This window comes from Amblyomma mixtum, chromosome 8 (genome assembly GCF_055824585.1).
Source record: "Amblyomma mixtum isolate Tamu chromosome 8, ASM5582458v1, whole genome shotgun sequence".
Classification (NCBI taxonomy): Eukaryota; Metazoa; Arthropoda; class Arachnida; order Ixodida; family Ixodidae; genus Amblyomma; species Amblyomma mixtum.
The window spans coordinates 25,049,942-25,121,075 of NC_143019.1; the positions used below are offsets into that span (position 1 = coordinate 25,049,942).

At 46.4% G+C, this 71,134-nt stretch overlaps 3 protein-coding genes and 3 non-coding genes across 6 annotated transcripts in view; 1 reads left to right on the top strand and 5 right to left on the bottom strand.

Moving 5' to 3' along the window:
• The window catches only part of TRNAT-AGU (transfer RNA threonine (anticodon AGU)), a 74-nt gene extending 14 nt beyond the window's left edge, over positions 1-60 (top strand). Inside the window, exon 1 of the tRNA in view lies at positions 1-60. This exon is cut by the window's left edge and continues 14 nt beyond it. This is a non-coding gene — a tRNA (tRNA-Thr).
• A 4,358-nt stretch (positions 61-4,418) lies between these two features.
• LOC149331746 (uncharacterized) lies at positions 4,419-9,745 on the bottom strand. Its single transcript, XM_089555557.1, has 4 exons — positions 9,596-9,745; positions 7,793-7,986; positions 6,406-6,775; positions 4,419-4,821 (listed from the first exon to the last, which is right to left on the bottom strand). Exons 1-4 carry the CDS (start codon positions 9,738-9,740, stop codon positions 4,772-4,774), a joined length of 759 nt encoding a protein of 252 aa, XP_089411683.1. The 5' UTR covers positions 9,741-9,745; the 3' UTR covers positions 4,419-4,771.
• Positions 9,746-21,537: 11,792 nt separating this feature from the next.
• Positions 21,538-30,375, bottom strand: LOC149331747 (N-acetylgalactosaminyltransferase 7-like). Its single transcript, XM_089557406.1, has 5 exons — positions 30,129-30,375; positions 29,782-30,026; positions 27,479-27,645; positions 23,985-24,198; positions 21,538-21,718 (listed from the first exon to the last, which is right to left on the bottom strand). Exons 1-5 carry the CDS (start codon positions 30,249-30,251, stop codon positions 21,538-21,540), a joined length of 930 nt encoding a protein of 309 aa, XP_089413532.1. The 5' UTR covers positions 30,252-30,375.
• Positions 30,376-33,463: 3,088 nt separating this feature from the next.
• Positions 33,464-45,515, bottom strand: LOC149331748 (endochitinase-like). Its single transcript, XM_089555558.1, has 6 exons — positions 45,360-45,515; positions 44,435-44,512; positions 37,391-37,744; positions 36,032-36,267; positions 34,950-35,199; positions 33,464-34,072 (listed from the first exon to the last, which is right to left on the bottom strand). Exons 1-6 carry the CDS (start codon positions 45,513-45,515, stop codon positions 33,749-33,751), a joined length of 1,398 nt encoding a protein of 465 aa, XP_089411684.1. The 3' UTR covers positions 33,464-33,748.
• Positions 40,920-40,991, bottom strand: TRNAQ-CUG (transfer RNA glutamine (anticodon CUG)). The gene has a single exon. It is a non-coding gene; the product is annotated as a tRNA-Gln (tRNA).
• TRNAE-UUC (transfer RNA glutamic acid (anticodon UUC)) lies at positions 41,004-41,075 on the bottom strand. Its single transcript has one exon. It is a non-coding gene; the product is annotated as a tRNA-Glu (tRNA).
• Positions 45,516-71,134: the final 25,619 nt, after the last annotated feature.

Genomic DNA, 71,134 nt, shown 5'->3' on the forward strand with positions numbered 1-71,134 from the left:
GTTGGTTAAAGCGCCTGTCTAGTAAACAGGAGATCGTGAGTTCGAATCTCACCGGTGCCTTAGCAACGTCTTTTTGTTGCTTTCACTGTTGCGGTATACATGCCCAAATGTATAGACTATGGCACTAGGAGTCCTGAAGGCCAATGCATTCATAGCACATTATCGTGCATACGAGCACAGTATAGTTTTCTAATGAAAGTTCTTCCTCCTCCTGCACCTCTTTCCCTCTCTATGACACCAGACAGGTAGCTTCAAAACATTACAACAATGTTACATTATTGTTTTGCTCAAAGGGTAATTGAATTTTGTTAATTTCCTTTCTCTTTTGACTTTTGTATGATGTTACCAATAAGCTTTAGATTAGCTTTCCCTCGCTTCTATAAATATCTAAAAAGCCGAAATGCAAAATTCTCGAAAATGGTACATCCAACCTGCACGAAAATGCCGGTTGCAAAGGTACCCAACTTAATCAACGCTTTACACGAATCAGCAACGACAGCGACGCTTGAGCCCCCCAAAAATGGCGGGGGTTTAACTCAGTTATGCCTAATGAGACGAGCGAAAGAGCGGCCTCCATCGCTCCGCAGAGTCGAGCCCCGAACGGCTCCAACTGAAGCAAGCGCGGAGAGGCTAGCGCTATACACGGCTAATCACGTGGTCATGTCACGTGGTACGGTGAAAGCTCGACGCAGCGGCGCGGCGAGCGGCGCGGCGCAGATGGAGCCCAGCTCCAGCTGCGGCCAGTCACGTGTTGTGACGTCAGGCGTGTGAAGCCTGGCTCAAGGTCAAAGTGAAATGTTGTTGACCTTGAAATTTGCAGCTCGGAGAGTGGAGCTTTCGGTTCAATACAGCGCACATGCAACCCATAGACTTATCTAGGTGTAGATGCTATGGAATCAAGCTTATGCAGAATTCTCACGGGCCTAGGCAAGACACTGCGCGTAAAGAAGCAGCTAGCAGTCCAATTAATGCAGTTTTCCAATTGCAACGGTCGGTTTGTGGGTCACGAGTTGTCTTAGCGCAATAGTCCTTTCTTCTGCGCTAGGCTGAATGAACTTGTTTTTAAACCCAGAAATTATTGTGTGCCCTGTTTGGCAAGATATTTTTCCGGTGCACATAAATGAGGAGCGCACGAAATAGAGTAGGATGCAAATTAAAGCAGTCGAAGTGTGATATACATTCCAAGTTTAAAATATAAAAAGACTCACGCTGAGAGCAGATTTTAGACCTATTTCGGTAATTGCAGTGTTTGCCTGATATTTACATAAATTCCAGGAGAAGTTGTGGGATGGACCACAGTGCTTGCGGAGAAGCGCTAGTGAGATTTGTATGGGGCGCAGTCGAAGCTATTTAAAGTTATGAACATCTACAGAAGCGCACTCGACGCTATTCGAGAGTAAGAATATTTCAGATATCGTTATTCCGAACGCAGGCTGTGCTGTATGCATACATCTCCAATATGTTTTTATGGGCAACAGAAATAATGATTTCGTGCGAATAGGTGGAGCCACAAAACAACAAATGGAGTGTAGCGTTGGTGAGGGGAAGCCAAAGTGGTTTTCTGGAGCAGACGACGTTTGCGCCAAAGAGTTAGCAGCACCCATGCGAAAGATTCAGACCGAGGTCAATTCATCTCGATCGCGATGGCGGTGCTGGATTGCGGTCTAGAACCAAGTGCCAGCGACATCAGTCAAGGCAGTAGAACTCAAGCGCCGAAATGAGGTTAGTGACCAAGTACGAATAAAAAAAACTAATTGGTTCAATTTTTGTGGCTCATACCCATTTAAAACATCATTATAGTTACTGGTTTTGGAAATGGTTTACTTTCGTAGATTTTGTTGGAAAATACAACCCGTTTTTGATGAAAAAAATTGTTCGCGTTCGCTGTCAGCTGCGGGAAACAGCTCGTATGCTATCCACCATGACTCTACTTTTTGCTTATCGCTAGCTTCCAGCCAATGTGCTGCCGGACTTGACCGGCCTGCGTATGTCTCGGCATCTCGTGATTTCGCCGCTTCGTTGCTTGTGGCTGCTCGCCTTTTATCAGCGTTAATTTTAAGTGCTTGGTTACTTTGCCCTGGTGCTAAGTTCTCGCCGGCTATTTGCGCGCATTTTGCCATGCTAGCCACAGTTGGAGTCGCGCTTCCAGTCCTAGGTTTTGACGTTGCTGTCCTCGGAAAGATGATGTGGTTCGAGACGAAGAGCGCACAGCCCACGAAGAGCTAATGCTCCATAGGACAGGGCTATATTTAGGACTGCTCCAGTTGCATCACACATGGACGCTTCGGTGTTACACTCCCTTTTGTACGTACCCAAGAATTCTGGACAAAAGCATTTTTGAGCTGGGAACCGTTCATGAACGCAGTTTTTTCATATAATGTAAGATTTCTTTGTAACACTCAATATATCCGAATATCACCCGATGGCAGACTTGCATTTTTTTTTCTATTAAGATTTTTGCTATCGTCAAAGACGTTCCCCATTGTTTTTCTACGGCAGTCTGAAATATTTGATGCGATCGATGAAAACGTTTTAAAAGAAAGATTTTACTACATATCAGAAGAATCGACCATAACCTTCAATATTTTCCCTAGAGTATCTTACAATTTTCCAGTTTTCAAAATTTTTGTCCGAGGATGTCGGACATGCATGATATGCCGTTGTCAATGAAAGCCTATAGCAGCCAGAAAGGTTGCTGACAACGCCTGTATAGGGGGCGTGAGATGTGTTCCGGTTGATAGCTGAGTAGCTTTTAGGAAAGTGCAAATGTTCTGTTGTGATTTTTGTTCATTTTCTGGCAGCTGCAATATAACTGTGTTTATACGTTGTGTGTACAGCATGGAGGCAAATAACGCGTGAGATTTATTTGTGTTCGTGCTGAAGCAACGCCACAGACAGCGTGCTTTTGACAGTTATTAAGTGTATAAATTTTGATACACAGGTCTTTAGTGGCATGAAATTTCGTTGATTTAAAGTGTACAGCCGCCCACAGACTTAACACGAATGACGGAATGCGTGGCCTGGACTGCCGTCAGCGCCATGAAGCGATAGTCATCGGGTGCGAGATAATGCTCTCGGAACGTTTGCGGTGTCTGGCGATAGAAGGTGCGAACCGCGGCAGCTTAGCGGGCAGTTCTTGGCTGCCGCGATAAGAAAACTGCAAAGAGCGTTGCCGGTGCCGTGGAGGCCGAATCGGCGAGAAAAAAGCTCTGAAACGCCCCCGTGACGAGCGCGCTGTCCACTCGGCGATCAGGCACGAGCGGAAAAGCAGTAAAAGCGAGCTGCGCACCAGGTATCGTCAGCCACCGCAAACATACCGAGAGCATTGTCTCGCACCAATGACTGTCGCTTCGTGGCGCTGACGGCAGTCCAGGCCGCGCTTTCCGTCATTCGTGTTAAGTCTGTGGGCGGCTGTACACAGGCATCGCGGGACGCTTTGGAGGAATATACAGCCCGATCTCTCGCAAAGTGAACACTGCAGTGAACGTTTATACTAATTACGTGTTGCTGAGCGCTGGAAACTGCGTCTGAAAAGGTTTTTGGTAAGAGTGAGTTTTGTAGATATTCCGTTGTGATTCTGCCATTTTATTTTGCCTTATCATCGTAGATCAGAGAATATATTCATATATATGTCACGTGTCATGGTCTCCTCACTTTGCGGAACCTTGATAGTCCGGTGCTACTTCTATGTGTATATTCGGCACATACTTTTTAATGAGGCCAGCTGTTTCACTAAACTTTTCGTGGGTGATCTCTCAAAGCAAGTGCTGGCTTTAATGTTTCCTATGAATAAAATCTCACTATTCTTTTCTGGTCATTCACCCGTACCTTCTGATGCTTCCTGATTGTGTGAGCACTTGATATTATAATTTGTTTGGTCTACGTAGTTTTGATCGTGTCAGTTAAAATGTCTGTTCCCCGTATCTTCTAAAAAGCAGCCCTATAGTTTCACTGTGAAATCGGAGTGCTATTTACAGCAATCTTGTGCCATGTATGCAAAGCAGGCGATCGACTGGGTACATGAGCCTCTTGTTGCGTCACTATTTGTAGCCTGAGTTTTGTGTTGCGGTTCTCATATAATATGCCTTTAGGCCAATGGCTGCTTTCGCATTCACAGCTCTAAAGGACTTTGAATGCACACCTGAACTTCGCTTTTAATTAGCTGACCATACACAAAATATTTCAAAACGAAATTTAATAGAAGAAACCACAATTTTGGCGTACATTTTATGCTTTCAGCCTGTTGTCAAAGTCCGCTGTTTATTGCATAGAACAAAAACTGTTCTTACAGATATAAGTTGGGATATGTTCAAATTCAAATTCTTTATTTACATTTAAAAGTACACAAAATGTGTCCAACACTGTCTGGACCCGTAGCCGCAGGCTAGTCATGGGTCCAAAAAATGAAATACAATCATACAGACACTCCCGTACAATGCAATTAGAACTTGTAACAGCGGGGGAGATACATGTGTATGAATACAAGTGCAGAAATGAAAAAAAAAAAAACATCACAAGGAACAACTCTATAACATGAAAAACGTCGTCGATGTCCAAAAACAAAATAATAATAATTATAAAAAACGAATGCGCGCAGCAGGTTGAGTAAGCATTAGTTCTTAGTATGTATGTGCTTAAAGAATTTTTTTGCTGTAGGAGTGAAATTTTGTAGGAGTGAAATGTTGATTCGGCCGTAGAAATGCATTCCGTAAAAAGTGGTCGACTTGATTTATGGTCTCCCTCTGTAGCAGGAAACGCTGGAGGTCAGAGATTAGTTGTACGAAATCCACCGCTGACTCACGATTCTTCGCAGAGAGGAACCTAAAATGAGAAAAAAGGAAAAGAGGCTAGCATGCAGCAGGTCTCAACACATGTAGCAGGTTTGAAACAAGCAGTAATGTTGCTTATCGCTTTGAACAGTGAAGAGCAATTTTGCTTTCAGCAGTTAAATCAACTACTAAAGATATGATTCGAATACTACGACAATTAACATATCAGAAAAATTGGGCTAAGAAGTGATAACTGGTCAAAAGGAATTTCCCGAGGAGTAATTCTCGTACTGTTCGATTTCCGCGGCTATGTTCTGTGTTGTTTAAGGACGGGCAGGAAGGGCTATATTTCGAAAAAGTAGACGTGCATTGGAACGCTCTCCTACTGGCTAAACAGTGCTTTCCTACTGGCCTTGACAGTACTCCCACTATCGGAGCTGATAATGCTTTTATAACAAGCCTCACAGTACTCCTCTAGTGGTCCCGGCAGTACTCCTTCAGCGGTCCTCCTTCTTAGTACTACAACGAAGCTGTTGCGTAGGGCGCGTCTTACATTTCGGTAGCCGAAAGTGAAATGAAAAATATGTCAGCTTCAGCAGTCGTTCTGTTCAGTTGACAGACAAAGTGCCATCCCTACTGAAAGTTTCCATAATGTGAGTCCTATAAATCCACGTATTTTCATAGGGACTATATGGAGTCAGTATAGAGTGTATGGAGTCGGTATGGACATTATGGAAAGTACAGTCTTTGCCAAAAGTAACCAGGCTGCATGGTTTGCTTCTCAGTCATATTATATAGCTATTATTCTAGCCCTCAAGCTCTAGATCTCTGTATGGTAAGGAGAACCCCTGTGCTCACCTTCAAATAACTTTTCGATCTTTAGGGAAGCCGTCAGGGCTCTACTATACGAATGAGAAGCAAACCATGCAGCCTGGTTACTTTTGGCAAAGACTGTATACGTATGGAAACTTACGGACCACATATGATGCCATTCACGTTTTATGGAAACCATACAGAAAACGTATGGATGTCCATATGTCTTTCCATATCTTATGGACTCCATCTTCCCATAATTCCATACGAGCTACTCCTGTGGTCCGTTTCAGTAGGGATAATAAAACCTGCGTCACACCGGGGGGAGTTTTGCGCCCATGGTCACCTCTTTGCTTGTGTACTTACTCAGACTAAGTTAATAATTTGCAATGGATTATCTCAGTACACACGCAAACTTGGAAAAACCGACCAAATTAACGACTTCTGGGACAATACAAACATGTACGCTTTCTCCTGCGGCTAAAAAGTTTAGTAATCGGTGCCAGCCAGTTAGGAGGTAGACGACGACAATATTCCTTTAAGTTTTTGTTCCCCTAGTTGCATAAGCAGCCTGTGAAAACAACTTTTGTGTACTGCCCATGATTTCCCCCCCCCCCCCTTCCTCTCTAAGAATAGAAAGATAATAGAAAAATATGCACTACTTTTATTTTTTTACGCCGATCGCAAATTTCGTAACGTACTTTAGTGTTGCGCTAGGCGTTGAGCTCTGAAAGAAAATTACTAAATAATGTATTCCACTATTATTATCATACATGTGTAGAGTCAGTGTAATTTCTCGAATCCCGGTCAATGGTCAACTCACTGCGCAATTCCCTCTTCAGCCATGGCTCGATGTGGTCCTTTGCCAGAGACTGACGAAGGGCTTCGCTTGCGAAGCTTTCCGCGATGCTGCGTCGGCTGCTTTGACAGCTGACGAATCGCATCGTTCCGCAAAGGCCGTTGACAGTGGTCAGCGCAGACGACAGCGAGACGGTAACCGGGCCGGTATAAATGCTGACGTCACAGGCCAGGTTGCAGCGACGGTAGCCGGACGATCGTTGAATTCTGATCGGGATTTCCAAGTCTACGCTCAAGCCGTGATGCGTGACGTTCGCGAAGAGGGTGCCGAATCTGGTGTCGAACGGCACTGACGCCACCACGGGCATGTCGGACTGTAGTCGGAACTTGACAACCTGCGAGGCATACGCCGAATATTGCATTTCTGAAAATATTCTTTTATGTCCCTGGCAGTAATAAAAAAACGCTGAGATATATCACACAAGTGATCTGCGGGATTTCTTTTTTCATTCAAGCGTACATTCCGTGCGTAAGTAATCATGCAGACGTGTGTACTGCAGGGCGTTTCAGCGAAAGGAAACTAATTTTCAAAAATAGGCTTTTAAAGGTAAAAAATTGCGGACACTTTGGCAACTAAAGTGTTGAGAGGCGAAAGCCGAGGACACTATGCCGTGACGACTTCCGATGGATGTGACGTCACGCCGTTCCCGTGGCTATATCGATACCCAAATTATACATATTTCGGGGATCTTAAGTGTTAATTACGCTTAATTACACATCTGTCCTTCTAAATGAACACAAATCCGACGTTTTTCCGACCATTCGTATAAAATTTTCACTATGCCGTGACGACTTCCGGTGGATGTGACGTCACACCTCTCCCGTGGCTATATCGACGCCCGCGCAATTTCGACGCAATTTTGACATTTTTGCCTGTAATTAGCTAACTAATTATTCTACAGTCATCAAACTTGGCCTCTAGGTTCATTTATTCCTCCTCTATCTGAAAGAACCACTGGTTTTCCTCTAACTTTTTTAGTTCCCGAGTTAAACGCGTGTGACACGCTTTGTAAACAACGGATGGACGACAGTATAAGCCATTAAAGGCTTTCGTCTTAAAATAGGGCTTATAGTATAATAAGTGGGGGCGGACACCGGAAAGTCAGTGAATTGTCCTGAGTAGTAAGCTGGTTAACTAAATTCTTATATTTTTGGATAACTGGGAAAGAAGGTTGTTTAGTACTACTACTATGTCCTCTCTAGCAGACGCATGACATGCACAGCAAGTTCCGTATTGGGACATGACGGAAATGATCTTTTGAGTTGTCTGCCTCTAAATAGTTTGCGTGAGTGTCGCTAAGGCTTAGTGACTAGCGGCAAGGTAAAATAGTTTTAAGCTGTGTAGTCATTACCGGCATTCCGTTCCTGCAGATGGTTCGGACGGGCCCAGCGCGTCGAAGCCAGTCTAGTCCATCCACAATGTAAGACTCCCAGTCTTGGTCCTGGTATTCAAACTTCATGCGGGAGGCGTACATCGCTGGCAACTCCTCCAGCATGTTGTCGAGGGAGTGTTCCAGAAAGCTTTCGAAACTTCCGTCGTTGTATCCTGGGTTCAAGCGTACCAAAGCTTGGATTACGCAACTGGTCGGAACTCTCAAGACGATTAGCTTTTGTTTGGCAAAGGAACACATTTCCAAGAAGAAAGGACACATTTTAATAATTGCGAGACCATTATGACTGTCGCGTCAGCAAAAAGTGTCCGCGAAACCTGTCTGAAAATTCTGTCCGCACGATTATGTCGTTCTCTGAACATAAATGTGCGAAAGTGTAATTGTGACAGATAGTGAGTGATAAAATGTGGCCGTGGGAAAAATTTCGTTGACGAGGTCTAAAAATTAAACGCGAAAAACTAAAAAAAATACACTTACACGTCAAAATAGCCATGGACGCTTATATAGCACATTGACGTCAGAGCAGCCAAGGACGTCGACACAGTATGTGGACGTTTTGCTTTCGGATTGCTCCAACGCGGTTCGCCGCAGTCATCTCAGTTTTCCTCTTAAAAGGTTCGCAAACGCCTGTCAAATGATATCTTCAGTTCTAACAAGAGTTTGTGTCGTTTGATGTCGAACAGGTTCACACAAATTTGATACGAATTACTGCGCGTAAATTGTGAGAGTGGCAGTAATAACCGGAACTGCAAGGAATCGTTTTAGGTAGAATATAAAGATGAACAAGGATTCCTAGCCGTACTGGCCAATGAGTGTCGACAGGTTCGCCCACGCTTTCCGACGTCAGAGTATCTTTATTGTGCGCGTATGCGTCGGGTTTGACGGTTAGTGAGAGCACGTACTACAGGCCTCTTTAGGTTATCACTGTTGGTGCTTTTTGCATTCTTTCAAGATATGCGCATGCGTGTTGTTACTCAGTGGTGGGACGTTTTTTCATTGTTCGTTTCCATTCACCTGTAAGTGTAGCACCCGTCCTGTCCTCGCCTTTTTTTTGTGCTGTCGAAACGCTACACTACTTCACTAAGTCCTGAAAAAGCCGATGGATCTCAGAAGCATCGACCTTTGTCCCTTGATCTTAGGCCTATGAGTTGAAATGACTTTGGTACAGTGTGGCTAGGGGAAGGTCACGTGGTACGAAACTTTAAAAGAAGTTGTCTTGAAGATGTGGCCGTAAGGCAACGTTTAGGCAATACTCAAGCTAATTCGAAACCAAATGATTTCGCTAGTCATACTCGGTTTAACCGCGTTAAAACTGTCATTTTGTTTTTCTCTCACTCATTTCACCCCCTTTTTCGTCACTTCCCTTAAAAAGCTCAGTTCGGGGGGTCATCCCGAGTCCGACTGGTGCAGCACCTTTCCGTTCTTCATAACCTATGGCCATTAATAATAAATGTTTAAGAATTCTTATACATAAAAAAAATCACAGGGAGGCCTAATTACCCTGTGTGTTGGCAATATGCGATAGCACTATAAGCTCTTGATGCCTTTACCGGACGTGACGTCACTTCGAGTTTGGTGACGTCACATCTTATGCTATCGCGTCAAAAGGGGCTTCATGCCGCCGCCTATGCTTGGTGCATTCCCAAAGCAAGAAATGACGTCACCCGCGAACACAACATCGCTGAGTGAAACTCTCTTCCATGCGAGGCGCATTAAAAGCGCTTGACTGCAGTAGTGCTGTCGCTGCTTGCGTGGCGGGCTTACCATTGTTGCATCCTACGCGGGCAACGGAGCTTGATTCCTCCAAGTACGTGTAACTCAAACCAGCGCCGCAGTGGACCAGCCAACATGCGATTAACACAGTGGTCCAAGACACCGCTGCCTTGCTTCGACCCATTGCTGAATTCATATCACTGCCCTGCGAGGAAAATGAAAAGAGAACCAAATTTTGTTGATTTTTAGATAGAAGATGATTTTCGGCAAATGTTTCCTTGCCCATTTAAGTAACAGTGAGGGCGACTCCAACCAATTTTGCTCGTGGCAAAATCCGATTAGGTGGATCATAATTTTGCGCCCCTGTTTACGGTCGCTTGGTCGCAGAAGGCGAATTTATTTTCCAAAAATTTGTAGTTGAAAATGGAGTACTATTTACCGCCACTCGAACCAAACTATATTGACGAGTATCTCGAAGGTAGCCTCTTATCGATAAAAACGCGACACATGGAAGGACACAGAGAAAAGACGAGAGGAGTTTTGCGCAATTTCATATAGATTTACAAGACAGTAACCAACCAGTCCGACAACAACACTCGCTAAGCCCTCGTCATTTCTCCTTGTCTTGTATCGTTTCGTAGAGCGATAGGTCTGCTACTCCCGTACAAAGCTCAAGGTCATGTGGCTATAAAATTTGACCTTCAAACCAGGAGGAGAGGAGGCTTGGCTCTGACGTCATGCCATGTGACTCGCCACAGCTGCGCACGTTGAGCAGACGGCGCTCACTCACCTTGCATCTATTGAATCACGTGACTCGTTGCGCCTCGCCCCAGCTGCGTATGCGGAGCCGACGGCACTCTCGCAACTGCCGGAAATCGCGCGACGTGCCGTTCGCGATATAAAAACGTGTGGCGTGTGCTTACCTTAAAAGAGCTTTCGCTCGTCTTACTACGTGCAGCCGGGTTGGACCACAGCTAATTTTTTTTACCGCAATTTCTAATGGATTTGTTTTAAAGTGCATTGCGCCAATAAAATAAACAAAATTGTCAACGTTTGTTAGATGCACTTATCCGTAACTGGAATCCTTCACACCTTTGTTTCGACACCCGAAAAAAATGCCGTGCATGAATCGCTGTGCAGAGAACGAAACGGGTAGAAGGAGAAATCGAGGGGAAGGGCGCGAAAGCATTACTGACATGTATCGCATTCCTACAAAGAGTGCCCCTCCGCGGTGGCTTAGTGGTTACGGCACTCGGCTGCTGACCCGAAAGACGCGGGTTTGATCCCGGCCGCGGCGGTTGAGTTTGGATGGAGGCGAAATTATAGAGGCCCGTGTACTGTGCGATATCAGTGCACGTTAATGATCCTCAGGTAGTCGAAATTTCCGGAGCCCTTCACTATACGGCATCTCTCATAGCCTGAGTCGCTTTGGGACGTTAAACCCCAAACCAAAGCAACCCTACAAAAACCTTTCGTTGCGGCCGACATTGTTGCTTTCGCGTAAAATAAATAAAAGGTAATAAATCGGCCAATCAATGAAACAGCAAAATAATCGATGGACACCATCAATTCAATTCAATTCAGTTTATTTCTTTCCATGGAAAGAGGAGCTGAGGCAAAAGGCTGACTTGCCTGACGAAGGCCTCAGCACCTACACACGGTTGGCAATGCAGTGGCAAAAGTAAAACATTTGAAAAATCTTACTTGTAATACAAGTTACGAAAAAAAAGAGGACGCATATGCAGGTTGTAATACAATAATGCACAAAAAAAACAATTCGCAACACACACTTTTGTGCATAAAGTTCACAGAGGAAGAGCAGGCAACACAACGAAGATTTACTGATCAGAATACAAAGTCATCAAACAAAGTAGCATGATTCACAGAATACACACAGTAACTTTAAGGAAATCTCGAGTGAAGCATTATGGAAATTTAATGTTACTGCTGGTAACTGGTTATGTGTTCCTTACTTGTGCAAGTCAACAGGTAACTAAACAAATAAATATACCGATAAATCGTTCCATCAACGAATCAAAGACCTGATGAACGACTGGCACCACATCTTTCGTTTATCGATCTGACCCAATACGTTTTGGTGTAAGTAAATTTTTTAGTTGAGATTATGGAACAGCACGAAAGATGGTGGGTCAACAGCGCAGCTACGCTTACACTTTTATTTGTCGTTCTTGGAAAGGAAAAAAAAGTAAAGGATTTGCTTATTTTCATCGAATTGGCTGAAGCTAAAGTGCTGGAGGTAAAATTTGTTTCCACAGCTGACTACCCACTGACCCACTCATTTTCCCTATGAATAAATGTTTTTTCACTCACTTATAAGCTTCGCGAGCCTTGGCCCTAAGCCTTTTAAAGAGCACTTGGACTCAAGAAGGCTCCAATGATGTGAAATGTTCAGCCTTTATATATGCGGGCTGTGTTTACTACCGAAGGCGGAAGTGAGCGACCAAAAGAGGCAAACTGCATAGACAGCTAGCCGAGACGACGTAGGCCTGCGCCAGATAAACAAGGTCGTCACTATCAAGTTCCCGCGTGGATCTGGACCCGGCGCCTTTTTCTGCCGATCTCCTCACGGCCAACGCAGTCGAGACTTATCTCGTGCTTAGCAAGTCGTGCGATGCGCTTTTTGTGTCGTGCTGGAGATTCTGGAAGCAGAGTTCAAGCACTGTTGCGCCAAGGCAGAGGGGCGTTACTACATAGGCTGCTGTTTACGGTAGCCCGAGTTCCGCATTTTGTTTTTTTTCATGGCTCCTCAGCAACCAAACCCTGCTTTGTCGGCGTTAAGCGCAAAAGTGGTCCCGGAAAATTGGGCGACGTCATCAGCAAAGGAAAAAGTACTTCCGATGGTCCAGGGAATTGAACCAAGGACGTTCAGATGACGAAGCCAGCATGGAAACCATAGGCTTCAAAATCATTTTTTTTGCAAACATGATATTTGCTGCAAGAGTTCAGTAGTACATACAGGAAGTGGCTGCATACGGATTATTTACAAAACACGCCGCTAGTGAACTTCACGGCACTAGTTTGGCCGAAAATAACGCAGCTAAAAGGACGGCTAATATAGACAACGCATCAACAGCGAAAACCAGTCCGGTGGAAAGTCTCTTTCATCCTAAATGTCCCTGATTTGGAGCACCATTCGACTGAAATAGCTTCTGGCTGAAACAAGAGGTTCAACGCTACGGTTCAGCATGCGCGTTTTCCGCAGGCTGTGAAGTCCAATGAGGAAAAATACCTCTTATCCCTTAGCGAAAACTAACACGATTGGGATATACGGTGGGCTGTTTAAATTGTATTTTAAACACATTTTGTATTCATGAATGCACTAAAAATGTTTATGAGTTTATGGGTTTATGGGGTTTAACGTCCCAAAGCGACTAAGGCTATGAAAGACGCCGTAGTGGAGGGCTCCAGAAATTTCGACCACCTGGGGTTCTTTAACGTGCACTGACATCGCACAGTACACGGGCGTCTAAAATTTCTCCTCCAAAGAAATTCTAGCCGCCGCGGCCGGGATCGAACCCGCGTCTTTTGGGTCAGCAGCCGAGCACCATAACCACTGAGGCACCGCGGCGGCGCACTAAAAATGTGTAGGAAATATGCTCCTGAAATTTCATGCTTGGTATTCGAAATATATTCTTAAAATATGCCAAAAATACCTCACTTACAGCATACTTCGAGCACTTTTCAAATACGTGAAAAAATATGTATACAGTTTTAGTATGTTGTCAATGTATTAAAAGTGTACTTTCGTAAATATGAAATTAATTCATCCGAAGTATACTTCAATAATAACAAACGGGCAGTCCTTCTAAACTTATTTTCAGCACACTTCTAACTGCCATTGAACAGTTGAGGGGTCGAAATCGCGTTTCGGGAAATGGCATTTGCATTTTGTCAATATGTTTGAAGTGTACTTCCGTAAATACGCAGTTAATTCGTTCAAAGAATACTTGAATTCTACCAAATTGGCAGTCCGTATTAACATATTTGCAGCACACTTGAAGCGGTCGTTGAACAATCTAATGCTCGAAATCGAGTTCCGGGAAATCGCATTTTGGTGTTGGGAATGTATTTAAAGCGTACTTTTTTAAATACACAATCAAACCGTCTGAAGTATACTCATATTCTAGCAAATGGGTAGTCCGTGTAAACATATTCGCATTACACTTCAAGCTACAGTGGAACAATCTAGGGCTCGAAATGTCGTTTCAGGGAACAGTGAAAACTCTCCCTTTCCTGTCGTCCTTTCGTTTTTGGTAATTTCTAGCAGGAAGGTAATCACCACTTATTTACACTACGTGCGGAGAACGTGATAGCATTATGAAATCTAACGTGTGACGAAAACTCGTCTGGTCGGGTAGAAGATACATGTATTTAAGGGAAGGAGCGCCGATGAAAGGTTGTTGTTAATACGACGACGTTTCGGCTTGATCGGAAGGCTTCCGTATGGATGCCGAACCGTCGTCGTATTAACAACCACCTTTGGTCGGCGTTCCCTCCCTTAAATACACGATAGCATTATACCTGCAAAGGCGCCTTGGGAACTTCCAGGCCCGAATATGCCAGCGAAAAGGACCCCGACTGGCATGGCCGACCGGCTCCCTTAGACGTCCATGTATCTGGTGGTTGACAGTTCGACTCCTGGTCTATGCCTGACGCAAGTTTCAACTAGCAATTCAGTTCTAAATCGCCTCCAGTTTCGAACGCGACCAGTAAGGCACTTCTGCAATAATTTGGGAGCCCACAGTCTTTGCTCAAAAAAACCCCTAATCGGGCAAGATAGTGCGTCGCTCTCGGTGGGTATATATAAGGCAAGCCAAGTTCACGATTCGTCGGAGCATTTTCTGCTTGCTGTGTCACTTGCGCTATGATTTGCTGTGTGTATCTTTGCCGTCACGTGACCTTATAATCTCATACTCCTCTTGCTGATAACTACGCGTGTGCAATTTGTTTTGGTGTTGAAGCATTAACCCGTCTCATTGTGTGACGCCGCTCAGTACATCTTTTCTAAGCCCAAATAAATATATTTGTAATGTATTACATGTATATTTTTGGTTTATTTCAAATGTAATCTAATGTATTTAATGTACATTTTTAGTATATTTTTCATGCATTATAAATATGCTAAGCGGGCAAAAATGCACTTTTCACGTAATTTTAAGGACGTTCAAAATATTATTCCTAGTAGAGTTACAAAACATTCGTATTTCAGTTTCAGCATAGGGACCAAAAAATGTAAAATAAATATGAAATTAATACAATATGTTTGAAATGCATTTTTAGCACATCCTCTTTTTCGCTAAGGGATGGTCAGTAATGAGGCTCAGTAGCCACAAGGTAACGAACACTATAAGACTGTTTTCAATTCCTCTAGGCTTCAAAACCATGCTGCTTCTTGGCGATCAAAGGTGAATCTAGTGCATGCGTTGCCTCGAAACCATAGAGTTTCTTACTATTAACTAGAGGGAAGGCTGGCAACCCGTCTATGGGAGTTTGCATGGAGGCCCCTCGAGACCGCTTCAGCCACCATGGGCGCTCAAAGCATCATGGGGCGGTGAGCTACCGACTGCAAAACTACAACTTTTGGCCAAAAAATAATGCAAAAATAAAGCTGTTCGATAACTACGATTGTCCTAACATTCAATATCGTGTCTGTAAATTGCAACAAACGAGAAGAAAAGCATATAAATGAAAAGTTTGCCCAACATAAGAGATGGCTAGCTTTCCTATTGGCCCACCGACAGGCCCAATACATCAGGCTCACACAAACCTCCACAGGTCGGTATATCCTGGACACCCTCGGAATCAAAATACCGGCCAACGACCCAACCCTCCTCGCCATCCCACGATCCCTTCACCGAGAACTCCTCATCAGGCCGCTCCCGAGGAATATGCACCCGTCCCACAATGAGCAGCGCCGCAGAGCCCGTGCGAAGGCACTTCATCGAGCGTACGGCCCCCAGCCGGACGCCGTGTGGGTGGACGCTGCCTGCACGGGTGATGAAGCGACAGCAGCTGTGGTGGACTCCTCTTTATCCGCCCTCCTCACACTACCTCTCCCTCCAGACACGTCCCCAGAGGCTGCAGAGGAAGCCGCCATTGCCCTTGCTATAACCCGCACGGAAGCCCGGTACATTTTAAGCGATTCTAAAACTGCGATTCTAAATTTTGCTCGAGGCCGAGTCCATGTCCCTGCTTTTGGCATACTGGACTCGCCCGATGCCCCCCCGCCCCGCCAAGTGGAGCTGATATGGGTGCCCGCGCACTCCAGGAATCCCAGAAACGAGGCCGCCAACCTTTTAGCCCGAGGTTCTTTAAACCGGGCTCAGGTGGCCTCTGATCGGGGATTCACGAAGGAGCGCATGCACTCATTCAGTGAGCTGACCCAGGCGCACAGAGCCTTATGCCAGCTCTACCCCCCGCCCCACCCCTCCCTAGATAACAAACACGCAACACTCTGGCGCAGACTACAGACACACACACTTCCTTCACCCCTTACCCTAGCCCATTATCATCCCTCCTTCCCCACTCCGGCATGCACTCTATGCCCAGAACCCGTCGCCTCTTCCCTCCACATCATTTCCCTCTGCCCGGCGGACCCTCCCCCGCGGGACCTAGAGAACCTCAAGACCTGGGAGGACTGGGAGACCCTGCTGCGCTCGAAGGACCCGGCCGTGCAGAACATCGCCACCGGCCGTGCTGCCTGTGTTATGGACCTTCGGAACATAAACACTTGAGTGCAGTGGGGTCGTGCGGGGACCCTGGGGCGTGCCCCAAATTCCTCTGTAAATAAAGTTTTCTCTCTCTCTCTCTCCTATTGGCTAAGATATGAACACTACAAAAACTAATATTTCGTAATTAACAAGTGCATTTTTAAAAGTAAATATGTTTGCAAAAAAAATGTTATTGCTTAGATCCTGTAAGAGTTTTTTTTTAATGATTCACTTCAAGTAGAAAAATGGAGGGATAGGCGTGGCTTAGGCTATTGTAGCTGGTTGGTTGGTTGGTTGGTTTATGGGGTTTAACGTCCCAAAGCGACTCAGAACTCTAGAATTTTCTTGAATTTACTCCGGTGAACCTGGAGTTTTGGTTCATGGGGGTTTAACATCCCAAGGCGACTCAGACTATGAGGAACACCGTAGTGAAGGGCTCCAGAAATTTCGACCACCTGGGGTTCTGTAACACGCACCGACATCGCTCAGTACACGGGCCTCTAGAATTTCGCCTCCATCGAAATTCGACCGCCTCGGCAAGGATCGAACCCGCGTCTTTTAGGGCCAGCGGCCGATTGTCATAACCGCTGAGCCCCCGCGCCGGCTTAAGCCCGGAGTTTTAAAGCTTACAAATTTGCTACGACGTAGCACTGCTACAGAAAATGCCAGCAAGTGTCACATGTGGTTCTTCACGCATAGGTTTTTGCTGCCTATTAAACGTAAGCCTTGCGTCAGATAAATATTTGACTGAGGGTGCAGCGCGGGCTTGAAAGAGGAACTTCTGCAATGGGTCTTTTCGTATGAGCTGCTCTCCTTTTCACGCATTAGATTGTTATGTGTCCATTAGTGAGATTATCTTCAGCTTCGTGAAGGACCCAGCCCTGCCGCGTATTTGTTGTTGAAATCTAAAGGAAGTTATCGTTCCCATGCAGGAGGGTGTCAAGTTTTGAAATACAGTGGACTGATTAAAATTCTGAGGGCACTTAAGCCTGCTTTTGTCGATGAATGCGAAAGCAAGTGCTTTGAGGAAGATAATTTTTTTTTAAGTAAAGGGCGCAGTATAGACATCCCGGTGGACACCTGAAACGCACCTTAAAGCGTGCAACTGAAGGTGCATACGTCATCGGTCCGAGCCTCTGTCGCAGCTAGCCTCCAACTCCACATCTCGATATCTCGGTGGACACCTCAAGCGCGCCTTAAGAGGGCGATGTAGTCGCGGAAAGCATGCAGTTGAAAGTGCATATGCCATTGGTCCGAACCCGTGTCACAAGATAGCCTCCGACTTGACTAAAACATGTAAGCTTTATGCAAAGAGAACTGCTATAAAACCACCCAGAATATTGTGCGCCGAACGGCTGCTCAAAATTTCGGGAATGTTTTCGCGGATACTGCCATTACAATGAGGTCAACCAGTGACGAAATCGCTGGGATTTCGTCTGTTCCTGCGATATTTGTTGGTCAAAGCAGCATCGTTTCGGCGGATACGGTTTTGCGGCGCGCGCGCACCAGTATCCTGTCTGCGCGTGGCAGGGACCGTGGCTCAGGTGGGGCTTCATTCTTTTAAATTTTGCACCATCCTGTCACGTCATCTCGCACGCCAGTGGCCCGGGTTCCCACCTATGCCCTATTTTGTTTTGCAGCGCAGCTCTTTCTTTGGAGGAGAAATTCGAGGCCCGTGTACTGTGCGATGTCAGTGCACTTTAAAGAACCCCAGGGGGTCGAAATTTCCAGAGCCCTCCACTACGGCGTCTCTCATAGCCTTAGTCGCTTTGGGACGTTAAACCCCATAAACCAACCAAACCATCTTTGGCGCCCATTTCTGCGTTTCGCGGCGTCTCCGTTTCCCGTTGTAACCAGCAGTGGACACCTTAGTCGCGCTTTAAGCTGCGAAACCAATGCAGCGGGAGCTTGGAAAGCACTAGAAAGGTAAATTGTTAAATTGGTTTTTGAGGAAAGGAAATGGCGCAGTATCTGTCTCACATATCTCGGCGGACACCTGAACCGCGCCGTAAGGAAAGGGAGCAAGGTGGGAGTGAAAGAAGAAAGAGAGAAATAGGTGCCCTATACTCCGTTTCATACATGTGCAACGCGGTGAAGGCTACGGAAGTAGTCCGCAGAAAAAAATAAAGAGAGGTGTATCCCTCCGCGCTGTTTTGTGGCCGTGCGGTCTAACGCGTCGCTCCAACTTCCTCCCTTCCCGTTACGGCGAGGTTAAGGTGTCCACCGAGATATGACAGATACATTTCCTTTCCTCAAAAACCAATTTACCGACGAGCAAGGCGTATTTGTCCGTGTTTCAGATTGGTCCAAATTGTCGTCACGCCGCTGAGCTGGACGCCATTTTCTCAAAAGTAAAAGGGAGGCGGACAGAAAGAGTAAACACGGCGGGCAGCGGGGACAGCGAAAACGTGAAATGGAAAAAGACGACACACGCAAAATACAAAATCATAGATCTCGACCGATTCGCTCGCAATATCATCGTTTTTTGTCACGCTGATGACAAATGTATTACCCACGAAGCCTGTCGGCAATGCATTTGTTATTTCTCGCTCACCACAAGCAACGCACTATTTTCTGTCACGGATGCAGGCTGCGCAAAAAAGAGCGCTAGCTTTGACAGCGTTGCACCTGATGTATGAAACGAGAGTATAGTGGAGGTCTCCGGAATAATTTCGACCACCTGGGGATCTTTAACGAGCACTGACATCGCACAGCACACGGGCGCCACTTGCGTTTCGCCTCCATCGAAACGCGGCCGCCGCAATAGAAAAGCGCTTAACTGCCCTCTTGGAACAGTGGGCACCTCAATCGTGGTTTAAGCCAACGTTACTAGATTACGTTGGTTTAAGCTGCGTGGTAGTAGTGGCAGATGTGTTTTGCATGCGTTGGCATTAACAACCTTGTACCATTGTTAGGAAAGGCAGTGCGCAAACTGGCTCCTTGGGTCAGTGGACGCCTGTATCGCACTTATATGTACAGGCGCGTACAAAAGTAAACGGAACAAGCAACTGTCTTCTAATATTTTTTACGCGTCACCTAGTTGAAATTTCCAGCAGTGGAGCGCGCATGCTGGTAGAGGAGGTTGGTGGGCTTTCTTGTAGACAAACAACGCTTCTTCAATACCAATAAAGAAAGCGTGATTGCACTTTGAACGCAATAGCATGCTCCATTTACTTATGGCCGCGCATGTACATGGGGTGATAAGAGAGTCAGATGTGGGCTGCAGGCATTGACAACGTTGTGCCAGAAGCGCAGTGCTGAAGCCATAGGCCGTCGGCGTTCATTGGCATTAGCGTCGACAACGTTTTTACACTCCGATAATTTTAAGGAAAGGAAGTGCGCATAACTGGCTCCCTGGGTCAGTGGACGCCTGAATCGCGCCATCAGCAAGAAATGAAACGCGAACAAAGCAACTAAACCACGGAAAGCAAAATACGCAGCTCTTAGCCAGGGGAAGCTGAATACTGGTTTCTACTATTTTATTTTCGAAGGCGCGAAGACTCTTCTTTAGAAGTGTTATTCAACCTCGCTAGTAATTCTAATCCAGGAGCTAATACTTTGGTGTTATTGTGTTGCCACCTACGTTTTCTTATTCGCGTTTCATTCGTTGCTGGTAGTACGTTGGGTGATTAGGGATTGATGTGGGCTGCATCCGTTAGCGCTGACAACGGTGAGCGAACTCTCGCGATCAACCATTAACTGCCACATTCCGGGGGGGCAGGGTGTGTGGTGACTTTACATATAAAGACAAACAGGAATTCCTTACCACTGATGTGGGAGAACACCCCGTTCCTCTCGCTCGTAACGCCTCCCACGACTGTGACAGCCTCGCGAAATACTTGCTTAGACGTCGTCATTGAGAACCAGACATTGGTGCTGCAAGTCCAGCATATATTCATCTATTTCTTCGGCTACAAAGCTTCCTTCATGACAGTCAAGAACTGTAAGTGGAGTGCTTCTTGGAGGAGGAAAATGTGTGAAAAATAACAAGTTGTCTGTAACTGTACATGAATTCTTTTCCTCAATCTATCGAAAAGCTAAAACAGCTGATCAGTCTCTCTGTCTGTCTGAAAAACTTTATTATTCTTACATAATAGGAAGGAAGTTTGAGGTATACCGGAAAGGGCCAGCTGATGAGCTGCGCTCAAATTTCGCATTACAAAGTTACGTTCATCGGCAATTTTTTTCCTCATTTTGTTCAATCACAATCGATCGTCAAAACTTACTTGGCAGGTTAAAAAAGGAGTCAATAAACCAGATCTGGTAATGTATTTGTCTTTCAAGAAAGATCAAAATAAAAGAATTGTTCTCTAAGCGATGCGATTCGTAGAGAATGGCGAATAGTTCAATGCCTCTAAAATATGGCTGACTTGTATGGGAACAGTTCGCTAAACAGCTAGTGCGCTGACAAGCGTTCTCCGTGAGAACTTATGTCCACCGTAGTGCGAGCAGCAATTCTGCGAGCAGTTATCGCCCAATCCGATTTGTGTTGTGTAACTACAAAAGGCTTTATATTCGGCGTTGCTGGTTCAGGTCTCGGGAGGCAACTTCTGGCGACGGTTACAAGGTTTTTAAGGCGAAAGCCTTTAATTCCTCATCGTTGCCGACAGAAGGCTGTCCGCAGAAGCTTGTCAGCAGAGGTGTCACGCTTATCATTTTCTTCATTACGACCCCTCTTTCTGCTTTCACTCCCACTTCCTCCCTTCCTCTACGGTGCGGTTCAGGTGTCCACCGAGATGACAGACAATTACTGAGCCATTTCCTGTACTCAAAAACGTCACAAAGCGCAAGGCATCGCGCTGAACGGGTGGTGGCGTTCGGTGGAGGAGGAGGAAAACTTTTATTCCTATTTACAGTGAGAGGTCGATGGGGCGAGCCGGAAGGGCCCGCCCCTTACAAACACGCCCTGCAGCGCAACAGCACTCTGTTGCGTTCAACCCCTAAAGGCGAAGCTTGAGCTTCATTAATTAGCTGTTAATTATTATTTAGTCATTCATCAGTAATTCATTAATTCATTATTCATTATTCATTAATTGGTGGTTGATCATTGCTTAGTAATTGGTCATTAATTATGTGTGACGGCACCCAGTGGTAACGTCACGTGTGCCACACAGGCAAAAATAAAAATCTTCCTCCTGCTTTTCTTTGCTTTGTGGCTTTCTAGGCAAGCTACTGAGCTAAAAAAGAACGAGCAAAATGGAAAAACCTACATTGTTTTTTTTTTATTTGTTTTTTTTTTCGTTTCTAGCTCATGATGATGACTCACTTGTATGGCTCGCTGTGGTACTTGCGGCGCTTGATCTCCTCCTCGGGTATCTCGATCTCCTTGTACAGCATGCCCCACTCGAAGATGCCCCGGAAGTGCTGCCGACCGTGGTACAGAGGCCGGTACTCAAACGTGTCCTTGTCGATGCCGTCGATCACGGGCACTGTCATGGCACGCCTGCAGTGGCAGTGCAAATAAGTCTCCACTGCAATTACCAACACAGGTTTTTCCACACAATAGTTATACCATGAGAGGGCCAGGCCAGCTAGCAACAGTGCTTCTACAGACCAGAACATCAAACTCAAATGCCTATTAATTTTTCTAAGAACTGCAGGGACAGCCCATGTTAATTTTCCGACTGCTTTCTAGGTGCAATGATAATCGCCTTCCAAATTGCTTAAGGGGGGAGCCTGGTCTTGAAAAGAAAATTTTATTAATCTAGTCATAGTTATAAAATTTTCAGGGCACATGTATTTTTGTGCGCTGATTCTAGATATGTTATTTAATTTCATGTCAAACAATTCCTTGAGCACTTATTCAATTTTTATGCAAGTATTTTGCGAAGAGTTTTGAAGAAAATTTGCTGCAGGAAAGTCACTGAAATGTATGCCAATAGATTCTCTTGATACCAAGGAATGCAACAAGGGTCCAATTATCATCCTGGCTATCATAGAACTCGAGTAATAGCGTACTGAAACAGGAATACACGTTTTCTTCTCATTTCTGAAGAGACAACTTAAAAACTTTATAAATTAAGTTGTGGAATAGGCAGGAAGACAATTTTACCCTTACTGCGTTCCTTGGTGTCAAGAGAACCCAATGGCATACATTTCAGCAAGTTTCTCGCAAGAAATTTTTTTCAAAGCTCTTCACAAAATACATGCATAAAAATTGTATAAGTGCTCAAGGAATTGTTTTAGGTGAAATTAAATGACATATTTAGAATCGGCACACAGAAATACATAATCCTTGAAGATTTCTCAACTGTGACTTCATTAATAAATTTTTTTTTTTCAAGACCAGGCTCCCCCCTTAAACACTCAAGAGAAACTCAAAACACTTCAAATGAGAGAAGGCAGAAAGCAAACCGAAGCAGGGAAACTAGGACAGCAAAATATCCATCCAGGTGGCTACCAACGTATGGCAAAGGGAAAAAGGGAAGCCAGCAGAGGAAACAATAAGGGCTCGAACCTGAATAATTATATTCCCGTGATGACAAAGCTAGCTATCACTTCTTGGCATGAAATTCCTACGCAAAAGTATACAGACACTGTTTGTGGCAGCTTCACTAAAGCTTCAGTGGCTCAACAAAAGTTTTTGCCAGCCATGTCTGCAGCCACATCATAAAATTATCCCTCAACTGCAAACACTGCTTTTCCTTCTAATCTGTCTTACTAAGACAAAATCAGGCTACCCCAGACAGCAGGAGCTTTGGAAACAGTTTACAGTGTTTGTGTCTGGTAATGCAACGGCAGTTGGCTTGAAATGTTTCCACATGCCCAATATCTGTTTAGTTTTCCTTGACATAAAGCGTGATAGAAATGCACGTTCACTGTCACGTCTTTATTTCAGTGAGAAATATACTTGCAACAACAGACCTCAACCTCAATGCTCGAAACCTACCTTTTTTTTTTGAACTCTGGTTTTTCTGGTTGGTGCCTTTGGACTGCTGTCATGATGGAATGCACAGTAATGCATTCGAATGGGGGCCTGCCTTTTGCAGCCCTCATTTGACCGACAAAGCGACCACCATCACTAAGTTTTTTTCTTTTTTCCAAAGTGGCCTAAGTTTCCCCATTAAACCCCAACAAATGGTTTGCCATTTGACAGCGTTCTTTACTGACAGTTTACATCACCCCCCCCCCCCCCCCCCCCGGAACGACATCTTCCATGAAGAGATGTATCCAGTTCAGATGTATCCAGTTCAGACACTACACATCTACTATGAGCCCCGCCGCGGTGGCTCAGTGGTCACAGCGCTCGGCTGCTGACCCGAAAGACGCGGGTTCGACCCGGCCGCGGCGGCTGAATCTCAATGGAGGCGAAATTCTAAAGGCCCGTGTACTGCGCGATGTCAGTGCACGTCGAAATTTCCGGAGCCCTTCACTACGGCGTTCCTCATAGCCTGAGTCGCTTTGGGACGTTAAACGCCAATAAACCAAACCAAACCAAGCATCTACTATGGTAAGACAGAAAAACTACAGCAATGCAAATGCGCGTAGCATATTACTGTACAAACAGCAACAAAGGAGAGGACATACTCCTTCCTACCTCCTTGCCCGAAGCAAGGTGAATTCCTACATCTCTCTTTCAATATTCCTTCGAAAGACTGTACTCAGGTTGACACATTAAACTACTCCAGTACACCACAGTGATTGCAAAGACCAGACGAACTATAAAGCACCGTGTGCAGCTCCCAACACTACAGTGTGTTCCCACTTACCTGTTCGCTCGGATCGGTGCCAGCAGCGGCGGAAGCCAGTTGATGCCCACTTCGCAGTGGGCGTCCAGGAAGAGGACAACATCACCGTGCGACTGCTCCGCGCCATAGCTCCGCGAGCGGATCAGGCCCTCCCGCTCCTTGTTGCGCAGCAGACGGACTAGGCCTCGTGGGAAGTTGCGCGCTATGTACGTCTCCAACTCACCCTTCAGGTTCTCTGCACGCAGTGAACACAGAACAAGTTCAGAACAAGTTGCCTCAGTTGCAGTGCTTCATGGGTGTAGCTACAAAACAATGATCCACATCCCAATATGCCACACAAACATCTAGCTACCTTTCCCAGTCATGTTAGGCACATCACCCTGCAAGGCAACGCCTCTGCCTCTATCACTGACTTAACATAATGTTATGTTCCCTCACCCATGAATCATTGTAATGCACTGGGACTAGGACACTGATGTGGTTCTTGCTAATTCACTACTACATTCAGACCTAATAGTAAGGATAGAAAAGTGGATTTATTACTCACTGTAATCATTATTAGCTAGTAGTAACATGTGCATTATTCTCGCCGAACCGATATCTATCAAAAGTGAACCGATATCTATCAAAAGTTTTTCAGCATTTATATTTTTAATGCTTGTATTGTACCCTTGTATGCGTGGAATTGTTCCACATTTTATGTACCCACTCCTGCTATAGCCCCTAGAATGGGGCTGTAGTATTTTCAAATAAAATAAAAATAAATAAAAGTAAAACTATGCTCCTGCTCTGTTTGTGCTATTTCCATCTGATTTACAGCTAGCGAACGAAAAACAATGGAACAAGAAAAATTCAGCATTGATTCACGCCCGTCAGAATTAAGTTTGAAAACATGCATTTGATCTCTTGTCATTTTTCACATTGGCAGGGATTATTTGAATCAATTAAAAGGAATATTCCTGCATAGCACCTTCTTACAAGGTTAACGAGAGTACTGTCTGCTTTATTTGATGACAGTACTGATAAATAAACCAGCATAGATCGTTTGAAAATGTCACTATATATTACATTAAATATTTGCATAAGTCAGGCAAAGAGAAGTAGATGCCAGACATAAAAATACAACTGCTCAAATGTTATTCCTGAAACTTGATCTAAAATTCAGGCCACAACAGAGACTTTACACTCAAATCCCCAGAAAAGCATAGGCAACGCCTTAGTTTCATAACAAAAAAAAGAGAAAAAAGAAACTTTCAGCTGTTTAGATTACAGCAAGCTGAAAACCACATATCGCTTTAGGTGAGCAAGCAATACAGAAAAAAAATAATTCACAATTTTTACTCCGAGAAATACTTAGGTTAGTTTCAGAACTATACAACTTGAAGTTGCCTCACTGGAACGAGTTTGAGGGCCTCCCCAAGACATGCTAAACGCAATAAAACTTCAGCGTTAAGCAAACGACCAAACAGAAAAAGAGAAGCTGAAAACCTCTTTCACTCTCAGGCAACACTCGTTCACATGCACAAAGGATTGCAGCAGCAATACGCGAGCAAATAATAATAAAAAAAAGACGCCAATGAAATGGAGCAGCAAAATGCAGCAAAAGCCAGAAAAAAAATACAAGCGACATGTTACGGCAGACTGGCAGCTACGGGAATCCTGCAAGCAAGACACGATCCCCCAACAGCTGCTGCTCTTGGAAACGGATTAACGTGCCAGCTGCACTTCTCGCTCAATCCACCATTCACTCCTCGATCGCTTTTGACTTCACCGCATGCCGCGGGGGGAATGAGAAAAAGTTGGCAACTACAGACAGAAAGCATGTCACGCTCCGTTTATTTGTTGCTCTGACTTTACCTGAGAACCAGGGACAACCTTGGATGGCTAAAAACACAGCAAAAGAAGCTTTTGAACTCACGCCTAGAGCAAAAAATAACGCATTTAATTTTTCGTAGTTTCATGCCAAAAAGGAGAAATTCCTGCTATCGAGTTTCTGAATTCTAGCTTCGCAATTTATGTGGTGATTGCAGCAAGACTTCTTATTTTTGGTGAGAAGGCAGAATAGTAATGAAAAAAATGGGCCAGTATTCCCCAAGCCAAAGGAGTGAATAACTGGGTTCCTTAATATAACCACTGAAAACTATTAAGAAGCTCTGCTGGGCCATTTCAAGCTTCATGAATAGTGTATTTTGGCAACAAAAGCAGATCTAATTACAATGCACTAGGTTACTTGTGACGGAAACTTACATTACTGATAAAGAAGTTGCGGGAAGAGTATTCACCAAATAAATTACCTAAGTGAGTACAAAGTATTCTTGATGTACAAGTGTTTTGAAAAATTTTATGGCATTATAAAACTTCATATTATAATGCTAAACTATATTCTACTCTACTTTCTTATTAATTTTACAAGCTTAACTTTTTTTATGCTATACCACCACTTGTTCTGGCGAAATTTCCAGGACTAATTGGTAGCATGCCAAAGTAATTTCACATAACTCTGAGTGTTGAAAACATTTTTTTCTTTCTTAGAGCTGGTCTATAATTTAATTCTAAGATAACGACATGAGACACATTGGAATTATGTAATCAGCATAGAGGAACTAGCATGAAGTCATGTGCCTTAGGAGTGCAAGCAACGCACTTCCCTTCGCAGTGATTTGTTTCAGTCACCTGATGCCATCTTTCCACGTCGTGATCATTCTTTTAAAGTTAAACGCACAAACTGTCATTCATCGTCTTATGCCAATTCATTCATTCCCCGTACTATCACTGAATGGAATAGTTTGACATCAGTCATCGCCACAGAAACTGACAATAAAGAATTCCAAGAGCTTCTTCGCTGTGACGGAAATGTGTAAAAGTTTGCTGTTTTTGTTAGTGTTCATTTTTCCTTTGTGTGATGCCTTATGTTTTAATTAACGTTTTTTGCTACACTCATTTGTTAAAATGTATCGCGATTACTTATATGATTGAGCCGCCGCGGTGGCTCAGTGGTTATGGTGCTCGGCTGCTGACCCGAAAGACACGGGTTCGATCCCGGCCGCAGCGGCTGAGTTTCTTTGGAGGAGAAATTCGAGGCCCGTGTACTGTGCGATGTCAGTGCACGCTAAAGAACCCCAGGCGGTCGGAAATTTCTGGAGCTCTCCACTACGGCGTCTCTCATAGCCTTAGTCGCTTTGGGACGTTAAACCCCATAAACCAAACCAAGCCATACTTATATGATTGTACCCCCCCCCCCCCCCAATGTAATACCCTCTCCTGGAGGGCCTTTAGGGGTAACTTGAATAAATAAATAAATAAACGGGATGAAGTCTCACACCTCCACCTAAACTCTACATTTCCACCACTGGTCCCTCTTTTTTGCCACTTAGTCATCGCATAATCTATTCCTTTTGTTAACACCACTGTTCTCTTTGTACATTTCAAAAAACGCAGTTTTGCGAGTTGCAAAACAAGACCCGCACAACACAAAGCGCGAGGGAGAAGGTAAGGTATAATGAGTCCTATCTCACCCTTGTCAGAGAAGTCGTCGACGAGCACCACTTCCTTGAGGAACTGCGGAGGAGAGCGGTTGATGACACTGTGCACAGTCCTCATGAGCACCGACAGACCCTCGTTGTGGAACACCACCACCACGCTCGTCGTTGGCAAGTCTTCCGGATAGTCCCAGTACTTGCACCTGCATCCAACGTGCAATTTTTTTTAGAGCTGCTCACTAATTAGATCCAAGGAAGACACAAGAGAGTTAGAGCAGCTATTAGGGATAGTAAAAGAATCCTGACGCTAGTGCAACATATGCTAAGAGAAATGTGCCACGGGCAGATTTAACTGGCGTTGCAAGAATGGAGACAAAGCTGATGTTTGAGCGTCGCAATCATCAATATTCTGGTATGCATGTCACTACTCCCACAAGTTTGAGCTGGTAGGAGATCAGTGCGCAGGACCAACCATTGCTTATAATGTACAAGACGCATAAAGATTTGTCACAGGATTTCCAAATTCTGCAATGAGTCAGCACAATTTTGGCACATTCATTTAGACGCATCACTGCTTATATAAAGTTTCAACATTTCGTACTGAAGGTGAGCTTCGGCAGAACGATGGCACACGGCAAAAGCAGGTTGTTAAAGCACTTTAGAAGTTGACTTTAAAAAAATCTAAGCAATAAATTTGCTACCGCCACATACAAGCTTCTTGTAGCAGCCAACAGATGGCAGCACTTACAGCACTTAATGGGAAAACTACTTTAGCTCTTCTACCTGAACATTCCTTCTGTAAATAGAAGCTTAAATGCTGTCAACGCTGCTTTCCACAACAACACTACTGCTAACAAGCTGGCTCTGTATTAACGTTGTGTCCTAAACATCTGAAATAGTACCACTGGCTGGTACCGTATCAATATAAATGTACAACATTACATAAGCTTCTAAAAATGGAGATGAATTCAAGAATACTTAGGAGGTTTCATTCTAGCAGTAATGTGTGTTAACAACAGACAAAGTGCAGCTGAGTATTTCTGATGTAATATGACACTGTTTAAGTAGACACCAGCAGTGTACCAGCAGGGGTGCTCCTTTATTACACTGCTTTTTTTTTTTTTTGGGGGGGGGGGGGGGGGATGACCAATTACAGTATTTCAAGCAGCGAATGACAGCTCTTTCGCTTGCGCATAAAAGCTGGCTCTACTGAACTAATGGCACCGTCTGCACCTAAATGCTTTCAGACATATGCTTTAGCAACTGTTCTGCAGTGGTCACTTTAACCTTTTTAACGCTACACATCCGACGGCTTTATGGCGTGTTTCTCCAAACAGCAGTGCTTCGATGACATTTACAGTTTGACGTGAGCTCTCGACATTTCCTTTCTGCAACGCTGGCCCTCAGTGGCACAGAACGATTTATGAGCAAACTCCTGAGGCGGGCCTGTCACCGTGGCACACAGATGTGCGTTTAATAGCCCGAGTTGACACGTGCAACTATTCTTATGCGTCCTCACAGCATCTGAATTCCAGCTTGCGCGACAGGTGGGTTTGCCAGCTTTCGTACAGCAGGTAGCGATGAGAGTGTAGTGAAAAGAAGACTGGCTATAAATATTAAAAGCGGATGTGGACTGTCCAAGTAGCACGCTGGCAGAATGTGCGCACATGACCGAAAACTAAGCGGAGCTAGTGAAAGTAACACAAGAGCGAAGAACATTACACTGCACACATTTAGCTTAAAGATTGAAGAAAGAACTGACAAACCTCTCCTGCACTACAAAGCTACACAAAGGCTGCAAAGTGTTCGTTCGAGACTTAACCAAGCTATTCTGTCGGCAGATTCAGATCTTGTCACTGGCTGTAAAACAAGTTGGCTGTCAGTGAACGCAACGACAGATAGCCGATCGGAAGTTAACGTCAGGCCGAACCGGATCGCTAAAGAGCGTTTGGTAAACGACCATATCGCTACAACAAGGTTACCGATACGAACTACACCACCGAGCCAAACTAGGTGCGACCAGTATCGTTTTAGTAAAGCTAGAACATTGAGCAGTGCTTAACCGAATGCCCCGACCGAAAGCATAGTGTCGGCAAAACGGGATCTAATCTGACGGAAACTGAATATTGGCGCAAGTGATTTACCCATCGAACGCGCGATGATCCGCTCTCTTGAAGTGTTAATGAGCCCTTCCTGTACTACTTCACTACCAGCTTAAATTCTTGTGGTTTTATATCTGTGTTGCAGTGGTTCCGTTCGCGTTTCATTTCACGCTGACAGTACACGTCTCACTAAACGGACAGCGTCATATAACTGACGTACGGAGCGGCTGTACTTACTCGTCCAGTCGGATGTCAGGCACGCTTCGGTTGGGCGAAATGTGGTCGCTGGCCACGACGTTCATGCCGTACTGCATGTTGGAGTCGGCCGCGCTGTTCTTGTCCCTGGGTGGTACGTGGTAGGCGACTCCGCCTTCGCCAGGTCCCTTCACCTTCCTCAGCTCGTGGTCGCGGGGCTCAAAGTTGCCGAGGGTCCGATCCTCCCTGAACACGGGCATCGGCGGCGGCAGCTCCTGTTCTCGGTCCTTGGGAGCACCGCGTTGTTTCGGATGCACAATTTTACGATACGCCCCGTCAACGCCGCTAACGTTACCGCGCCGCGCACCGATGGGCCAAAAACGACTTACTCGGTCCCTATAAAACTCGTCGCCCGTCGGCTTGGGCAGGAAGAAAGTGACCACGAATATGAGCAGAACGATGGCGCAGACGAGTTTGATGATGCGACTGCGCCTGAAGTTCACCAGCTTCATGGCGATCACGTCGACGAGGTTGCCTGCGACACACGAGGGAGGCTTATGAGAGACGCGTAAACGGTATATTTACAGGTTAGTAGGTGTCAGCAACGCGGGGATGTCGAGGCCAACATAGCGCCACACACAACTGCACAAGCGCACACACGAAGTGACCACGGCCGGTCAGCGTTCTTCCGTCCCTCTCGCAGAGCCACGCATACGACGAGCAGACGACAAGCAGTCGGGCGGCGTTTGAACCGAACGCCCTTCGAGCATCAAAAGCGAAATGTGTTAAAACGGCAGTTGACGAGGCGCGAATTCCAAAGCTGGCCCCTACGTCACCTAATTAATTTAGCGCGAACCGCACAGCGCTCACACGCACACACGACATACAACTCACGACTCCACGACAGCAGTTTTGTCAGAAAAACCGGCAGCACAGCAGCGCCTGCCGATGGAAGCATGATGTCGCTGACGACGGAGCGGCGTTACCTACGGCTACGCCGGCTTCGCTTTCGTTTCCAGACGCATTGCTTGCGTGTTTATAATCGCGATGCGTTGGAAATGAACCCAGTAGTTACAGATTATTTATGCGTAACGCTACTGATCACCTTTAGGTCCAGGCTTGGGCTTCCGTTTAGACATCTTCGTTTTCTTCTAGAATGCCAGCGTTGTCGGTGCGATATATTTGTGATGAGGTACGGCCGCTAGGAAACACCCGGGTGTTTCCATTCAGCAACCGTCGCCGACACGATTCTGCGTGATGTTAGAGGTGATAAGTTAACACAAAAAATCAGCCTCTTAGTCACAAAGGCGTACGGTACAACTGGCAGAATCTCAAGCGAACAAGCACTCCAGAAAACTAACTCGAAGACGAAGTTGTTGAGCCTAAGAGGTCTTGCACACAGTAATGGCCGCAAAATAAAACCACGCAAAAATTTAATTTCAGCTCGGATAGCAGTCACCCTCTTAAGTAAACTTAAATCGATAAAAACGTTTTTAATAAGTGAAAACGAAACTAATAGCCCGTCCAACCGATGAGAACCACCCACCCCGGCTCCATTGCACTGCCCTCGGCTTTTCCTTTGTGATTAAACTTTATCGATAGGGTTGTTCTATGTGACAACCAATAGACCAGTTATCCGCCAACTGTTCAAAAAATTTGCTTTCTGCGCATTCGAAACATACTCGTAAACGTTGACGCTTGAGTGATATGTTTGACAGTGCAACCCCATTACAGCTCGGCATCCGCTATAACTACCGCCACAATTTTTATAGCCGTAGCTGTTAGTATTGCCCTCGAAGCTTCGTCGGGGTGTGCTGTCAGACATGGTGGCGCTCTCAACCGGATCGGATACAGGTGCGCTGAGCTTCGCTCTGCTGACACCACGGGCGCGCTAGTGTCGTGACGTAGTTAAAGCCCCTGACGTAGGTTGGGCACATGCCATGGAGGAAGGAAATAACATGCACTGATGATGCTGCAACGTGACATGCAATGTGGCAGTTGGCTGTATATAAGGTGATGGAGGACCTAAGCTTCTCGACCTAAGCTCTTTGACATGGAAGGAGAGGACGCTAGCTGCAGCCGTCCGTTGCCCTCGTGCCCGCGAGAGCAAAAACAATTATCGCGCGTGTGAATTTGAGGAGAACGTGCGCAAATGGCGAGACCAAGCTGTGCGATGGGCCACTGCTGTTTACACAACAAACGTAAAAGCTGCCCTTTTTTTTAACAAGATCGTGAGCGTTGCAACAAAAAACTAATTCTGGATTAATTTTTTTCTCTCGGTAGTCCTTGGGTAGACCTTTAATTATTATTGCGAAACCCATAAAGTTATTTTGCTTCAGATGCTTTTTGACATTGCTTGATGGTTAAATATGCTCTTTGTCTTTATTTACCAAAGTCGAGAGTTAACACCAGCCTATGTAGCCATATGCAAGTCACACCTCAGTTCATTCGCAAAAGCAATCATCGGCGAATGACAACTAAGATCTGCGTTTACTGACATTCCCTTTGACTATATTGTTCTAACCATGTCGAGAAAAAAAAAAGAAAGGGAAAGAGTGCTTTCTTTGGAGCGGTTTGCTACTTCTCCCGAGCAGGGGAAATCGGTGGTTATCGATACACAATTCAAAATTTATGCGCCCAGGGGGCCGACGCTAAGAAAAGAATTTTGTCTTCCTGTATGCTTGCCACGAAATCCTTGTGGTCTGAATTAGATACTGCCCCTTAATTTTACCTTCTGACGTCACTGTACCCTCTTCCCACACAGGTGCAACCCACGGGGAAGACTTGTTGAAATCGGATCCGCTGACGCTGTTCCCGTCCATTTTAGTCATTTTTGGGCCATATTTGCAAGGACATGCACTCAAAATTTTACAAGCAACGTTAGCGAAACGTCATTCTTTCATTCTTTTGATTTTTTTTAGCAGCCGTTTCGCAGCGTACTGGAATGGAGTGATAGGAAAAAGGAGAGAGAGGGGAAAAAGAGTGCTTCAAGAAAGTTTGTCTCTGTCGGAGCTAAGGTCGGAGCTAAGGCGATGAAGAACTAACTCCGACAGCGTTGGGCCTCCAACTGAGCTTTTATTGCGCCGGGCCTAGTGCCAAGTTTTTTTAGAGCGGTTCTAAAAAAAATGACAAACATCTCTTTTAGACCGCCGGTTCTAAAAAAAATGACAAACATCTCTTTTAGACCACCGGTTCTAAATAACCATCCACTGGAGCCAAAAACTGTTCGGCATTTACTGATAGCCATTTGATCTAAGCACTTCAGAAGCACCCCTTTTTGGGGGCAGTAGTTCTTTCCAAGAACTTCACGCCATCAGGCAAGTTGAACAAAAATGCCTTTTTGGTCGTCTCGTATTTTACTCATACCATATGTATACTCACCGAAATTGGTATCAACATTGCATATCACTGAAAAATAAACAGATTACTCCTTGCATTGAGCTGAAGATTGTTTTTCCAGCTCATGCGAAAGGGTCCCTGCTATAAGGTCCACCTCTAGGCCACATAACCGCAGAAAATACACTCCGGAGCCCATCCCTACGGCGTCTCTCTCATAGCCTGAGTTGCTTTGTGACGTTAAACCCCAATAAACCAAACCATTAAACCAAACTCTCCTGCTACAGGTGCGCAAAGGAAGAAAAAAAAATAGGGTGAAAGAGCGTAATGACTGCTTCAAACAAGCCAATAAAACTCCTCATTAATAAAACTGAATACTCACAATAAAACTTAACGTGTGTGCGTCTGTTCCTGCGTCCTTGTGTTGTTTGCGTTGCTTCAAGAATGGATCATCATTAAAAGTAATGCATACGACGTGGTCCGAAACAACAATGCATCAAAAGTTCTTGCTTCTATTAGATTTACCCCCTTACAAGTCTGGATGTTCTACAACCAATAGCTCCCGTTTAAACATCCATTGGTGCCGCTGGTTCCACTGGTTTGCACATGAGCAGTCGGGGAAGAAAAAAAGCAGCCCCAGTTACGTCTCAAGTGTCGCCAATCATCGCCGTCGTTAGCCCTTTCTAGCGGCTGCAGGGGGCGCAGCAGACTGGTCGAGCGATCGCCGCACGTGATTGGTCAGGCCGTGCTGCTCTCCGCAGCGACCCCTGGCGTCGTCGGCGTGCATTGCGAAGAGTACGACGCCGGCGAAATGGCGCGTGGCGTCGAACATGCGGGAAGAGTTCGGTCCGAAACCGGCCTGCCAGAAGCGGTCCTTGTGCACCACCTGGCAGTCGCCGTGGCGCGAGTAGTGGTGCTTGTAGCCCATCTTGGCGGTCATCTCGCACATCTGCCAGTAGTTCGAGTCGGTCGCCATTTTGACCGCTGGGTCCCCTTCCTGCGCACATACCGTATTAGGACGTTAAACGCCACGTACCATGTATCATAGTCATACCTTCATTGCACCGTTGTCATGATGCTGAAATGTAATTTATATTTAAGGAGTGAGATTGCTGAACTGTTCTTTGTTTTCCGGGCAAAGGTGGGTATCACTAAAGAGTGGATAACGATTATCGTCAGCATCCTCTTTAGCGCCGTCATATAACTGGAAGGGAAGCTATATAGCTTTCTTCGAAACTTCGCGGTTGAAGAAAAATCCGTCCTGGTCCGAGGTTTTAACCCGGAACCACAGCCTGTCTGGGGTAGTAGTCCTACCAGCTAAGCTTTAACTATGTGGAACAGACGTAAAAATTTTGGATTAACCCTTCAAAAATAAGTGGCAATACCGGATTCAGTCGTCCAAGTCCAAAGCGAGAAATTTCTACAGAGAGACTGCATTGGGCTCCATTTAATTGGAGCCCATTGGTAGCAAATATCCGAGCTGAAAACCTTTTAAGTTTGTACGGTTCAGCCTCAGACAATTCAGATGCGGTGCGACGCGAAAGCATGCGTGGACGCATTCAGTTACGCGCTGAAGTCGAGGGTTCGACGGCATACCGCCTGGTCAGGAATCATGGCTTGATGAGATTCACTGGTCCATGGTCAGTGACCAGTGAATCTCATCAAGGCAGCTACGCGCTGGTATCGGAGGCCGACAGATGGCGCCAGTTGTAGTGACACCCAGGGAAGCGATTTTTTAAATTTACTTGCAGGAAAGTTGGTTCTAAAGACATAGGAGCGCGCATGACAAAACCTGGCTTTTGAACAGGTCAAAATCAGCTTTGTCATGTGCTCTCCTCTGTAGCATAGCTTCATTGCGAGAGAGGGGGACCCACGTGGAAAGAGCTCGAGCTGTTGAGGAAGTAGCTCGCCGCCTCGAAGGTGACGCTGAAGAGAAGCCGGGGTGCCATTGACCGCTCGAAGTCAGGCATCGTCTCCCGGAGGTCGACCAGGAGCCGCGACATGCTCGGCGCCCGCGTCGCGCCGTTCAGGGCGAACGGCATCGGGCAGGCGGCCGCTCTCTCCGGGGTAGGCGTCAAGTCATGCGTGCGTAGAACCACGATGTCCTGCACCAGCGACAGTACGCTGCGTCCCCCCGCGGCCATGCCGGGAATCACTGAATGAACCTTATACCCTACTCTTCGTAGAGTAGTGCTTAAATAGATTAATCTCGTCCTCCAGTCCTCTCTCTTAACGTCCTCACGGCGTGGTTCAGGTGTTCACCCTGACCCATCGCCACCATCACAGGGTCCGGGAGCGTATCGATAGATCGGCTAGTGGGGCTAGAGCAAACCTACACCTAAGTGAAGAAAATGCCCATTCAAATGGCGCTTGTTCGCGTACCTTTTCATTTGAGCGTTTAATCTTCCGTTGCAGGCTGCTAGCATGAACGCTCTTCTATCAAAAGTTTGCAGCGAGTGAGAGATGAAAGGTAATCCCAAGTTTGCAATGGATTGCAATGAATGCAATGGAGGTGCCCTTTGGAGGGCTTGCGCAAGTGACTCAGCAGACACTTTGCGCCGAGGACCCTCTATTGTTCTTGACGAGTGTGGGTGTCTCAGTGCGTGATATTATAGTATGTACACTAGCACAAGTCACGTCGTGTCTTATTAGTATAGTCTGGACGTTAATAGCAGCAACACGAGTAAGACCCAAGGTATCTATGTCTATAGCTGGACACGCGTTGCGCTTGTCCTGTGCCCGTGCCCAATTATAAGCTCTGTATTACACGGGTGTCGTTAACTACACGGGTGTCTCGGTATCAAGAACATCCATGCTATCAAAAGCCTCACACATACAGGAGCCCTGTAGTGTACCGGCTGCTCTACCAATTTGGGGCCCAGCTTTTAGGCTTGCTTATCGCTGCACAACGGAACCTATATGGCAGAATAGAAAAAGAAAGGGGTGATGGACAGACCTGCTGGGGGACAGCGGGCCGTAGGGCTGCTCCTTGTAAAAGGAGACCACGGCCGACACGAACAGGCCCATCCGGCCCAGGTCGTCACGCATGCGCCCCATGTGCGCGAAGAACTCGGCGTCCGTGGCCGTGGATGTGCGGTGCGACCGGTAGAAGAAGATCAGCCCGTCGAGCTGCTTCGAGTGTAGCCACTTGCCGGCCACAGAGCTCAGTTCATTCGGGGTGGAGCCGCGCACCTGCGTCAGACCGTTTGCATAGATGCAACAGAAAGCGACGAGACAGTTGCACTGCATCTCGTAATGCACCACTGTAATGGAACGCCCACATAAATAGCGTCCGGCGTCAAGAGAGAGCGAAGTCCGCCATACATAACGGCTCCAGCTCTTTCTGACGCAAAACCCGGGGGCGAGGCGAGCGCGATCGGTACAGACCCGATTTCTGCTGTCAGTAAAACCAGTCGCTCAATAGGAATGAAAGTTTTCCTCGCCGCCTCGCTTGTTAGTACATACCCCATGGTGCGTTTACATGTTTAGGGTATATCGTGCGATCGCGTGAACTGTTCTCCTTCGTCGTGTACCCTATGCTCCACAAACATCCTTGCGACGTCCCTATTCAGTCTAAACGTCTATGCCGTCAGGTAGCAGCTCTTATTCGCCCCACATATATCAGCCTTTGAGGAAAATAACTGGACCAACTTGCAGCGGTCTGCCCACATTATTCTGAGACCACACAGACTATAATGCTCCGCAACTCTGACGGCGTGAAGCGGGTCACTACCCTAGCTAGCTGTCCAGAGAGAGGGCAGATTGATTCAGGACATATTCTGCATACAGACCCGATCGCACTCGTCTAGAACGCTCGAGCGTTGTGCTGCGGAGAAAATGAAGTTAAACAAGTTCAGATGCTGCTCTGTTGTTGGCCAAGGTGCTTGTTCCTGCGCGGCTGGTACGCCTTTCGAGCGCACGTTTTATCAATGAAAGTCAATATACCTGTTCTAGAATTTTTGCTTCATTTCCTCATCACCACTCGAGCGCTCTGGATAGTAATAACTCTACTCTGTACGAGTGCGATTTGGCCTGTACACGTAACACTGCCAACACCTCTCCGAATTTCTCACACTCGGTCCGTTCCTTTTGGGGTGCTGCTTTCCCACGGACCTACAAGACTTCCAATGGGCCCCAGCGGTGCAAGTGCTCGTTTCCACGAGATCTTGCAGTTCTGGTTTCATATAAAGCTGATCGCATATATCCTCCTTCGACGAAAAGTAACGAACATATGACGGCCTCACCCTGCATCACAGGGAGTAAAACATACAGCCATAGCTTCAATAAAGGGGACGCAACACGAAGACCCACCCACCTGGTTGCAGAAGACCGCCGTGGTCTGTACGCCGTCGCCCAAGAGCGCGTACAGCGGCAGGCTCGGATGGCGGCGTCGCAGGGACGCTAAGGCGTCCACCCCGTCGGGGCCTTCGTCCTCGGCTCGCCGGTAGGATACCCCGCGCGCCGTCAGGTGGACGCAACAGTACAGCACCACGGTGCACAGCGACGCCGGCACGTCACGCAGCGAGTAGTCCCCGCGACCGGGTTCGAAGACGCACCACAGCTGCCGGCCGGAAGAGGCGCTGCCGGCAGTCGATGGGTCACCTCCGAGATCGGGGTCGTCCACGCTACCCACGCTCTCAGAGTCGTCGTCCGCGTCCTGGTGCTTCCGCTTTGTGCAACCGCGAAAGTAACTCGGTTACAGCCATACAGCCACAGCTCTTAAACAGGGTTGCAGTCGCAAGTTGTCAATATGGTGTGAAACAGGCGAGCCGACAGTGCTGATAACACGCAGGTAAAGATTTGGCTGTGGTTCGTGGCGCATCCGATAGAGGGCGTCGTAAATTAATTAGTGATATAACTAATTATGCTACCACTAATTAGTATTTAGCAGCGTGGGGTAGGTAGACTTGCTTTGACAATACACCAAATAAGGGGGTACATGGTGACATGGGAGAGGCATCATTTGCGAGCAGAGAAGCTAGTCGCAAGATAGAATTTGAGCAGCGATTGATTCGAGGGAGAAACAGTGGGCAAAGAAAGTTTTCATGATGAAGTTAGCGCGAAAAACGAGGACCAAAGTAGGAGAGAAGACGCAACAAAGCGCTCGTGTTGTGTCTTCTCTCCTACTTTGGTCCTCGTTTTTCGCGCTAACTTCATCATGAATACGAATAAACTTGCACAACTTTCCACCTTACTACGAAGGTTTTCAGTTAGTTGTACATGAGGAATGTCGACCCAAAATGGAGAAAGCGAACTAGAAAAGTGACAAGCAAGTGTCTGAACAGCAATGCGGGCGGGGGGGATCAGGAATTTTCGGCTAAGAAAAAGGTTAGAGAAGCAGGGGCGGGGGGGGGGGGGGGGGGGGGGTTGTGGAAAATACTTCCGATAAATAAATAGCAAACTACACTATGTCGGTAAGTTTGCTATGTCGGATGTGAATCTTTTACTGCCCTCACATGCATGACATTGTTTTGAAGCACAGGGACTTGATTCGGATTTTGATTCTGAACACGCAATTCTCTCAAGCGAGTAATATCTTACTTAATTCAACCGTTTATTCTGCCTATACTCAAGTGCGACCCTAGTGACGTCAAGCGACGGGGCAACCACCGCTTTCGTCGGTGTTCACTGTACCTTTGTCATCATTGCAGACCAGCCCATGCAGCAGCGATGCCTTGTGGAATCACATAAGCATTCGCTACAAATTTCAACTTATGTTTTCGTTCAGTACGCGGGGGTGTCACTGTCGCGTCCCACAAATTCGTCAAAACTACTCTTGCAAGCCTTCAGAAATTAGCCTCAGTTCTCCCTGCTCCTCGCTAACACCGACAGCGTCAGTGTCGCAGGCAAGTGAACTGCCACCGGCGAAAATGCTGGCGTTCGCTAGCACGAAGCAAATTTTAAAGGAGAAATGGCACCTACTGGTTTTCAAAAATCGGGACGTTACTGCCAGCCTTACATTCTGTATCCATTTATTTGTCTCAATTGCCATGAAAAAAAAAACAGATGTTAATATAGAAACTCTGTCACGACCTTGAATTTCTTTCTGTGTATATGCGTATTTTTACTGTATGCGTTTAGAACACTTCTGCCAACAGCTCTCTGATTTATTTCAAGCCCCGACTGAACTTCTAGCTGCCCTTAGGCACGAAAGCCCCTTCCCAAAAGTGAGCCCTGGCGCCGTTTTTTCTTTCCAAATATCAAATGAAATATTTCCACATAAGCCCAGGTACATGAAAAGGCTTCGGGAAAAAGCTTTCCTTTGACTTTATTGTTACTTGTTATTCATACTTGTTGCTCCATGCTTCATTATAGCGGCATCTCTTTGCCCTTTTGTCCTAATTACCTGTTCACGCATTTCCACAAATTTCTGGCCTTAATTTACCCAAACTCATTGATATTTGTATTCTGCCAGAAAGAGTATATCATGGCGTTGTGTTGTAAGCACCTGATCAGTGGAACCATTGAAATCACCAGTCCTGACTTAGTTGCGCTAAAAGTGAAGCCTACAGAGTCTTCTTCGTCTCCACAAAAAATGACCAAAGTCTGTAAATTTTAGAGGCTGTTAGCTAACAGTACAATATACCGAGTGTCCCAGCTAAATGTAACCAAACTTTTAAAAAAGGCGAAGTGTCCTAGTACAGTGAAACCAACTCAGGGTTGTTCATAGTCGCGTGGCCCAGTCTTGAGTATTTTTTTCGCTCTTCAAAGTTCATTAATAAGTTAAGTTTAATTAGCTAACTTTTAATTATTAACTTCAAGAAGAAAGTGTGAATGCATAAGTTTTCGATCACCTCGAAAAACCGCTAGTAGTGCTGTTTCCGTTAAGTTACGATTTACGTAGCTTCATTTATAGGCCTTAAAAGAAAGTTGTCACGTGACCAGCTGCTCGCTCACTTCTCTGCCCCAATGTGCACCCAAGGTCTCATCGAGGAGAGGACTTCAGAAAAAAAAAGGATTTTATTCTTTAAGGCGCGTCTTGGGACGTTGAAGTGGCACAGTTGTCATGTGGAAGCTTTTTCTTATTGTGCGGGTTATGGTTAAAGGCCGGTAAAAAACTACTTTACGTAAATATTACTTTGCTGCAAATGTCTCAGTAAGCTGTTTCTCAAAGCGATCTACAACTTTTTCATTGACACTTCGTTCATCAGGTCAATAATTAAAAAGTTAGTTAATTAATCTTAACTAATTAGTCAACCTTGAAGAACGAAAAAAATACTGCACACTAGGTCACGCGACTCTAAACAACCCTCATTTGGTTTCAGACGTCTAGGACACCTTGTGTTTTTTTATAAGCTTGGTTACATTTAGCTGGGACACCTGGTATATTGTCCGCATATATCAAACCGGGGAGTCGCTGCTCCATGGCCGTTCCGCCTAATCTGCACGACAGATCATAACCTAGATTACATTCTTCTAGCTAGCCTATATTTCCATATTTCTCATATAAATCATGAACAGCAGCGGTGATAGAGGACAACCCTGCCTTAATTCTGTGTCTACCTTGACAGTTGTCCTACTTCTTAATCCATTCCATCAAATTCCAACTTTATTATCTCGGTATATTTACACACAGAATTCCTTCTTTACATTGTCTTACGCACCGTTTATGTCCAGGAAGGCTAAATGCAGAAGGTTGTTTTCCGACCTAGCTATTTCTGAGCATAAGGTAAGCACGAAAAGACCATCATACAAGTGCCTACCGCTTCTGAACCCGGGGCTGGCACGCAGTGGTTTGGCAGAGCTGCACTTCGTAACACAACGTCATGACGATAAAGTTTTCGCTTCACCAGAATTTTGCAAAAAATGCAGTTTCAACGAATGAAAAAAAAAAAAAGTTTCTGAGGTCTCACCGAGATTTGAACTCGGATCGCTGGATTCAGAGTCCAGAGTGCTAACCATTACACCATGAGACCGTAAAGAAACTCTTCCGACGCCGGGAATCGAACCCGGGCCTCCTGGGTGAAAGCCAGGTATCCTAGCCACTAGACCACGCCGGAACTGGTGGCGCCGTCACAGCAGACACGAACTGTATCACACATCAGAGCGTGACCTTCACGGAACAGAGCTGGAAGGCCAAAAAATGTGCGTCTCGCCCGGACAGTCATTTATGACCGACATTCTTTAACCTAATGCTTCTCTCAAGCCAAAAAACTATATTGTTTTCTCATGCAGTTTTTTTTTTGTTTTCTCGCTAGATGGCGCAACAAGCTCGCGTTCTTGGAAAGCGAAAGATAGCCCGCGAAATTTAACCAGTACAGCACTACGTTCCGCGTTCGCTGCACCGTGGTTCGCTGTGACGCTACTAATTGAAAGATGCAGGGTCCTGTCAATTATTTTACTCTCTTTTCTTACCCCGGAAGGCGTGGAGGTGAGAAGATGACGAATGTTTGTGGGTGCGCTGTGAAACTTGGGGATAGGGGGTGGTGACTGAACGCGACCACACGTTCAAGCGTTCCAGAAACTGATAACGGAACACGGACTAAGGTGGAAGTGCGGTTCGTCAGGAACATTTTTGGAAGGTGGTGGATGTGAATAGAGGGGTGGAGTCACTGTTGGGCAACCGAATATCGCACATACTGGAAGACATACCAAGACGCAAGATGCTGGCAGCACTATAAGCGCTTTATTCTGAGCTCCAGTACGTTAAGATAGCTGGCTCACTCGGTTTTGAGTGCTGTACACCGTTTTCCGACCACAAATCCTTGTTTTCTCATTGTTTCAGCAGCCCACGGGTAAGCAGGGTGTGTTGCTGGGCAAGTTGGTTTGACATCCTGAACATGCAACGCTGGCAGACGAGGGACACAGGACACACACACAGGGCGCTGACGGGTAAGCATTTACTTGCAATGCCTTCTTCTCTAAGAAGAACGCTCTGAAAGCTACAGACCAAAGGGCAAATAATATGTTCGGACCGGTCAGTGTGCATAGAACCAATACACATGCACGGAGATTTCCCTCGCATGCGCAGTTGCCACTGTACCACCCACATGCGACGCCATACAGGATTCACGCCTTGCTTGAAAGAGATAGGCAGAACCCGACGCCCACGTCAGGCAACACTTTTTTTTTTTCAAGGGTGGTATGCAGACAGACACGGCATTGAAGTTTCAGGTACGCATGTATTCACGATAAATTCATGCATAACGTATTTTTCTTTTGTTTTTGCCCAGAACAAGGTTCAGCGCTGGATATCTTTTTTCATTGCACAAGCGAAGCGATCGAAAATGGCGAGCGAAATCCAGTATAGGCAGAATTGTATAAACTCCGGCTTTTCTTCGAGGGCTTCACTGCAGGGGGCCATTTAGTCTATATCGCCGCTTGCGCCGGTCAGTGAATCGACATCCTGCGCAGAACCGATCGAACGCAGTCAGATTGAGGGCCACCAAGACAACATTACGTCTATGTATAGCGCTACGAACATCACACGAAAAGCTTCCGTTATTAATGGGTAGCTGTGTATGGATTAAGTGGACGTGTCAAGGAGCGCTATACGCGGATCGGATAAGATGTCGAAATTTTCGATGTCTATCCAGATGCATCGCTGCCGCATGGCAAATTTCAGTTAACGAATTTCGATGGAGGCGAAATTCTAGAGGTCCGTGTACTGTGCGATGTCAGTGCACGTTAAAGAACCCCAGGTGGTCGAAATTCCCGGGGCCCATCCCTACAGCGTCCCTCATAGCCTGAGTCAAGTCGCTTTGGGACGGGTCGTTAAACCCCCTAAAATCAAACCAAACCAATTTAAGTTATCCTTAAGTAGTCAGCATGCGATCCCACAGACGGCACTGGCGCAGAGACATTCATGATTGTCATTATCATCATGATGCAAAAACACGAAATGAAACGATAAGCCAAAACCTGCATACTGAATAGTCGGGCTTATTTTTAATTGGAGCTTGCTAGAAAGTTGTTCAAATGCCTCTAGTTCGCACAGTCCACCGAGAGCGATTGCGGTTCGAGTGCCTATGGGCGACGATGCGCACCATGATGCGCACTTAAGTTTCAGGAGCATCCATTTTTTGCTACCGATGCTGCCACAGACCGTCCTGGTCACCTTTCTACTGTTCTTATCTGTCGCTGCAACACTTTCGAAACACTTCTCGTTGCCGGTCGTCGCAAAGAAAAACGCTGGGACAAGACGCACAACGAAATCAGACAGTCTGCGGAGCTCTCATTTGGACAGCTGAATGAAATGATTGAACAAGTTAAAGTTATTTGAAGTTTTTTAATGAAAAAAAATCATTGGCTCTGTTATTTCGGATTTTTATGCCATGTTTTCTCAACTTCTTGCGAGTGCGAGGCTGCTCTCAGTAGTCCTTGTGATTGCAAAAGCCATTCGCGAACCTCTAAGTATTTAGTTGATCCTAATTGATTTCACTATTCATTGAAAGCCGCCAATTCCCATCGAGCTCAATCACATTTACTAAATGTGCCTTATAGAACTTCCCGTGTGAGAGATTTATCAGGTGTCCCACTTAACCCAGGCATCTTTCGTTACTTATCAGAAATATATGTTTCAATGACTCAATTTCAGACGTGCTCACCGCAGAGATTACAGTTTGAGTTCATATACTTTTGTGCAGCATGCATGGTCACGATGAATTGCGCGAATTCTTACCCAAGCCTTCCCTAGACCACAAACGACCAATGAGAGATCGGTTAAGAGGATTCGATTACCGTTGCCGACCAAAGGCTGATGCTGTTTACTAATGATGTGCCCTAAAAGTGAGCATACTTGACATTCATAGCACCTGAGCGGTGGAGCCCGCTCAAATAATGTGGACACAGAGTCAACATTGGAAGGTACAGCAAAAGGCTGGCACTTCTCCGCACAACGAGAGATCGGGCTGTCATTGGTCAGAACAGGGGCCACGTGATCAGTGCATGCTAACCGCAGTGGGCAATGCCTTAAGAACTCTAACGTCTCTCCCGAATAAAAATGGCTGCAGACTATTGTGCCTCCGCAGACCGACTGAAACTTTTGGCACCCGATACAGCTTACGTAACATAACATCGATGACGTGACAGTGAAGAGCTAGCGTGTCACATAATGTGTAGTTAAACTTATTATTTTTCTTGCATTGCACTAGTTACCAGTTAGCCCGGCATCCAACTAGCCCGGCATCCAACTAGCCCGGCATCTTGCACTTCTGATCTAGTTAGCTAATCGATCACTTAACCGATTAGGTCTCTCAATGGACAAGGCCCGAGCGTTTAATCGAAACCTAGCCCTTATACTATTTGAAAGCTGCTGAGCACCGTCAGAATGGCGGTGCGGTGAAATAGGCAAGTTGTCGCAGTTGGGACCAACGCTCAGAGAGCAAAGCGTGTCAACGATATTTTTTTTTGTACTCACTTCAAGGAGGCTCTTGAAAGAAATCACCTCGTCCGGGGTCATCCTGGTCGGACGGAATAACGCCAGGACCAAAGCCACCTGCGTAAAAAAATAGAGACCGGAGTCAAATAGCTCTCACACAGAAGCATCAGCGAAACAAGCGTGTGAATTTAAGTACGTGCTACGCGTTGAACTGTGTACGCAGCGTCTTTTCACCACCAAAGAACCCCCTTCCAGCTAATGGCGTCCACCGATTCTCGTGACCCTGCTAGTGTGACAAAACAGGAAGTGGTAGACGAAAGGAGAGAATCCCACACTTCTGTGGTCGGGGATAGACCCCTTCTCTGCGTTGTTGCTCCGCTCCCTGCATTTTCACGCTAGCAGGGTCATGGGAATCTTCCGACGCCATTGGCTGGAAGGGGGTCCTTCAACGGGGAAAAGCCGCTGCGTTCTTGAGTTGTATCCGACTATAGTGACTACTGGAAGCAATGTCTCCTCGAGGGTACTGGCAACTTGCTATTCAATATCTCAGAGTACCTGGCAAATACACTCCACCTCATCTTAGCTATTTCACTCTCGTGGTCCTGATATGCGGTCGCTCTGGTCGGATACCATACAAGTACGAAACGTTTTTTCCCCGTCAAAGAACCCCTTTCCAGCCAATGGCGTCCGCCAATCCTCCCCAATGGTAATCGAAACTCCCTCGGACGTCCCATGGATATCCAAAACGTCCACAGGACATCCAAGGGAGCTTATTGCCCACTGGGTCGTGACCCTGCTAGCGTGACAATGCAGGGAGCGGCGCGACGATTCAGGGAAGTGATTATCCCCTTTCAAGCAGCCTACGCGAGCCAAGGAGAGCTTGGCTCGCGTAGGCTGCATGGCCATGCTTGCCCGTGGTTCTTTCTCCACACCCCAAGGCATTCGTCAGTGCAGGTGAACTCACCTGAAATGCCAGCACCGCCGCCGCCACGCAGAAGACAATCACGGTGCGTTTGTGGCTGCCCAGGCGGTGCAGGGTCGGACGGCTGGGGCACTGGTTCCGCTCCGAGGACTCGACCAGCGCCTGCTGGGAACCTCCGACCACTGCTTCCAGCTTCATTGCGGCACCGGCACTGGTTAGGGCGTGCTTGCGTTTATACGAGGGTTCGGAATGGGCTTCGCTGGTCCCTGCTGCACGCGGTACGGGCTTCTTCTGAGGGTTGGTGGTGATGATGATGATGTCCTCATGCTTAATGGCACATACCCGCGGCGGGGGATTGGCCTGGGTGCGTAGTGGATACAAACGTAGTCATGTACAAGGGGTGGAATATTTGGACAATTTTGCGACTTTGACTAGAATTTGTACAATAAAATACGAAAAGAAAAAAGCAGTGAATTCTCATTCTAGCAGAGGAATCTACCTGATGTAATTACATAGTCGTGGATATGTTCGCGCACCGGTTTCAGGGCATATCATTTGGCGCTTGCCCCGAACGAGAGGAGAATCGGAATAGTTAGAGGAAGCCCTAGTCTAGCGAGGGGGATTTCCAAGTGAATTCTACGGACAGCAGCGAAACGCCGGGAGAAGAAGAAAAAGTGATACATGGACTCAATTTCACTATAATTTCACCACAAGACTCACAAAGGTCTTCTTTTGCTTCATTTATGCCTCTGAAATATGAGCGATAATGGTGGCGTTAATACAGCAATGCTTTTCGAAATCTTCTAAACCTTTCGCGGGCTATTGTTGATTTTGATGCACGGTGAACAGTAAGAGCACGAGTACAATTTTATTTTTAGAGTTGCAAATGAAGAATTACCTCTCGTGTGCTTCTTCAACAGTGTTGCTGAAGAGCAAAAATTGCTGGCGGTTTAGCATTGCTAAGCACGAAATATTGTGCGAAAGCGCAGTTTCTTTGTTTTTGCAGGTGCACGTCACAACCACGCACCCGAAAGCGCGATTGAGATGTCCACTGACCCAGGGAGCCAGTTGTTTTTATTCATTAAAGGGCTTTCTCTCTTCCTCTTTGTTGTTGTTGTTGCTGTTAGCCTTTCAAAAGATGGCACATACTCACACTGGGGGATCGACCAAGAATCGGGATGCGGAGGTTGCTATTCACCTGTACATATTAAAGGCAAAAAAAAAAAAGCCCGCAGGAGAGCAACACCGGTAGATTCTCCTTCATGTAGGGCAGGGACTGAAAGGGAATAGGAGGTATTCATTGAGGGCGCGCTACCAGACGGCGCGAGCGTCGTCGCGGCAAACGCGCCATGTTTGCGGTCGTTCAACGCCAGCTCGCGCAGTGTCACGATACGCCGTGATTCGTGATTTACACGGCCTGAACTGTTAGTGATCCGTAGCATATTTGCACGCAACTCCAGCAGTCTTCTTCGCACAGAGGTGAAACGGCGACAATCGAGCCAAAAATGATCGAGAGATTCAGGCTCACGCCAAAATGCACAGAGGGGAGATAGCGCCAATCCAGACCTATGTAGATATATAAATTTAGAGGAGGGATAAGACAGCGCAACCTCGTCAGAGATACTTCAAGCTGCCGAGGTCGACAAACTTTTCTGCTCCAGCAATATCTCAGATGTCGATATTCCGCCGATGTTAAAAGGGCTGCGTCTTGCGCGCTCAGTAACGCACGTCGACGAAACCTAGTTGCTGTGACATACGCTGTAGCCGGGAGGATAAGCCTTCGCGAGGCTATCAGCGATCTCATCACGGTCACACTGCTATGACCCATATCAAACGAGCAATGTTCAAATGCGCAGGAAGCAGGGATAAGAATGTGCTTAAAAGTGTTAGAGTCAACATGTGAAGCGAGGGACGAACACAAAGATAAATAATCGACAATGACTGCCACTGCGGAAATAGATTGTTTAAAGCAAGTACTACTGCCAGAAACTATGCTTGAAAAATAGGGGTGAAATCTAGAAGGCGTAGTGAAAAGGACCAGTGTAAACGTGGACAGAATTTTCCCACACCTGCCTTTTCGTTGCATTGCGAGGCGTCGGTTGCTTTTGTAATATTTGTGGGTAGGGTCCTTATATGATCTTCTGACAGTCAATTTAGAATACGAGGTGGTAAAATTTTTACATCTTGGGGGTAAATGCCGTCGAAAACAACGCGGACAGAGGACCCACCGCTTAGCGCTAGAAGGATGTTATAAATTTGCAAATTTATAGGCTCAAGTAGTATTTCCGCAAACAAAAGGCACAAACAAAACGGCTGCTTGCGTTTGCAGCCCTTCCCAATTTTGATTTCCCTCGTTGTCGGTTGCAGATACCGCGCTCATTTGTGGAAGTGTGCTTTGTAGTCGCCATTTGTTCTCACATTCATAGATTTTCCTTATGGACAAATGATATTGCAAACCAGTGAGTCTCCGGTAACATCCAAAGCGGTCTTCTAGAAGGTCGGTCTGGAACCTCCCAAGAAGCACAAAGGACATCTCGAGCTCCTCAAAGCAGTATCTTGCAACTTCAATAAATGCTTGAGTCGTCTGGATCAGAGCGCCATGAGGTTCATCAGACAACTTACAGGCATCCGCCCGCCTTTCCTTTCATCCCTCCAACCAGTTCAAGAAATCGCTCAAAAAGGCAAGCCTCCAGTCGAACGGAGAAGGGTTTTCGATATATATTCATCCCTTAGTCTCAGTCCTTTGAAAGGAGTTTTGACGTTGACAACTTGGAACCGGCGGTTTCTTCGTGGTGTTTGAGCTTGTGCTTGGCTCCAAGGACCCGAAGTGCGTTCGGTACGCACTCACTGAACACCCGCAAAGCAAGTTTAACATTCTGTTTCTCAATTTCTGTTGGAGAAGCAGCGCTCCTGGACAGACTGTAGCCGTGCCAGAGTAAGTTCTCACTCTCTAAATTATATGTGTCTTTGATTGTCTTAAAAATTACGAGGACACTTTGGCAACTAAAGTGTTGAGAGGCGGAAGCCGAGGACACTATGCCGTGACGACTTCCGGGGATGTGACGTCACACCGTTCCAGTGGCAATATCGATACCCAAATTGTAAATCTTACGGGGATCTTAAGTGTTAATTACGCTTAATTACACACTTACAAAACATCGGACACAAATCCGATGTTTTTCCGACCATTCTGCGAACATTCTGCGACAAGACAAACGATAGAGATCTTTCTTAATGGCAATAATAGTCGGATTATTAGAAGTAACTGATGGCAGGGCAGAAAGCGGAGATAGAGAATCAGTGTAATAATGAACAGACGTAGAGGGAGGGTTGTGAATAGCATAAACAACAGCAGAATGAAAGGCTACAAGCTCAGCGGCATAGGCGCTATAGAGTGTGGCTCTAAAGAGAGACGATGAACGTATACAATATTTTGTGTTGAGCTAAGAACAACAAATGCAGCACCAGCTGAGCGAGGAGTGAAAGACCCATCAGTGCAAATATGCAGGGCACGTTGACAAGAAAAGAATACAGCTTCTTGAGAACTAAGTTGAACAAAAGAAAATTTGAATTTCAATGAGGGATGGCCGGACCAGGGATCAAATAAAGGTTGAATTTGTGAGGGGTCGTAAAAGGTATTACCGTACACTACAGATTGACATAACGTGAAAAGCATAAACTCTGCGCACAACTGGTCTAGATAAATAGGCAAAGGAAGAACGTTTGCAAGAACATGAAGAGCAGCGGTTCGCGTAGTATTATAGGCACCAGTAAGAGCCAGAAGGGGAATTCGTTGAAGCGATAAAACACGATCTCTTAGCCGAGAAAGGGGGCAATGAAACCACCAAGCTGGGGCGGCATAGGTAATTGTAGGAAGAATAACCTGATGATAAATTTGGTGCATATGAGAAGGAGAAACACGAAAATGGAAATGAAACCAATTAAGAAGCTTGGTGATAGATGCAAGAATTTTCGTGTGCAAATAATTAACATGGGGAATAAAGCTTAAGTGAGAGTCAAACACACCACCTAATAATTTAATACTCGGTTCACACTTGAGACTGTGTCTAATCGAATAGTCGGCTTACGCTTGTGTAACGCCGGGACTCTATTAAAAAACAAAACATAAGAACACTTTTTTGGGTTTAACTTAACGCGGGATGTGGTACACCAGTTTTGGATTAAAATTAAGACGTTTGAGTCCAGCTTTGACAACTCGCGGCTAGTTTTGCCAGGGATGAGTATAATGGTGTCATCTGCATATGCCTGAATGTGATAGGTAAGGGGACAGGAAGGTTTAGGAGATCATATAGCAAAATGTTCCAAAGTAATGGCGAAAGTGGTCAACCCTGCGGACTGCCGAGGCAAGAAGGCACAGAAAGAGTACACGAAGGAGATTGATAGGTCAAATGGCGGTTATGAAAGAAAGACTCCAGAAGGGAATATAGATTTCGAGGGCTACGACGTTTTCGTAAAAAGTGTAAAACCAGAGGGTGCCAAACACTATCAAATGCTCCTCTGAAGTCCAGAGAAATTAGAACCACGGGAATTTTTTTGTTTATAACTTTGTGAGAACTCCCGCAAATGATATAGAGCCTGAAAAGAACTGCGGCCATGCGTGAAACCCTACTAATTTCTATGAAGTAGTTTATTTTGGCGCAGGAAGTAATACAGCCGACCGTATAGTAAACGCTCGAACACTTTACCGAAAGACGAATTAATACATATCGGTCGGTAAGAATTCGGAAGGTGCTTTGGTCTATTCGGTCTGGGAATAAAAGCCGGCGTTACGCCGGCAAAAATGGCGTAGCTGCGTCACGTAATCGGTAGTGTCGGGACTTGTGGACGAATCGGTGAATTCGAAAAATTCTCCAGGAAGACGGAGGGGCGAACCGAAGACAAGTTCTGCTGGAGTGCAGCGAAGATCTTGTTTTAGCGCAGCACGGAGGCTGAGCAGAACCAGTGGTAGGGATGCGGTCCAGTGGGTAGTGTCGAGTTGGGCTTTGAGGGATGTTTTTAGCGAACGATGGAAACGTTCGATCATGCCGTTGGCGATGGGATGGTAAGCAGTAGTTCTGATTCGTGAAGTGCCAAGCAAATTCATAAGGTTATTGAAAAGAGAAGATTCAAACTGGGGGCCACGGTCGGTGGTGATGGTCGAGCGAACCCCATTACCGGGACACCCAACCGGAGACGAATGTCCTGGCGATGGTGTCACTGGTGGCGTCAGGCAGAGGGAACGCTTCGGGCCAGCGAGTAAACCGATCGATGCAAGTAAGATATGAATGTCCCGCGGAAGGTGGCCAGGGACCCAATAGGGTAAGGGTGCGGGCTAGTTGGTGATTCATAACAGATAAATACCAGCGCAAAACAGCAGGACACACGACGAAGAACGAGGACACACAAGCGCTGACTTGCAACGGACGTTTAATGGGTGAAAAAGGGCTTAAATACTGGTTACAAACAAGAAAAGGAAAAAGAATATCTTTGCTTGTCACTTCTTCAAGAAGCGCAACTCCGCATCCGACAAGGCGATTGAAGGCGCGCTGACACAATTATCTTGCAGCCCGGCTACCTCAGCATCCTCCTTAATCTCCCGCACTATCTGGTCCGAGTGCCTGCTGATTACCGAACAGCTGGTCAAGTCCGGAGTGCACTGCTCTTCTTTCCCTGTGATTCGGTCTTTGATGAAGCATTTCCGCCGGTGCAGCGCCAGATTGCCTGTACCTGTCTCGAATGTCCTGTAGCGATGTTTTTTCAGCCGCTCATTCAGGCAACGACCCGACTGGCCGACGTAAACCTTGCCGCATGAAAGGGGAATGGAGTACACCACATCGCCTCAAGAAGATTGGTCGGCGTAGTGAGGTTGACGTCGTCTTTTCGGCCCCTATGAAATTAGGCACTCTATGCGCACGTGTCAACAAGGGAGATGGCGAGCGTCGGCGGTGTAACACGGCACATCAGAACCCCTTCGTCGAATGCGTGGAGGGTGTGGTGTACTGTAATGTAGCGTAATGTAGGCGAGCGGCGCGCACACCAGCAGCGTGCTCTGACGTCACTCCGCGCATGCGCACAGCTGGCGGAGCGGTGGGGCCACGGCTCAGCGCGCAGCCACGCTGACCTCGCGAAGCGGCTGGCGTAGTGTAGCTGTCGCTAGAAAATCGCTTTTTTTTCATTTGACCTGTTGTTTATTGCAAGCCATGTACAAGACAAATAAACGATGTCAGTACTAAGAAACTGAAAACGATGATGCGTACGATTTTAACAAAAAAGAACAAAAATAACAACTACAGAGATTCCGTTCTTCCCTTTATTTCTTTCACACATAGTGTGCTACTTTCCTGGACTCCATATGAAGCTGATTAGCCTGAACTACCGTGAGACTTCACGCAGGTATCCCATTACAAAGGTTCAAATATATGCATGACTGTACGACTGAGTGACTAGACGAAGTGGCAAAACTAGGCATGTTGTATATACCTCACAGAAACACAAGTGTTGTACAAGCCATACTGAAGGACGCAAGCATACACAAGTGCTTCAAGACAGGCAAAATGGCCCAGATCGGAGTAAAATGCCGTCTATTGCAAGTGCAATGCGCTGTATATTTCACATCGATCTCGGAAGTCAGGGAGTTGAGGAAGGGTAGGGGTGGGGGTGATTTAACGGCATAATTATTCCCTTTAATTACCTGCCCGCTTCGACCTGCAGTGGGTAGGGGCAAGGAAAATGGAAAGCCAATGCCAGAGCTCGGCGCATACATACGCTTGCATGTGGCTGCGGTTCGCAAGAGCGCCACCTGCTCCCTTACCTCTCTAATCTCTGACCTGAGCTTTTGTTATCGTTCATGACCTTTTTAAGCTCTGAACTGGGCTTTGTGTTATCAATCGCCAACTCGGTTAGCAGATCGGCCATGGTTACCTCCCTGGCATTCTTGGCAGCCCGGGACTTCCTGGCAGATCCGTTGTTCCTCCTGCGGCTTTCCAAGTACGCCGGGTCCTTGTAGTCTGTGGCAAAATCCCATAAGTGTGTAACCTCCTTCTTGACCTCATTAAGCTCTCACCTAGTGCTAACTGTTTTTACTCGAGCCAATACCGCCTCAGTCACAGTAGAAAGAAAAGCGTTTCAGATATCCCGTCTAGTCTGTTTTTTGTTTGTAAGCTACTCAACATGTCGACCCATGTTGTGGACCTGACACGACAATCAAATGAAGGAAGGAAAAAAAGATTGCGCTTGATTTCAGCGAAAAGAAGAAAAATGGGATGACTAGAGTGGTTGACATTTTTTCGTAGAAAAATGTGTCTGCATAAAGAATGGAACAAAAGTTTCTTAAAAGCACAGGAACAAGTCGATGATGAGGTGCAAGTTCTCTAAACTTAAGTATTCGAAGTATTACGAATGGGCAAAAAAAAGGAAAATCGTTGGAAGTAAACGTGAAGCATGGACACTACGATAAACACGTGGGCATACAAAAAAATTAAACATATGCCTAAAAAGAGTATTCAATCGAAAACCTTGCGAAAATAAAAACCAAATGTAAGTGTATCCTTATATTATTCCTTTTTCGAAAGGGGCTTCAATACAGGAGCCCATGGCTACGAGGCGCTCAAGAAAGTCATTGAAGAACCCAAAAAAGGGCGCGCATAGTGTGGGTAATAGCAAAAATATAAATAAAGTTCAGCAAAAAGAAATAAGTTGATTATAGACCCCTGATTATAGATCCCTGATCATGACGCCATGGCATGGCGTCATGATCAGGGAACGAGGACGCCCGGGACGGCTACTCTGGTGGCTTGGGGTATGGCGTCCGTCTCTTATTCTGGCGTTCATTTCGAACTTTACTCCGTTCTTCTTCTCCTCTCTTCGCAATGAAGTTCTCCCTGAAAGCTTTGTAGCGCAGGTCTTCTGTCAAGGACAGATGGCTGGGTACCCCCACTGTCGGGAACGGTATTTCTGCCCTGTTTTTAGAGACTGGGATTGAGACCCGGGCCTGAGAGTGAGGTTTGAAGGACTGCGAAGTCATCGGTCTCCCGGCGGTTGACGGGGGACCGACCGCCCGTGGTGGCTCCATCCCTGGGAACGCCGGCTGCTGAGACCGGAGACTGACGATGGCTGAGACGACGCAGCTCGGGGGCAGTCCGCTCGGATCCCAGAGGTAGCGATCCACTTGCGAAGTCAGCGCAGAGCTTTGCAGCGGGCTGGTCCATGTTCCACCAGTGGCGCCAGAAGCGCCCGGCTCTTCATCCGTGTGCTCAGGGAACAAGTAGTCCAGGCACAGCATTTCGGGGGTGAAGTCGCTGATGTTGCTTCCTTCGGGAACGCGGGCGGCCGTCGTGGACTTGGAGCCTTCGACGTCACTCACGGCGGCGGCTTTGCTCTTGCGCGACAAGTCCATCGCATGTTCTTGACAAGACTGAGCTCCCACGACGATGATTTCCAGACTGGAATCCCGCTCTGTAGACGCCAGCCACGCGGACTGCTCTTCGCTTGGGAAGGGCAGGTGGTCTTTGCCGTAGGTTGCCTCAGCCTTCCATTGTGCGTGTGGTCAAGATGCCTCCAGAGCCCAGGATATGCTGCATGGTGAAAAAGAATCCAGCAAAAAAAAGTCAGAAGGCTGCGTCTTGGGTATCAGCCACCACATGTAGCACAACAGCATCACGGCAGCAGGTATTACAGATAGTATAAAGCATGCAGGTGCAGAACACATAACGACGCCTGTGTCCTCATTATGCATTGACCTTGTCGCCAGATGTTACGCAAACTTTCGCAGTATTATAGTAAAATGGATTTGCGACGCTAATATATGGGTTGCGTGATAAAACCACCCACCCTCGCTGTCGTTTCAAATGCAAATTGGCTCGCCCTCGCTATTGGTGCGAATCGCTTGTGTGCCGCACTGTAAAAAAGATATGTTTTGGAAGTTTTCTGAATGAACCAGCTAAAATTTAAAAAAATAAAGCTAGAAATGCATACAGACCTGGTTCGCTGTTGCTGCTACATGCTTCGCTGTTGGCGACTCCTTTGTATTTATTACTGTGGCTCCCAAATCTACCAAGGCCTTGTGAATGGCCAAAAAACATTGTTATACAAGGTGGCTGCCATATTATCAGAAGACAGCATCTCCTGAGTAGAACTGAAGCACCGACTGTTGGGCTAATTAGCTTAGCGGGCCAAACAAACAGCGCAGCTGTGCACATACACGGCTCTAAACAAACTAGGCAAAGCAGTGCTCAATAAAAAACGACCTTTATTTGGATTCTGTAACCACAATTTTTCCGTTTAGACAATTGCATTAACCACACAGGTAATGGAGTGGATTCTCTAACCACAATGTGCTATACGACTACGATGAACTATGTCGGCGGAAAATTACCAGCGCAAGAGGTCGAATTAGAGTAACGTTTTCAGAATGCAAGGACCTGTCCTGCGTCCATCCTCCCTTCTGTGTTTGTCCGTTGTGTGCTTCGTTATGCTTCCTGAAAACGTAACCATCTAGGCTGTCTACAAGCTCCTTTAAAAGATAGTAACGCTATTTCTCTCTGGACACGACTCAAGACGAGTGCACGGCTAACGCTAATATGAACACATCTCTATTATAGCCCTCAGAAACTATAGGTGATCCTAACACCAACGTAAAAAGTTGTAACTCTTTCCGAGAAAGGCCTTTTTTTTTTTCGAACGAACAATTACGACAAGTGGCCAGAGTTAGCAGACGGTTCTTGCAAAATCAGGGCCACTAAATCGTCTTCCGACGGCAAATGAACAGAAAATAAAGGAGACCTTGTTGCCCACACCGCTCTCGACCACGGCATGGCAGGAAAGAAAAAAAACGCATGACCCTAGTCAGTGGTGAAGCAGTTTCCGAACACTGACGCTGAAACTCTTAACCCCCTTGGAAGCAGTCTCGCCCTTGTAGATAATAGCCAAAGAAAAAGCAGGAACAGATTGCCAGCGATAATACATCGCAGCGATAAGCTCTGCAATCTCATGCAAATGTTATCTCCGTAGTTCATCCTCTGCTGACACAGTTCCGAAAATCGCGGTGTCGTCTTCTGGGAAACGCAGTAAGCATTAAACGGTTCCCAAGTAACACACAGCTGCCCGCACATTGCTTGGATTCCCATCAAAATTGAAACAACATACTCGCCCACTGAATGCAGGGTGCTTTGCTCAACACCTACTAGCAAGTTAAATGGCGTGTTAATTTAACACTAACTCCTGGAAAACAAACAAGAACAAATGCACGACTGCAGAAAAAAAAACGTTTTTTTTTTGACAGCCGGCACCTTACTAGCGAATCGCATGAAACTGTCGATCACGTAATAAAAAAAAGCAAACTAGATTTGCTAGTTTGAGCTCTCGATTCTAGGATAGTCGATAAAAAATTTGAACCAGGTCCAACGAACAAAACCCGCATATTAAAATATGTGGTTAGCGCGGTTTTCCTGCAGTGGCATGACGGCGCACGTTTTGGCTTTAGGTGGCAGGAAATAAAGCTGCCAAAATAAGCGCACAAAGAAGAAGCTCTAAGTCTTATTTATACCAACAGCTAATGACAAAAAATGCCGAGTTGAATTTCTTGAAATGTACCACAATCTCTCGGTTTCACTTTGGTTGATTACGGCAGGTATCCTTTTTTCCTCGTGTCTTCGTGGCATTCGTAAACAGCAATAATAATATCGTAACTAACCAACGTCCACGCCTACACTGGAAAAATAATATATAAAAGGTAAATTAGCGCTCGTAATGCGCACTGAGCGGTTATGGGAGTGCGCCGTTTTGTCAGAAAACAATCACATACCGAAAAGCTGAAGATGTCGTTCCACCGTCGCAGATCACGGACAGCTCTCAAAGAGTCGAAGCGTGGCTATGGTGGGCTGCTTGGCTGCGATTCTCCTCCACAACTATTTGGCGCAATTGATGTACAGCCAATGGGCGGCGAGGATGCGCGCCTCCCCGTGGTCGTTAGGCCAAGTTCTAAGGCAGGGGAAAAGATTACTTCAGTATCGTGTATTTGTACATAGCTTATATTGCCGCCCTATTCCTGTCCTTTCTTCTATCCCTCACCAGTTTCGTTCCCTCTCCCTGTACTTTTATTCCCGCTAGCTGCAGATCAGGTGCTTCGATCGGGTTTCGATGGCAGATACTGCGGCTAGCAACGTCTTTTCCTTTCATTTTTATGTTTTATTGCGAAAGCAATGCTACTTGCGCTTTCACGCCTTTGCCGTGCCGCGGCGGTGACCACCATTGACCTTCATTTGACCTTGATTGCATTAGATTGGATTAGATTGGACTGGATTAGATTACATTAGATTACATTGGATTGCATGGGATTGGATTGGATTGGATTGTATAACCGATGCATCACCACAAGTCTAACCACAAGCACCACCACCAGCTACACTACCAGCTGTACCATGGAGTAAGTACGGATATTGCTTTCGCAATTACCGGGCTTAACCAATCTAAGCCACAGCGAATTTTATTAATAATAACCAGCCGCCAAGAACAACAGAGGAGAAGGTTTCTACTGCCGTCATCACACGTGAACAGAATGAGCAAGAATGATGGTTCGGATTAGTGGGTAATTCACGTGAGGTTCAAAACAACCAAGAGACAAGGCAGAAGCGCTAAACTCAACTACACGGTTTTATGGGTTTATGGCAGAAACAGGAAAACGCCAGCCACTTTCCTCCTGGCTAAATCGACGACTCACCCGTGTTGTTGTTCCGACTGAAAGAAGGGTGAAAATGAAATTGCATGGGCCTGCCGACTGCATCGAGCTGAGCCACCACCGCTTCCACGTGCAGATAGACGATAATTCAAAGATATGAGAGGAGAGAGTGAAAGAACCCCACATTTGTTGTGCGGATAAAGATCGAGAAGACTCGGAAAGAAGGAAAACTCTCTCTGGTCACTCTCGCTCCCTATCCACTCACGTGAACGCCCGCCTGTTTCTTGGCCTGCGTCGTTGGACTGCCGACGTGAATCCTGTGTCAGCTTGTTACAGTCGACGACAGTTGCCGTGGTGGTTACCCTAGGGCTTCCGACCTTCGTGCGCGGAGCGGCTCGGTCACCACCCCTACGTGTGACAACGAAAGGGTACGCTTACCTGCGCTGCCTTCAATTATACCAGACGTCAAAGCTGCCGCGGTGGCTCAGTAGTTATGGCACTCGGCTGCTGAACCGAAGGACGCGGGTTCGATCCGGGCCGCGGCGGTAGAATTTCGATGGAGGCGAAATTCTAGAGGCTCGTGTACTGTACGAGGTCAGTGCACGTTAAAGAACCTCGGGTGGTCGAAATTTACTACGGCGTCCCTCATAGCCTGAGTCGGTTTGGGACGTGAAACCCCCATAATTCATAAACAATTACCAGAGTCAGTGAAATGAGGCGTCGCACTGTGGATGGCGTAGTCTCCGCTTTGTCTCTTTGGTAACTGTTATTTGAATACGGAGGCAAGTACAGTCACCAAATTTGACAAAGCGCCGAAACGTCGCGGGAGGCTGTAGACCAAGCGAAGGGATGCGAGTGTGGTCAATGGCGAAAACATGTGAATGAAAATGCATATAAAATATTTCGCTTTCTTTTACTGGAATGTTTTGCTCTCATGGAATGCGTCCTGATGCTATTCAATTTCACGCCAACAGGAGTACCATGAAAGTCTTGTCCCAGACAGTGGAGAATGATTTGCAGGGAAAATTATGCTTGGACCTTTTGTATTGCATGCAATAGCGTCGCAAAGATAGCCGTTTCAAAATTTTTCACTTCGATTGTAACCACGTGTCTATTTCTACTGTACAGTCGTCAGCACGTCTGTCTAGAGCCGGAAGGCCAGCCTTTGGCTGTATATACTCTAAAAGCTGCCCTGCATGTTAGCTATCACCTGCTATCATTAGCACACATCACAGCGCACCAGTCCGACTTTCATCTGGGCAAGTGCGGTCTCCACAAATGACGGTGTAAGAATAATATAGTGAGGTGTTGACACTCTCCTCCCGCCGCGGCGAGCGCGCCGCCTGCTCGCGGCCACAATATGTTCGGGGAAGGGAGCGGATGTTGCCATGGCAACCGGTCGCTAACCTAGAGGGCGCTGCGAAAGGCAGGCCCACGCTTGGCGGCTCGGTCCGGCGTGGCGCGGCTCTGCGCATGTGTTCCTGCCACATTTATGAGTGTGCGGCTGCACTTCTGTGCTGTTTTAAACGCATTCTTTTATTTTGCAACAAGACCGTGCTGCGCAATGGGAAGAAAGTGCTTCGTGCAACTGCAGTTCGGGGTACCGTATGCCATTACTCAAAGCTACTTCCAAATGTTCGTTCGGAGAAGTGGCGCCGTGCGATTCCTAGGGCAGACCGGACTTTAATGCCCACTGACCATGTGTGCGCCAAGCATTTTGCAGAGGACGCGATATCCCGGGCATATTACGCGGAGTGCGATGGAAGAGTGCTACTTGACGCGGAAGAGAGGCCCGTGCTTTCCAGAAATGCAGTTCCTACCTTATTTTTCAACTGTCCCAAGTATCTCACGCGGCAAGAGATACCTAGAAAGCCACCTCGGAAGCCACCTAGAAAATTCCTTTTATCCGGAATTGTCATTAATATGTTTTAACATGCCACATTTTTTGCTACATTCGCTGTTTAGGTTACATCGAAAACTGCTGTTATCGCGCTGTGACACTGATTATATCTTGAACATTCACCCAGTTACAGCATTATTTGTTTGCCCTGGGCATATGGTGTCAATACAGTTCTCAAATTTTTTTTATTGTTTTTAAATTGTGGGAGTACAGGACAGTCCAAGCATCTGAGATGGTGATTTCCTCGTATTTTTTCACCTCATTGTGAGTTTCGAAAGCGTACTTGGCTGAACGCTGACCCCTGAAGACGTAAGTCCTTCAAGAGCCATTTAGCCTCCTGTAGAAAGGAGCTTAATGAAAATTATGCCCGTTCTAACATGCGCTGACAGTACACGAGCCCCTAGAATTTAGCCTCCATAGAAATTCGACCGCCGCGGCCGGGATCGAACCCGCGTCTTTCCGGTCAGCAGCCGACCACCATAACCACTGAGCCACCGCGGCGGCCGATAAGCATGGAGCAAGAAAATTTCCGGTGCGGCAATTTTCTACCATTGCGAGCGGAAAATGGTACCAGGACCCCCACTTACATTCGTTGTGCTTAGAGCTATGAGTAGATCGAATGAAACAGGAACCGAGCGAGGAAGCGAAACGTGTATGGGCTTCGAGTGCTGTTCGACCGAGTCCATATCTTTAACTGCTTTACACACGATAATTTCATACAAACATAGTTTTCAGACTGGCACACTACTGATTTTAATTTCAAGCAAGGAATTTCCTTACAGTTTTGAATTCAATTCACGCCACCATAGCGAGAATCGAGCTGGAGCAGCGGAACCTCAAGGCGCCAGCACCGCTCAACTGGATGGATGGATGGATGAATAGGAGCGCCCCCTTTGAAACGGGGTGGTAGCAATTGCCACCATGCTCAGCTTTTCTTTATTTATTATTTTTTTGTTTACTGTGTTGGCAATTCTCATTAAGATTCTCCATCAACTTTGCCTACGGTTTCCTACTATTCTAACCTTATTCCACATCTCTGCTTTTCAGCCACCAATCCTCCAATCGCTTTTTGCTGACTTCCACTGCAGATTTATTTACATGACCATTGTTATCTTTAAACCCTAGGGCCTCAGAAAGAGTGACTGTGCCTGCATCGACATCCGGATGGATACCATCACATTTGATTATGAGGTGTTCAATTGTTTCCACAGATCTACCACACACTGCACATGTGTCATCTTCTTCGTTAAATTTCTTTTTGTAGCTGCGCGTTCTAAGACACCCTGATCTAGCTTCAAAAAGTAGGGCACTGCCTCTTGAGTTATCATAGAAAAATTCTTTCCTGATCTGCGTTTTCCAGAATCGATATAGTTCTACACTATGTTTCTTTTCCATTGAATTCATCCAATTTTTAACTTCCGCGTTTTTGACCTGTCGTTTAATGCTCTTTTTTTCTCCGTCCTCATGACCGGCATACTTACTGGTTAGTTTTCTAGTTCTTTTCCGCCACTGTGAGTCAACGTTCTTTCTGTATAAATATTTAAATACCTTAGCTGCCCATCTGTTATCGTCCAATTTCCTCAGGCGTTCTTCATATAGTATTTTACTCTTAGCTTCCCGTGCCTCGAACGATGCCCAGCCCATATCCCCTTGTACTGCCTCGTTTGTGGTTTTGCCGTGGGCACCTAGTGCTAATCTTCCAACAGCTCTCTGATTTACGTCTAATCTCGACTGAACTTCTGCCCTTAAGCACAGAACCGCATTGCCGAAAGTAAGTCCCGGCACCATTATTCCTTTCCAAATACCTCTTAGTACTTCATATTTGTTGTACCCCCATAATGCCCTATGTTTCATTATCCCGGCGTCTCTTCGTCCTTTTGCCCTAAGAGCCTGTTCATGCTTTTCCGTGTATATCTGCCCTTCGTTTAGCCATATCCCGAGGTATTTGTATTCGGCCACTTTGGGTATTTCGTGGCCTTGTATTGTAAGCACCTGATCAGTTGTATCGTTAAAAATCATCACACCTGATTTAGTTGCGCTAAAACTGAATCCTAGAGCGTCTCCTTCGTCTCCACAGCAATTAACCAAAGTTTGTAAATCTTCCTGGCTATCTGCTAACAGTACAATATCGTCCGCATACATTAAACCCGGGAGTCGCTGCTCAACTACATTTCCGCCTAATCTGTACGATAGATTATAACCCAGATTACTTTCTTCTAGCCTTCTTTCGATATTTATCACGTAAAGCATGAACAGCAGCGGTGATAGAGGGCAACCTTGCCTTAATCCTTTGTGCACCCCTACAGTTGTGGTACTTTTTTTCCCTTCCCATGTAATTTCAACTTCATTATCTCGGTAGATTTCCTGTAGAAAATCAATTACCTCATCACCAATACCTAAATCTTTCAATATGCTCCACAGGAGTTCCCTGTTCACGTTATCGTATGCACCGCTTATGTCTAGAAAGGCTATAAACAGAGGTCTATTTTCCGCCTTAGCTATTTCTATGCATTGGGTAAGCACGAACAGGCTATCATCTAACCGCCTACCCCTTCTGAACCCATTCTGAAGTTCTCCGAGTATCCTATTCCCTTCTACCCATGACTGCATTTTTAATTTCACCGCCTGCATTGCCAGCCTGTACATAACAGATGTTATCGTAATCGGACGGAAGGATTTTATGTTCATCTTATCTCCTTTCCCTTTATAAATCAAATTCATTTTACTCTGTCTCCAGCTGTGCGGAATTTGCTTATTTGTTATGACTGCCTCCAATGCTTTTATCAGCGCGTCCTTGCTTCTTGGGCCAAGTTCATTAATCAGCTTAATTGGAATTTCGTCTATCCCTGCGGATGTGGTTTTAGGAATATTCGCTTCCGCCTTTTCCCAGTTAAGACTAGTCAGTTCTAAGCTGTTCTCTTTTGTGCTGTCCTGTGTTGCCGCCTCATTTGGGGAGATTACCCCATTGGCGTCGCTAAAAGACGCAGCTATAAATGACGTAATGTAGTCCACAGCATCGTCTCCCTCCAAACATTTTCCCTCAGCATCTATAATCTGTTCCTGCTTTCTTTGATTTGTTTTTCCCAACCAGCTTATATGGTTCCAGAATTTTCTTGGCCCCCCTTTATTTGCCTCGCGAACTTCAGCCAGCCATTTATCAGAGGACTGCTTTATTTTAGCCTGGACTAGGACCTGAACTTGCTGTTTCTTTTGTCGATAAGATTCCCATTTTTTGCCTATTTCTTCTTCAGATAACTGCGCCCTCTTTGCTTCTCTGTGTTCCCTTGAAGCCACCCGTCGTTGTTCGATGGCCTCCTTAATTTCCATATTCCACCAGCTTCGTGGCTTCCTCTTTCCTCTCCAGCGGTTAACTCCTTTCACTTGTTTCATTTTTGTAGCGATGAGCAGTTCCAACTGATTATAATCCCAATTTTCCATGTGGCGTTTCTCAATTACTTCTTCTATATCGGCTGATATTAGCGCTATTTGTTCATCATTTAATTTTGCGTTGTCTTTTGGACTTCGTTGCATTTCTCTTTTGACTAGGGCTCCCAACTGTAGACTAATACGTTTATGATCACTTCCTAGGCTGTCCTTCCCCTCTTCGTCTATTTCCATTATTGCGAGCTTGCTATAGATGCCCTGCGACATTAGACAGTAGTCAATGGTTGTTTGCCTGTTACGGGATTCCCACGTGATTTGTCCCTCACATTTAGTTTCTCTATTGACAATAGCTAAGTTGTGCCGCTCACACAAGTCTAGCATTAACTTCCCGTTACAATCTGTGTATCCATCCAGATCCTCGATGTGGCCGTTCATGTCTCCAAGCAATGTCTCCCGCTGACATCTGCGCCATCTGTCGGCTTGCAGCCGAACTGCAAGGCACGCCCCGCCGCGGCCGAACATAATAGGGGTGCTCGTGCGGGCGCAGTGTCAACACCGCAGTATTCTTGCACCGTGCCACAAATCTACTGGCTTCGGTTCACGATTACGCGTCCTGGAGAATTTTGTCGCCGACTGTACATGCGCACGCCTGCTGATAACGTCTGGTTTAAGATAACGTGCATCTGAGCATGCGTCGCCGCCCTGGTGACACTGCCATCATCACTATCGCCCCGCCGGTCCGCAGCCGCGATCGCCGGTACAAACTTTGCAGCTTGCGGAACCAAAGCCGAGATAACACGTCTGGACGCAGGCTGCAGCAAAAATTTCCCGAAACGTATTGTTTCGGAATTTCGTTTAATTACCAGGGTAGTCGGTAGGTGCAAGGAAAAGCCAATGCCAGAGCTCAGCGCCTACATTCGCAAGCATGCTAATGCGGATCGCAAGAGCGCAATCTCCTCCCTTGCCTCTTAAAGCTCGGACATGAGCTTTAATTGCGAAAGCAATACTACTTGCCCTTTCCAGGATGACCACCATCGTGCCGCGGCGGTGACCACCATTGACCTTCATTTCACCTTGATTGCATTAGATTGGATTGGACTGGATTAGATTACACTAGATTAGATTGCATTGGATTGGATTAGATTGCATTGGATTGGATAGGAGTGGATTGGATAGCATTGGAATGGATTGGATGGGATTGGATTGCATAACCGATGCATCACCACAAGTCTAACCACAAGCACCACCACCAGCTACACTACCAGCTGTACCATGGCGTAGGTACGGATATTCATGGTAAAACAGCGCGGAAAAAACACGAGGACGGAACAAACACGACAACACGAGCGCTGACTTTCAACTGACGATTTATTACGCACATGTGTACATATATAGCATTCCCGCCAAACACTAAACAGAACAAAAAAAACACTGCATCATCACTGAAAATATTAAATCTACATATCTACAAATGCATGCTCCAAAAAGGCTGTCATCCCATACGTCCACGCATTTTCACACCGTCTGAAGAAAGTGGGGCGAAAATTTAAAATTGATGTGGTATTTTCGTCTCGCAGAAAATTAAGCAACATTTGCCGAGCTGTGCAGCGGAAGCGAGAGGCCCTACTAGGAAGGAGGATCGGTGGTGGTTGTACCACAGCACACGTAGAGAGGAGGGTTGAGTGCATCGAGGGTGTTGTTTATAAGATTCCCCTTTCTTGCGGTGGGTGGTATGTTGGCCAGACTGGGAGATGTCTAAACGAACGCCTGAGGGAGCACCATAATTCTTTGGACAAGGCTGCCGGTTCGAATTTGGCGCTTCACTGCAGGCAACCTGAGCACACGTGCGGCCCATTGCTTCATCAGACATCCGTCATCTTCAAACATAAGGATCAGATAGTAAGAGAAATAGTAGAGGCGTATCACATTGACAAAGGGGGTACAGCATGCATTAGTAAGCCCTCATTATCACTGGCTAACCGCGAAATCACCTTTTTGGAGCATGCATTTGTAGATATGTAGATTTAATATTTTCAGTGATGATGCAGTGTTTTTTTTGTTCTGTTTAGTGTTTGGCGGGAATGCTATATATGTACACATGTGCGTAATAAATCGTCAGTTGAAAGTCAGCGCTCGTGTTGTCGTGTTTGTTCCGTCCTCGTGTTTTTTCCGCGCTGTTTTACCATGGATAGTAATAACCAACTTGCCCACCTTTTTGTACTTCTAAATGTACGGATATTGCTTTCGCAATTACCGGGATTAACCAAGCTAAGCCACAGATAATTTTTTATTGTCGTTCATGACCTTTTCAAGCTCTGAGATGAGCTTTGGGTTTTCAGCTGCCATCTCGACGAGACGGTCTGCCCCGGCGACCTCCCTGGCCTTCTAGGCAGTCGGGACTTCCTGGCAGCTTCGCTGTTTTTCCTACGGCGTTAAGTAATCCGGGCCCTTGTAGTCTTTCGGATCGGAACTCTGGCGTCTCATCGGACCGACGGTGCTGGTGCATTGCTCAGGAGGACCCCCCACACAGGCAGAGCCGCCGGTGACGCTTTGAGAGACCGTAGGGGAAGACGAGTTGCTGCTATCCGACGATGTACGGATGTTCGTCACTGTACTTGAACCGAAAGACTTCATGGCGTCGTGCATGGGGTACGAGAAGGCTTGCGAGTTCCATTTCGGCGGCCGACAAGGTACCAAGAGTCCAATATATTCTGCATGGGAAAAGAAAAAACACGAAAGAAAAGCTTTAAAAGGACTGAACACTTACCAAAACGTGTCATAAGATTATGGTGGAAATAAAAATGTCGTGCTTCTAATTGTGAGAATAGAGCACTCCAGTATCTAGGAAACGAGAATTTATTATCGTAATTTGCCATTGAAAATCGTAAAAAAACCACCTAGAGGTGAAACTCGAAATTATCGCTGTAGCCTACCATGTTACCACACCTCGGTAAAATATCGGTTGCTTTAAGTTCGCAGTTGTTTATTTTCTATTTGGAGTGTTCATGTGTTTTTGTTTATATTTAACGCTCTCTCCAGTGCGCCCTTCGACGAAAAGCAAAGCTTCCTTCGCATCATCGGTCATGCGCTTTTGGCTTTTGTGACTAGATGACGCCAGAATGTTTTGAATTTCTCGTGTAGATCACAGAGCGGCAACCACAGCCTACTAAAACGTTCGTCTACCAGGGGTTAATCGACTTTTGGAGTGGAAACTTCAATGGACGCTACTCCCCAATGGGCACTGAAACTTCATTAGACGTCCGCAGGACGTCTCAAACGTCCCCAGTTCGTCCTGGGGAGTTTCAGTGTTTATTGGGTCTATAAATTAGAAATGTGTTTTTACTGTGGGTGAGATTTGTATAAGTTTTTGGTACAGCACTTCTGCCCACGTGCAAACACGTTCGCTGAGCGTGGTTTCCAGCGTCGGGTTGCATATGTAAAACGAGCGCACGCATAGATTAAAAAAATCGTGGTAAATATCTTCTACACCATTTCCAACAAAACCGCTGCGGAATACAGCACCTTAGACAGCAAGCTTTCCGTTGTGCTGAAAGAAATTGGGTTGCTAAGGCTCAGTGTGCCGTCCCTTTAAAAATTACAGCCGATCTAGCTTACTTGCCCAGTCGTGAAGTGTGCGTGCTTGCACGTCGCGTTTGATTTCGCTTTCAGGTCGAGGTTGGGGTTTAGAGGTCAGGCTGCAGGCAAATATCGATGAAATCGGTGACTGAGCACCTCAGTGGTAGCGCACTATAAAATTCCCGATTCACGCCAACGCACCACCCGCGTCAGATTCGCGCCGTATCGACGGTATCAATAGACAGCTCAGCTCCATTCAACGACGCCTGGATCAGCACTTGCCGACGCACCACCCGCACTTTGTCCCGAAGAAGACCGAAGGCTGGCGGCCCTGTGGCGAGTACTGCGCCCTCAACGCCGGCACCATACCCGGCAGGTACACCGTTCACCACATACAGGACTTCGGCCATCGCATTTATGGCTGCCACGTTTTCTCCCGGCTAGACTTGGTGAAGGCAGGCTTACACGCAGACACCTACCAACCCGGACTACGTCCCGAAGACTGCAGTCTTTACCCCTTTCGGCTTGTTCGAGTTTCCCTTCATGAGCTTTGACCTGAGGAACGCGGGACAAACCTTTCAACGCTTAATCGACGAAGACGTCCGTGGCCTCGACTTCTGCTTCGTCTATCTCAACGACATATTGGTCTTTTCCCGTAACGTCGAACACTACACGCACCTTCGGCATCTGCTCCACCGTCAGCGCAACGGCGAGGCACGCGGCGCGGACACCCTCTGCGGGCTGTGACACCACTCGGCGCATGCCCACAGCTGGCGGAGCGGTGGTGCCACGGCTCAGCGCACAGCCACGCTGACCTCGCGAAGTGGCTGGCGTAGTGTAGCTATCGCTACAAAACCGCCTTTTTCATTTGAACTGTTGTTTATTGCAAGCCATGGACAAGACAGTAGTGATGCAAAACTATCGCAAAATTGACTATCGATAGTATTATCGATAGTAATACTACCGATTCTACTATCCCTTTCGGCCCTGGCGTTGTCAATTGACACCAGAATACAAATATTACGCTCACGTCTCAGTAACAGAAGAAAATACTATTAATTTTTATACAATAGTTCCTTAGGGATCCCTGCTGCTATCGACATCGCTGTTCACAGACTTCAATTGAGCTGTGCGGTCTAAAGAAGTAGCAGCATGGGAGGCATGGAGTGAAGAAGCCGAGGTGTAACAAATTTCTTCATTTGTATCTCACTAACCATTCGTTCTTCTGCGCTCAGATTTTTATATGTTGCGTGAAACGCCTATCCAAGCTCACATCCCCGTCGGAAATATTACTGAATGCTCAGACACTGCGTTCGAACATGAATGAATGAATGAATGAATGTTCATTACAGAAAATGGACAAAATCTTAAAATTTGCTTTTTGATGAATTGGAAAATGGAAATTTTCGCTATTATACATGATGAATATTCGGACTGAGCCTGGAAATGACCATGCGGATGTCGGCGAACAGCAACCGGACCAAAGGAATAGCGAGAACAAAAGCGCGCCTGACCTTGCGCTTTTATTTCTTTTTTTACCTCTATCCTCCTCCCGTGAGCTGTGAGCATCGACACTGAGCTGCAAGAAGCGACCGCGGTATTTACACTGAAACTCGCGCTCCGCCGCTCGTGCAGCACGTGTGGCGCGCCCTCGACGCTCAATGCAGCGTGTTTGGCTGTGTTTTCTTGAGAACGCGTATTTGGTGTGCTGATAATCAGCTTCTGCTTTCTCCCCGGCCGAGAGATATCCCGAACTCATAAGCCTGTGGATGAGATTGAATTTCCTGTCACCTGTAGGGAACAGCATTCGGTCAAGGCACAGACACGACGAGATTATGTTCCACTTTATGAATTATTCTATAGCAAACAGCTGGTTTGAAAACAAGCGCAAGCTTAGAACTTAGATTTGCCGACCTTCGCGCTTCGGAAGTGCTTCGTGAAGCTCGATAGAGGAGGACGTTACAGATTCGAGGAAAGCCTTTATCTTGACCACAGTCGCCTTCCACGAAGGCTATGCAAGTTTTGAACATGTGAGCTGTTGACGTGACGTACACAAGCTGGAACACAAACCTGTCAGGAACAAGAACGCGGAGGTATGATACAAAACGCAAGGTAAACAGGAGCGAGGGAAGTTTTTTGTGGAAACTGCGAGATTATCTATCGATTACAAAGAAAAAAAAAGCTTCTTTATAGATCTCCACACTGCAAAATAAGAAATTTTTTTGTTAATTTCTTTCTTGTCGGTTGCGGTTCCCAAAACGGTCCCACTAGCATTTTACACCCATTGAGCCCTGATATCCGATTTTGACACCATACCTGTAAATCGATAAATTCTCGCGTGTTTATGGGGACTTAGGCATTGTAAAAACTCGGCGCAAAAAAATCTACGGCCAAAATAAAAAATCCAGGGCCGAAAGGGATCGATACTAGCACTATGGATAGTAGAATCGATAGTATTACTATCGATAGTACCGCTAGTACCGCTATCGATAGTAAGACTATCCATACTGAGATTTCTTTATGCGCACAGAAAGACGACCCAATAAGACAAGGTAGACAGGACGGAGCGCAAACTTTCAGCTGTTTTATTCCGGAAAAAATAATGACATTATATATAATTATTATAATATTATAGTAAAATAGATTTGCGATGCTGATATGAGTTGCGTGATAAAACCACCCGCCCTCGCTGTCGTTTCTAATTCAAATATGCTCCCTATCGTCCTCGGCACGAATCGCTTGTGCGCCGCGCTGTAAAAATGACGAACTTTTGGAAGTTTTGTGAAATAACCTGCTAAAAAGTAAAAGAAAGAAAACTGATAGCACTGAGGCGACCAACACACTGGAGCATGGCGAAAGTAACACGTCCACATACCATATCGGTGGCTATTGTGACGTCCATGACATCAAAGTAATTTCCGCGGGAAATTACTTTGGTCTACAGCCTCCGCGGGAGGCTGTAGACCAAGCCAGGGGATGCGAGTGTGGTCAATTTCCCTTTCTCTATCCATCAGCACCTGGCTCGACTGGCTTGGCGCTGAAGGGGAAGAAGAACAGCGGCTTCTGGCCGCCCAGGCGGTCGAAATGCTCGGCCTGTAAATTATGGTCGATTAAAAGTCTTTTACTACTATACTACTGAAAATGCATATAGAATTTTCGCTTTCTTTTACTGGAATGTTTTGCTGTCCTGGAATGTGTGCAGTTGGAATGCGTATCGATGCTATTCAATTTTACGCCAACAAGAGTGCCATGAAAGACGTGTCCCATACAGTGCAGAATGATTTGCAAGGCAAATTATGCTTGGGCCTTTTGTATTGCATGCAATATCTGCGTCGCAAAGAAAGCTGTTTAAAAATTTTTAACTTCGATTGCAACCATGTGTCTATTTCTGCTGTGCAGCAGTCAGCACATCTATCTAAAGCGCTTGTAAGGCCAGCTGTTGGCTGCGTATACTATAAAAGCTGCCATGCATGTTAGCTATCACCTGATATCACTAGCACACATCACAGCACGCGAGTCCGACTTACATCTGGGCAAGTGTGGTCTCAAGCCCGCGGCTAATCACACAGCTATTGACTTCGGTTCCCGATGACGCGTTCCAAGTAATCCGGGTCCTTGTAGACTTTCGGACCGGAACTCTGGCGTCTCATCGGACCGCCGGTGCTGGTGCATTGCTCAGGAGGACCCCCCCACACAGGCAGAGCCGCCGGTGACGCTTTGAGAGACCGTAGGGGAAGACGAGTTGCTGCTATCCGACGATGTACGGATGTTCGTCACTGTAATTGAACCGAAAGACTTCATGGCGTCGGGCATGGGGTACGAGAAGGCTTGCGAGTTCCATTTCGGCGGCCGACGGTACCAAGAGTCCAATATATTCTGCATGGGGAAAGAAAAACACAAAAGAAAAGCTTTAAAAGAACTGAACACTGACCAAAACGTGTCATAAGATTATGGTGGAAGTAAAAATTTCGTGCTTCTAATTGTGAGAATAGAGCACTCCAGTATCTAGGCAACGAGAATTTATTATCGTACTTTGCCATTGAAAATCGTAAAAAAGCCATCTAGCGGTGAAACTCGAAATTATCGCTGTAGCCTACCATGTTACCACACCTCGGTAAAATATCGGTTGCTTTAAGTTCGCAGTTGTTTATTTTCTATTTGGAGTGTTCATGTTTTTTTGTTTATATTTAACGCTTTCTCCAGGGCGCCCTTCGACGAAAAGCAAAGCTTCCTTCGCATCATCGGTCATGCGCTTTTGGCTTTTGTGACTAGATGACGCCAGAATGTTTTGAATTTCTCGTGTAGATCACAGAGCGGCAACCACAGCCTACTAAAACGTTCGTCGACCAGGGGTGAATCGACTTTTGGAGTGGAAACTTCAATGGACGCTACTCCCCAATGGGCACTGAAACTTCATTAGACGTCCGCAGAACGTCTCAAACGTAACCAGTTCGTCCTGGGGAGTTTCAGTGTTTATTGGGACTATAAACTAGAAATGTGTTTTTACTGTGGGTCAGATTTGTATAAGTTCTTGGTACAGCACTTTTGCCCACGTGCAAACACGTTCGCTGAGCGTGGTTTCCAGCGTCGGGTTGCATATGTAAAACGAGCGCACGCATAGATTAAAAAAAAAAAACCGTGGTAAATATCTTCTACACCATTTCCAACAAAACCGCTGCGGAATACAGCACCTTAGACAGCAAGCTTTCCGTTGTGCTGAAAGAAATTGGGTTCTTAAGGTTCAGTGTGCCGTCCCTTTAAAAATTACAGCCGATCTAGCTTACTTGCCGAATTGTGAAGTATGCGTGCTTGCACGTCGCGTTTGATTTCGCTTTCAGGTCGAGGTTGGGGTTTAGAGGTCACGCTGCAGGCAAAGATCGACGAAATCGGTGGCTGAGCACCTCAGTGGTAGCGCACTATAAAATTCTTGATTCGCGCCGACGCGCCACCCGCGTCAGATTCGCGCCGTATCGACGGTATCAATAGCCAGCTCAGCTCCATTCAACGACGCCTGCATCAGCATTCGCCGACGCACCACCCGCGAAGACGTCGCCACTTCACTTTGTCCCGAAGAACAGCGAAGGCTGGCGGCCCTGTGGGGAGTACTGCGCCCTCAACGCCGGCACCATTCCCGGCAGGTACACCGTTCACCACATACAGGACTTCGCCCATCGCATTTATGGCTGCCACGTTTTCTCCCTGCTAGACTTGGTGAAGGCAGGCCTACACGCAGACACCCACCAACCCGGACGACGTCCCGAAAACTGCAGTCTTTACCCCTTT

Coding starts and splice junctions, on each gene's coding strand:
- LOC149331746 (XM_089555557.1), bottom strand. CDS start 9,740: ATGAATTCAGCAATGGGTCGAAGCAAGGCAGCGGTGTCTTGGACCACT. Junction 7,987..9,595: donor CCGCGTAGGATGCAACAATG/GTAAGCCCGCCA, acceptor GCTTGAACCCAG/GATACAACGACGGAAGTTTC. Junction 6,776..7,792: donor TCTGCAGGAACGGAATGCCG/GTAATGACTACA, acceptor TATGCCTCGCAG/GTTGTCAAGTTCCGACTACA.
- LOC149331747 (XM_089557406.1), bottom strand. CDS start 30,251: ATGAAGCTGGTGAACTTCAGGCGCAGTCGCATCATCAAACTCGTCTGC. Junction 30,027..30,128: donor ACGAGTTTTATAGGGACCGA/GTAAGTCGTTTT, acceptor GGTGCTCCCAAG/GACCGAGAACAGGAGCTGCC. Junction 24,199..27,478: donor CGACGACTTCTCTGACAAGG/GTGAGATAGGAC, acceptor CACTGCGTGCAG/AGAACCTGAAGGGTGAGTTG.
- LOC149331748 (XM_089555558.1), bottom strand. CDS start 45,515: ATGAAGCTGGAAGCAGTGGTCGGAGGTTCCCAGCAGGCGCTGGTCGAG. Junction 44,513..45,359: donor CGGCGGTGCTGGCATTTCAG/GTGAGTTCACCT, acceptor TTTTTTACGCAG/GTGGCTTTGGTCCTGGCGTT. Junction 35,200..36,031: donor GGCCCGCTGTCCCCCAGCAG/GTCTGTCCATCA, acceptor GGGGGGACGCAG/CGTACTGTCGCTGGTGCAGG.